The sequence below is a fragment of the Schistocerca cancellata genome, chromosome 3 (genome assembly GCF_023864275.1).
Source record: "Schistocerca cancellata isolate TAMUIC-IGC-003103 chromosome 3, iqSchCanc2.1, whole genome shotgun sequence".
In the NCBI taxonomy this organism is placed as follows: Eukaryota; Metazoa; Arthropoda; class Insecta; order Orthoptera; family Acrididae; genus Schistocerca; species Schistocerca cancellata.
Window position 1 is genome coordinate 947,876,590 of NC_064628.1, and position 72,089 is coordinate 947,948,678.

Sequence of the window (72,089 nt, forward strand, 5' to 3'; positions counted from 1 at the left end):
GCTACAGCATAGTTTGGTAATTTGCCGATAGTCAGCGCTAGTTGCAAACATGGGGGTCGTGCTACAGAAGGGGACATTAGTTTCATGAAATGGCCTCCTTGATCACCAGATCTCACTCCGTGTGACTTTTTTTCTGTGGGGACACATTAAAGATCTGGTGTATGTACCGCCTCTACCACGTGATGTAGCAGAGCTCTGCGAGATAACACGGGAAGCAACTGCCACAGTCGACGATGCCACGCTGGGACGGGTATGGCAAGGATTCGATTACCGTCTTGACGCCTGCCGGATGACTCATGGTTCGCATATCGAATGTTTGTTAAAAAAAAAAAAAAGCTTTCAGAGTTTCTCCTCAAAATGCAACATGTATGATGATACCTGTACAATGTTAAGTCCTTGTGCAATAAATAATTGAAAGTGTTCCCGGACTTTATGTACACCGTGTATTTACGAAATACGACGCAGAATTCTAAAACTACTTTGACTACAAGTTAACCAGCTTATGTTTGTCACAGAAAATAGATTTCAAGTAAATCAGTTTTTGTTTAAGCTCATTGTCCGCGGTAGTAGTGCAGTACGTTCTGAACCATTGTAGTTACTACTACTTTTGAACACAACAGTTACTTAATTAACATCATCATCATCATCATCATCATCATTTAAGACTGATTATGCCTTTCAGCGTTCAGTCTGGAGCATAGCCCCCCTTATAAAATGCCTCCATGATCCCCTATTCAGTTCTAACATTGGTGCCTCTTCTGATGTTAAACCTATTACTTCAAAATCATTCTTAACCGAATCCAGGTACCTTCTCCTTGGTCTGCCCCGACTCCTCCTACCCTCTACTGCTGAACCCATGAGTCTCTTGGGTAACCTTGCTTCTCCCATACGTATCAGCTGTAAATGTTGTTCGCAGCTTTTGATTATTTCTTTCACTTGCGACTCTCTCGGAATTCATGGTGAATGGACAGGACCCTAGCGATGATTAACGACTCGGATTGTTCTTTGACAAAACACACTTATCTTCCAAAAAGTTACTGAGACGGTGGCTTGCCTATTACACAGCTACAGAATACTGCTCATAACGCATATCTGATTGAATACTGGTTCTATTTTCGTTTCAGCTTAATCTGTAAGGTTTGCACATTCTGTGAATGTCTACTGCGAACTTTCGTGACATGAGTCCATTATTTATTGTTTTATCGTTACGTAGCTTACGTCTCCCATTCCTGTTGCAATTTTGTTTGACAGTTTCACAGTGGCTGAAAGTTAACTTCGCGTTATGTCCTGGTGATGCGAAGTTGTGCTTATTGTCAGATCCCTTACTGGTAACCGGTTCTTCTTCGTTAGCGAGCAGCTCGGTAAATTTGGGCCACACAGTATTCTTGCAGTGATATACCGTGCCCACATACTTGCACGCCCACTTATAATTTTCCTGGCCATATATTTCAACAATATTTCAGGCGCGAAACACTCTGGAATTTGCGCGCCGACACACATGTCTGTTCTACACCACAGATGCTTTTCAACTGCTTCTGAGCACCACGATTGCGCGCACTTGCGTCAACTGTTACACTAAAGATACTCTCTGTGCTTTACACAATAAAACCCTTGACATGGCCAGGGTGTTTACTGCAACAGTTTAACATAAATAATTCTTACTTGCCGCGCGGTCTAGGGTGTCTTGTCACGGTCCGGGTGGCTCTTCCCGTCGGAGTTTCAAGTCCTCCCTCGGGCATGTGTGTGTGTGTGTGTGTGTGTGTGTGTGTCGAACTTAGAGTGAGTCAATTGAAGTTAGATCAAATAGTATGTAGGCTTCGGGACCGATGACATCTGCAGTTTGGTCCCATAAGACCTTACCACAAATTTAAATTTCAATTTTTACTGATCCAGTCAACATACATTAGGTTTTCATGAACACTAATTAGTGCCGAAATTCGTTAATATATATTTACAAAAAGAATGGCTGTAAACTGGAGATTACCAAGGAGGTGGCGCAGTGGTTAACTCACTGGACTCGCTTTCGGGAGGAGGACGGTTCGAACTCGCGTCCGGCCTTCCTGATTTAGGTTTTCCACGATGCCTCTAAATAGCTGCAGACAAATGCCGGGATGTTTCCTTTGAAAGAGCACGGCCGAATTCCTTCCCCATCCTTGACAGAATCCGAGTTCGTGCTCCACCTCAAAAGAAGTCGATGTCGTCGGGACGTTAAATCTCATCTTCCTTCTTCCCCTCCGTAAACTCGAGAAATCAAGTAGCTGAAATATACGTGAGGTCCTGCGTTTTAAAGTTACAGACTTACTCCTAAAAATGACTTGGCGGGAAGAAAACTGCTTAACTGAGGAAGCGGGAGTGCCGGGGCCCATCTGAGGTTCTCCCTTCTATTCCAGTCTCGTATTGTTCGTGGAGAGAAGGATTATCGGTATGCTTCTGTGTGGGCTCTAATCTCTCTGATCTTGTCCTCATGGTCTCTTCGCGAGATATACGTAGGAGGGAGCAATACACTGCTTGACTCTTCGGTGAAGGTATGTTCTCGAAACTTTAACAAAAGCCCGTACCGAGCTACTGAGCGTCTCTCCTGCAGAGTCTTCCACTGGAGTTTATCTGTCATCTCCGTTAACGTTTTCGCGATTACTAAATGATCCTGTAACGAAGCGCGCTGCTCTCCGTTGGATCTTCTCTATCTCTTCTATCAACCCTTATCTGGTACGGATCCCACACTGCTGAGCAGTATTCAAGCAGTGGGCGGACAAGCGTACAGTAACCTACTTCCTTTGTTTTCGGATTGCATTTCCTTACGATTCTTCCAATGAATCTCAGTCTGGCATCTGCTTTACCGACGATCAACTTTATATGACCATTCCATTTTAAATCACTCCTCAGATAATTTATGGAATTAACTGCTTGCAGCTGATGACCTGCTATTTTGTAGCTAAATGATAAGGGATCTATCTTTCTATGTATTCGCAGCACATTACACTTGTCTACATTGAGATTCAATTGCCATTCCCTGCACCATGCGTCAATTCGCTGCAAATCCTCCCGCATTTCAGTACAATTTTCCATTGTTACAACCTCTCGATACACCACAGCATCATCTGCAAAAAGCCTCAGTGAACTTCCGATGTCATTCACAAGGTCATTTATGTATATTGTGAATAGCAACGGTCCTATGACACTCCCCTGCGGAACATCTGAAATCACTCTTACTTCGGAAGACTTCTCTCCATTGAGAATGACATGCTGCGTTCTGTTATCTAGAAACTCTTCAGTCTAACCACACAATTGGTCTGATAGTCCATATGCTGTTACTTTGTTCATTAAACGACTGTGGGGAACTGTATCGAACGCCTTGCGCAAGTCAAGAATCTACCTGTGAACCCGTGTCTATGGCCCCCTGAGTCTCGTGGAAGAATAGCGCGAGCTGGGTTTCACACGACCGTCTTTTTCGAAACTCATGCTGATTCCTGCAGAGTAGATTTCTAGTCTCCAGAAAAGCCATTATACTCTAACATAATACGTGTTCCAAAATTCTACAACCTATCGACGTTAGAGATATAGGTCTATAGTTCTGTACATCTGTTCGACGTCCCTTCTTGAAAACGGGGATGACCTGTGCCCTTTTCCAATCCTTTGGAACGCTACGCCTTTCTAGAGACCTACGGTACACCGCTGCAAGAAGGGGGGCAAGTTCCTTCGCGTACTCTGTGTAAAATCGAACTGGTATCCCATCAGGTCCAGCGGCCTTTCCTCTTTTGAGCGATTTTAATTGTTTCTCTATCCCTCTGTCGTCTATTTCGATACCTACCATTTTGTCATCTGTGCGACAATCTAGAGAAGGAACTACAGTGCAGTCTTCCTCTGTGAAACAGCTTTGCAAAAAGACATTTAGTATTTCGGCCTTCATTCTGTTATCCTCTGTTCATGTCGGGAACAAGCCGAGATGGTGTCTGTTTACGACCATGTAGGTGGAAACGGTCGAGAGGCAGCACGGCTATACCAAAACAAGTGCCGTCACAGACACCAACCACATCACGCAACATTTCAAGCCTGTTCTGGGTTTTTATGTGATCATGGGTTCCCTCAGACAGGCGAACGTGCGTACACCAGATCTCAAAGACCGGGTTCTGCGTCTCGACCGTTTCCACCGCTTTGTCTGTTTTACTAGAGTTCACCCTGTATAAGAAGCGGTGGACAATGCGCTCCGTTCGACCGTATCACCGCTGAGCTGGCGGGACGCACAGTACAGTAGAGTGCGGCCTGGGCAGCAGTGGGGGAGTGGCCCGGCCGATATAACCTGTTGCCGGCTGTCCCCGTGTTTCAATTAGCCCGCCTAATTGCAGCGCACGCGCGCGCCCGGCCTGAGACCAGCTCCGTGACCGCGGTGGGCATTAGGCGGTGCGTGAGCCGCAGAGGGCACGGCCGGCCCTCTTTATCGGGCCCTTAATGGCCGGCCTGGGCGCCGGGAATCTCCTCTCCCCCTCCCCCCCCCCCCTACACCTGAAGTGACGTTTTATTGCCGGAGGACTAATGCGGCGGCCACAGTGCGCTCATTTGCGGCCGGCCGTCTGGAGCTACTCCGGCACTGCAGCACTGTAAACGACTCCTCCTCGTATGAACAAAAATTTAATTTCCAATATTTAATGAAACTGTTGGCAGAATTTAAAAATTTAAAATGCTCTCATAGTCTTCCCATTAAAATATCCTTACATTAATATAGTCTTACTTTCAATGTTTAACATAGTAAGACATATAAGTAAGAAATTGTACTGTAATTCAAGAGACACGATTCATCAGGAATATATTCACCTACCATTTGTAAATGAGAAACTTCCTGGCAGATTAAAACTGTGTGCCGGGCCGAGACTCGAATTCGGGACCTCTGCCTTTCGCCGGCAAGTGCTCTGCCATCTGAGCTACCCAAGCACGACTCACGCCCCGTCTTCACAGCTTTACTTCTGCCAGTACCTCGTCTCCTACCTTCCAAACTTTACAGAAGCTCTCCTGCAAACCTTGCAGAACTAGCACTCCCGGCACACAGTTGTAATCTGCCAGGAAGTTTCATATCAGCGCACACTCCGTTGCAGAGTGAGAATCTCATTCTGGAAACATCCCCCAGGCTGTGGCTATGCCATGTCTCCGCAATATCGTTTCTTTCAGGAGTGCTAGTTCTGCAAGGTTCGCAGGAGAGCTTCTGTAAAGTTTGGAAGGTAGGAGACGAGATACTGGCAGAACTAAAGCTGTGAGGACGGGGCGGGAGTCGTGCTTGGGTAGCTCAGATTGTAGAGCACTTGCCCGCGAAAGGCAAAGATCCCGAGTTCGAGTCTCGGTCGGGCACACAGTTTTAATCTGCCAGGAAGTTTCAACATTATACATAATTCCAAATCCTTTTCGAAATATTTTCTCGCTTTCACCCCCCCCCCCTCACCCCCCCACCCACCACTAACAAAATAATGAAACAAAAAGTTTTTCGCTTGGTACTTTTCAACTGTTCCTAAAGTAAAACTTCAGCATTAAGTAAGACATTTTAATTTACTACTTCTTTACTACTAACTCTATTCGCAACACATTTTGCAGATAGTATCCACATATACTGCTGAATGTACTTGCAAAATTACGACACGGAGTCCACGACATATGACGTCATACATATTTATATGCGCGAAAAATTAGCCTCTCATAAAATAGGGCACAAATTACCCCGACTACAAGCAGGGCTCTGGCTCTCGAACCGCAAGGTTTTAGATGCTTGATGTCAAATATTTACGCATTAACGCATTTGTAAAGTGATCAGACGTTTGAAGATGTTGTGCACTCGCGAGTTCAATTCTTGAAAGTATCGGGATAATGTTGATTATTGTATTCTTAACTAGTTACATCAAATTACACGTAATCGCAACAAAGACCGGCCTACTAGAGTTACGAACCGGTCTGTTTAGCGCCGTTTGTTTTTTATTCATCGCGTCAGAAGAAAACGAGATTCATCACACCAATGTGCGATTTAAATAACAAATATAAGCATTAAAAGTATTAACTAGACATGAGAACTTGGCAGTGTCAGGCGCAGGGCTGGTTGAATTGGACAAGTCATTCATCGTGCACGAAGCTGGATATAGGCGCGACTGCACGGAGCACGCTAATGTCAACGCAGCGCTGTGTGCCCATAAGGGAGTAGTTTTTCACGTACCGTCCGTGCGTCCAGGAGATGGATTATAGGGCAGTCAATTTGATGCCTCTCCTGTTGTCTCGAGGAAACTCCTTCTAGACTTCAATCGTGGACGAGCCTGCTGGCAACTTGAAAGAGGATGAGATTCTACCGTTGCTGTGGTCTTCTCTTTTCTGGCCACTACTTCTCGTCAAATGTTGCGAGGTGCGATTTCAACGAGGCAACACAGGTTCCCCTGAACAGAGCCCCCTAGACAGCCTGTAATGATATGACACGTCTCGATGGTAACCATATCCGCTGCTCTGGTGTGACGGGACCTATACCAAACAGGGTAAGCGCCGTTTATCTCTACTGTAGCTCAACACTGGTACAAAAGTCCTCAGAGTTTCTGGCTCTTCTTGCCAGGTTGTGGCTTTCAATTTGCATACAACTTTGTGCCTGGAAGACGCTTTCGGTTTCTTGTTTTCACAGTCGTGCTTAAAAAACAAGATGCGATCCAGCAAAGCCCCTATGCATTTTGGAGTTCCTGTGCAAAGCTTAAATTCCTTTTTTCGCCTCTCATTTCCTCTCATGAAAAACACGTCTTTATGTTTTTAATGGGTTCGACTGGGGATGTTTTCTTTCCTAGTAGGCCTATTTCGCACTGCGTCAAAGATGCAATATTGTAACTGCCGAACCTTGTTGTTATGTAAGCTTTTATGCTATAATTTGAATGTCATACACTTTTCTCCAGAAATTAATTAACCAATTAAGTAGCAGACTTGTAATTTCTATCCACTTGGAATACAATGCAGCGTATTAATAACCTCGCTGTTGATCGCCTTAAATCCAGCACACAGACGCTGATGACGACTGCTTCTGTGACATTCGCCTTTCATATCACATTAGGAAGTGATCGATTTTTTTAGCGAAACTCTTATTGTTCCGGTCCACAACATAGTTGCTTTTCTAGAATCTTCATCTGATTCGGGAATTCGAGTCTGCATCGATATGTATCAAAATCGCTGAGAAATTACACACGAAGTCAGAGTGTTAATGGTCTACCTCGCATCACAATAAAAAAAAACCTTTGCAAATGCTTCATTGCAGCTTAGTCTGTTTCCATTACCTTCAGTCCCTTTCTGTCTATCAGCTCAGATGCTTTTATAGAATTTCCTTTCATTTTCCTAAACAATCACCATCGTTGCCATGTCAGACTAATCAGTGTCGTGGTTCGCTTTGTTTGGTAGCGTTAATACTGGTTCCAAAATAATATAGTTAATAACTGTTCATAATTTTCGGCTACCATGAATTACCTACTATTTGATTAGCATTATTAATTTCCATATAGTAATGACAACTGCCGTCGTAACTGGTACTCTGTTGTACACGCACATCTGACATACAAAGTGAAATGAGGCAGTCGAAAAACTAAATCCTGTAAACGTTCGATAGGCGTATCTGCTGCTCCAGTGTAAGTAATTGCACGTGTGAAATCTCTCGTCAGCTAGCTGAAACAAAGCAATAACTGTGACAACATCGCTGCTGATCGTGAGGAAAACTGAGCCTTCTCATTGTCTTCGACTGATACAGGGAGCTGAAGCACATGTGTGTGGTCGTGTCCGCGTGACAGGAACAGAGGGAGGGAGGGAGGGAGGGAGGGAGGGAGGGAAGGAAGGGAGAGGCAGACACAAATGAGGTTCAGCTTCACTTGAGAAGCATACCCGGGTACAAACGCACCATCTTCAAAACATAAATTCACGCCAATTTGTCGACTGACTAGCGCCGGAGAAATACGAGTATACGTTATGTAATGTACAAGAACACCACTTTCATCAACAACCAAGCGCCCTTAATAGATGAACGTGATTTTGTTTTTACTGCTGGGCGTGAATAACGTTTCGTTCTTTTAATTATTTTTGCTTCATTTATTCAAACGAAGCAGAAAAAGCGACAAATAATGAGAAAACACCGTCTGCTGAGTTGTTTCTTTTTTTTCTGCTCGTCGCAGAAGGAGCCGTGCGGTTTTGCGGGTGACAGCTGTCACGTCCTTTAAGGAAAATTGAATTTAAATCGAGCGCCGCAGAAACACGGCCAGGTTTAATGAGTTGCGAAGGCGGATTTTCACTCTCTCTCAGGCTACGTTTTAATTTGCGAAAGAAAGAGTTCGTCGTTGTCCAAGACAAGCTTTGCAGTCCAAATACGTTGCAGATTTTGTTTGACTTTTAGAAGGTTTGGCGAAGGACGGAACAATTAATGGCAACAAATAATTTTAATACGTTCGCGCATTTTACATCTGTATCTGTCACAAAAGTTAAACAGAAAGCGGGAACGGCCAAGTGTAATAAGTAAAGTAGAGAGGACTGGGCGCTGTTTAAAGGAGAAATTCCTGTTTCAGATAGAATAAGGACTGTGCAGAGCACTCGAGCGCAAATTTTCCGATATTCAGTGGCTGCATCACGATTCCTCACTTCAGAATATTCTTTTAACCTTGTCTTGACGTTGGACAGTCTAGAAATAGCTTTTCTGAGTAATTTATTCTCTGTTGGAATAAGTCACTAATATGAAGTCGGCCGTATACCTATGTGATTACTGCAGGGACAGTTTCTGTACATGCGCTATTGCCTTTATTCGTCATACTTACAGCACGGATGGTCTGAAAATGGACATAGATGTCCGAAATTTCGGAAACTAGTGCCAATCAATAAATAAAAAATAGATACTTCTCAATGCAACTTATGACGAAGCTACAACCATTTATTTCTATTACAAGTACCGTACCTATTTTCCACCTACAGCGTGCTGCAAGTTTGTAAATGTGAAGTGTATTGGTGGTAAAGAGGCTGTTTGAGGTTTATCTGGTTAATTAAGGGCTCCGGAAAGGCTCAGAATCATGAAAAGTTCAATTTTTACTTCTTTGCGTTTTCTGAATCTGCAGGCTATTACCTTTTAACAGATATATAATTTATTCAATTCCGAAGACTACAACTATTTTTAAATTTTTTTTGAAATGTGTTCTACACGGGCGTGACCCACTGTGGCGCTGTTAAACTGCTGTCAAATGGTGTTATTATTAACGTCCGTGTTCATCAGGTACATTTTAGTGATGTGAGATAAAGTATGTGTTGTGGCTAACCTGTTATGGTTCAATATATATCGCTGGTGTGATTGTCGATTGTTTCATGTTTATTTACTCTGTCGTTATCTCGAAAATATTCGTAATTAATTCTGATTCTTGAGTCTCTGTTTTGTTGAAGTATAATAATGAGTAAAAGTAAAGTTATTAGAAATACACGAAGTGTCGACGAAATGAAGAAGGTTGTTTGGGCTCTTTTCTTTCATACTTCTTCAACCGATGAAAATCCTCAACATAGCTTGTGTCCCAAAGAAGAAGACAGTTGGTGTAAATATAACAAAGGATTGCTAACTGGTGAAGTGTACACTCATAAGCATAGTCTGCCTCATGCAATAATGGAGGTGATAAAACCTATTTTCAGAGACTTAGCAGCACCTGAACTGTTGAGAAAGTGTATTCACTGAAAAACTCAAAACGCCAATGAAAGTGTAAATAGTGTTATATGGTCGAGAATCCCCAAGACTGTATTTGTTGGAATAGAAACACTTCACTTTGGTGTGTATGATGCTGTTGCGACTTTCAATGATGGCAACATTGTAAGGTGCAAGGTATTTAGAAATATGGAAATGAAGATAGGTTCTAACTTGGTACGAGCGATGCTTGCTTTAGACAAGGAACGCCTTCGGGCTGCAGACAGGGCTGTGAAGAGTCTAGAAATACAAGCAAGAGTAAACAGGAGGAGGAACAAGAGGAAGCTGGAGGAGGAGTTTGCAGAGGATGAAGATAATCCATCCTATGGACCTGGAATGCACTAAAAAGTTAATCCAATCTTTGTCGCTCGATTCCCAAAACTTTTATTTTCTCATACTAATTACATGTTTTCTAAGGATCTTCCAAACATATTTGTTTCAAACTTTCAGTAAATGTTACACAGTACCTTCTGCATAATTTAGCACAGCCTTTTTCGAAAAAACTGTATATTTTTGAATATATAAATAAAAAATTGCAAAAAAAATGTTGTGAATTTTCATTACAATTGAAAAAAATCATCTTTAATAACTGAACTAAAATTTTGTAAAATTCCTGTGTTAAGTTGTAGCCCATATTCCAATAAATAATCTGTAAAAAGTTCAACTTCCTACCTCAAATACTTTGTGAGGAAAGATGTAATTTATAAGCGTTATTTTAACATTGCAAGTATAGGGCGTTCCGGAGCCCCTTAAAGCAGTCGCAAAGCAGAAGGCATAATTCTGAGCGTCACACGGCTTCAGTTGTCAGTCACCAGACTACTGACTCCGCACTTCGTATCGTTACGCTTGTGTGTTTCCATTACCTCACGCAAAACTCTCCATTATCTGTTTCGGCGTACTGTTGTCTAGATTTACCCCACAGATTTTTTCTCATTGCTGTTTCCTTCAGCTGAAGGTTGGACGAACGAAACTTGTTGGAAGATTAAACTGTATGTCGGCCTGGGAATGGAAAGCGAAACGTTGCCCTTCGGGGACAACGCTCTTACGGACTGAGATATCCAAGTAGCCACACCATATACGGAAGAACAACTGTGAAGTTTAAGAAAGAGCTAAGAGGCACCGCCAGGAGCGACGGTAGGTAGTGGGTCGTGCGTGGGCCAAATACTCCGCTCAATGCGAAACACTGTAGCGTCCTCCAGCTGACCGCAGGTGGCCTTGCTAACGGTGAACACTCAGGTGTTCCCAACACCACCACACATAGATTCACTCTACAGCACAAAATAAAACCAGAATTTGTGAAAAGAAATACAATTTAAACAAAAGGAACATTTTGTAATAGGGACACAAATCCATCGAAAAACAGATAAACATGCTCGTAAAAGGTGTTTCTAGGCCTGTTTCTTGTAATGTTGTCACACTGTCACCCCGCTGCAATACTTCATCTCATAATACTTCACTGTTCCCTAAATTGTTAGGTTCTTCGACAGTTGCGTCATTTAAATCATGTAACTTTCTCTTCGCCATTTATAAAAAAAAAAAAAATCGACATTTGAGTACATTACGGTCCTAAGCTACAGTTTCTTCCTCACTACTATGTCAATATTTAATACTGTTAGAGCCAATTCTTGGACAAATTCTTTTCACTCATCACAGTTTCTTTACGGTTAGTTAATTTTTTTCATCGGTCTTGTACTGTTTTGCTGCCCAGATATTTCTGGTCGCAGGTTCGAATCCTGCCTCGGGCATGGATGTGTGTGATGTCCTTAGGTTGGTTAGGTTTAAGTAGTTGTAAGTTCTAGGTGACTGATGACCTCGGAAGTTAAGTCGCATAGTGCTGAGAGCCATTTCAACCATTTTTTTGTCGAGGTTCCTGGGCGCGCGGGCAGCATCGCGGCTGCTTCCTACTCAGTCTGTGCGGATGGGAAGAGCAGAATCCGATTTTCGAACACGCCACAACGCAGTCATCTTGTAGCCGAATGAGCACTGCGTAACAGTGGCGATTACATTCAGACCCTCTGTACACCCCTTCCTTAAATACACGCATACGAGTAGTATTCCTTCGACAGGTTTGTTGCTACCTTCCTTCGTTTTCCTCCTTGTATTTTCATTTTCATCTCTACGTAACTATTACACCCTAAATTCTCAATAACCCGTTTTTTTGTATTATAGCCTTTGTCTACCTCTGCTATTTCTTTCCTCTATTCCTCCTTCCAAGGTAAACTGCTTCTGCATGGCGTCTTGATAACTTGTCTTTTCACAGCAATATCAGAAAATTGAGTCCGCCTTGATGCAAAACAGCCACAAGGTGTTTTGCATCGAGGCGGACTCAATTTTCTGATATTACTGTTTTTCTATGCAAACACGTACCATATGGAACAGTTCCAAGATAAAATCATTGTCGTCTTTTCACCTTGTAACGTATTACTATCTTTACGACGTTTTTCATCGAGCCATATCGTTATCTCACATTTCTAGCTGCTTCTCTCACACAACTAATGTTAAAAATTCAGAAATTCAGGGTCGCCACCAGCCCAAGCCGTTCCTAACCATTTAGAAAAAAAAACGGAGCTGTAAAATTATTAGTTTAATTACTTTAATAATTTAATTACAAGTACGCAAATTTCTTTAAGCAGCCAGATAAATAGCACTCCATGTCGTGCATGAAGCAACTTGAATAATTCAGGATTGGAAATCGGAGTTAGGCGGTAAGATCGACACCAAAGAATTTATCTTTCACGTAAATTATTTATTGTAACTAAATATTTGGTTGTACATCCTAACTACACATAACTGGTGCCTGACTCGAAATATTTAAGTAAGAATTACGTGAGAATGAAACAGAGCACAATTTAATTACAGCAAGAAGGAACACAGAAGACGGATGTGGGAGACAATTATACTATCATCTCCTTCGCATTAATACCGTAAAAATATCTCAGTGAGATTTGCATTACGATTCTACGCATGCACTATTCTGGACAGAGGTTTAACCAATACGCAAGGCTGTGCGATAATTGTTTAACATACTGCGTCTGCTGCTTGCAAACGGCCCAACTAGAGCACGTGATGCATTCTGACTCAAACTGTTGTGCTGCTTTATAGAAAGTGCACGAAATAACAGATATTCTTGCAGAAATTGTGGCTCATTAAACAAGCAAACTGTTGAAATAAAACCTATTGCGGTGCCGTGGTGGACCAGAAGGGTCACTGATTACCAAACACGTGGCACAAAATCGACACACAAAGACAAAAGCAATTTTCAGAAAATATAAGATTAAAAATCATTTAAAAAAATAACTCGCTTCACACGCTTCAGTTAAGCTAAATTTCTTAAGTATTTCAACACTTGAACATAACGAAGTCCTAACTCAACCTGCTTCCTATCACCTGAAACCCCCTTTAAGAGCTACGATTCGTACCCACCAAGCGTTCATCGCAGAGTGCCCCTTTCTCTTTCCAGCTTACCTAGCTCCCCGTGCAGCGGAAGCTACCAGAGGGGCAGCCCTCCAACATCACACACACAAACAGCCCTCGACTAAGATGAGTAAACCTCTCCGTTCAGGTACTGGAAACCTAAGTTGGTCATCCTGGACTCTCCTTCCAACGAGAAGCAACATCATCTGCTCCCAGCAGACGATGACCAGTTCAGCGATTCCCACAAAACAAAACCGAAAGCCCACATTAAAACAAACATATAATAATCAATAGGCCTTATTTCAGTGCTCAGTCTTTCTGGAAGAGTTCATGAATTGAGCTAAAATCAGGTAGTAAAGTGAGTAAGTTGTACCGAATTCCACAAGCGTCTTATGAGAAGACTTCACAGAGACGTTTCAACCTAATAAGGAACTTCGATACAGTTCTTTCCTCGCCTGATCCCTACAATAATTCTTTATTTCGCGCTTTACCTGTCCACATAATTTGTGTCGTTCTTCAGTTGCACCTCAAATGCTCCCAGTTCCTTTTCCTCTAGATTTCTGATGATTTACGCTTCACAGCCACACTACGCTCTACTCGAAACGTACTCTTTCAAGTACTTCTTCCTCATTCTAGCATTGGTACATATGTTAACAGTAGAGCTGTTTTACTGAAAGCAGCTGCCTTCGCCTATGCTAGTCCAAATGTCTAACCCTGCTCCGCATGTAGGACAGTTCATTCACGCCTTAAACCACTTTCTCGTTCGCAGTAATGATATCTTGAAAGTCGTCGTCGCCTTTCTACTTCAATTAATCACTTTCGACTTTCATCCTTCAGTCATAATGACTGTCGCATATGCTGTTCATTCATTTCAACGACGCTTCTAAGTGTCTCTCATATCCGTGCATAAAGACTATGTCGTCTGGAAACCTTAGCTTTGGTATATGTCTCCTCTCCTCCACAAATTTCAGATTCAATCCTCTCCATACCAGCATTAAAACTTTGTCAGACAGTTTTCCTTAGTCAGTTGACCAAGAATGTGTAGAAACCATTGGTCGCTATGCATAATGTGTGTAAAATGTGTGCCCGCATCTCGTGGTCGTGCGGTAGCGTTCTCGCTTCCCACGCCCGGGTTCCCGGGTTCGATTCCCGGCGGGGTCAGGGATTTTCTCTGCCTCGTGATGGCTGGGTGTTGTGTGCTGTCCTTAGGTTAGTTAGGTTTAAGTAGTTCTAAGTTCTAGGGGACTGATGACCATAGATGTTAAGTCCCATAGTGCTCAGAGCCATTTTTTGTAAAATGTGTGGGTCAAATGGCTCTGAGCACTATGCGACTTAACTTCTGAGGTCATCAGTCGCCTAGAACTTAGAACTACTTAAACCTAACTAACCTATGGATATCACACACATCCATGTCCGAGGCAGGATTCGAACCTGCGACCGTAGCGGTCACGCGGTTCCAGACTGAAGCGCCTAGAACCGCACGGCAACACCGGCCGGCTATCAGTGTGAAACAGAAATGTGAGAATTAGTTTTTCATTTTCCAGGATACTACAAAAACGTATGAACACGAGTAAAAGTGAGCAGGGAAAATTTATTATCTCGTCGGGCATTAGTGATGGAGAACTATCCAATTGCACAAAGACAAGGAAACAATTCTTTGCTGGGCTTGTAACGCGAGCAGTCCTTTAACGTTCGCAAATATACGGGACATGATGCACCAAGCGTTAGTTGCCACATGGACAGCTTCTTTATTCAGTTTTCTTCAGATTGTAACAGTTTTTTGGCTATTGAACTTAGTTTTTGTTACCTTACTGAATCAGATTCAATAACATAACAAATGCGTGGTCAAACTCATAAGTTATTGAGGACAGAAATGCAAATTCCTGCGTAGACAGCTGGAACGTCCTGTCCCCCCAACGCCATGGGTCGTCGACACCGATCTACAGAAGCCTCTTCGCCCCTGGCAACAGGCCATACTGCTACCATTACTACTTTCACTCCGCACGGCCAGCCTGCTCTTCCTCACTTTTGGCCGTAGCGGATGAGAGAGATGCGGCGCAAAGCAAGGTCTGTTACATTTGAACCTGAACCGTGGTTTATTTTCAAAGAATATTCTAAAGAATTTATTTTATTTACTAGCGATTCATCAAGAACATTAACACATTTAATCACAATATGTAACCATGGAAGTAGTTGCCAGGGAGTAACTGATGAAATCATAACCAAATTCCTTTTAAAAAATGGGAATTTTACTTATTTTAATTGTGCCTAAAAGCCTTTTTTTATAGAAACAGATTTAAAATTATGATCAGAAAGCACCCTCTAAATATCAAAGTTACAATTTATTCAGAGGCAGAAAGAAACAAGTTTTGACTTTATAAGCTTTTGGGCAGAGAACCTTGCCGCTCCCTTTTGACACGGCCGTAGTTACGACCGCTCACAACAGCCTCTGAAAGACTACACTGGTGCAAATTTGCAACACACCAGATAAATTTAAACTAAGAGTTTCAACAATTTACACAAGCACACAAACTATGCAACCCCTGTAGGACGGATGAATATTGTACAAAACACTAACAATTAAAATAATAACCTTGCCACCGAAGGTGCAACTTGATTTTAACTTCTAAGAAAAGCCTTACGGTGAAAGGGTGGCAACTTTATATACTAAAATGATCATTTAATTAAAAGCCCATGAAATGCAATCTTACATAAAATTCTACAAGGTTGGCCAAACAATAGTTAAGATGCTTTACAGTACACAGATACAGCGTTTCAAGATCATAGGCAATAATATCTAAGTTTCCAAAGATCAAAACATGTTTCAGATATTAGGCCGTTACAGTCTACCAACGTACGGTAGATTGATAGGGAGATTACCAAACAACCTGAACCACAGGTTGCTCTAACCCGCCCCTACTCCACAAGGGAAAAACGGACCACCCAATTCATAAACAACCACCTTCCCGCGGGTGGGCAAACGGAGATGAATGGTGGGACGACCCCAAAGCAAAACGGCTGGTGACCTCACCAAGAAAACAAGTAGAATTTAACAAGAGTAAATCAAACAACATATCACCGATCACTTAACTTTTAATAAACTGCGATTTCTCGAGAAGACCTGCCGCAGCACCCCCAAAATCGCTCTCCCGAACCGTCAGCTGCCAGCCGCTTCAGCGGACGCAGGAAGGCGCGCCGATCTCCCGTCTCACGGCGTCGCAGCTCGCACCGGCCAGACCGATGTGGTGGGTTGACTCCTGTTGCTCTCGTGTTTACTGCGAAGTCTTGACCCCTCGCTATATGCCGCGGCCCACTGGACTCACGTGGCGACCTCACATGCGCCGACGCTCAAGGCGGACAAGTCACCTTGTGTCTCAGTGCGCGACCGACCAACCGATCGATCCAACCACCAATGACCATTTCCTTAGCAAACTCGAGCAGACTGGCGGCCTAACGCGCAGAGTCGGATGCAGGAACTAAGCCCCGACCGGGCGACCACTCGCTGAGTTCTCTTACTGGCGGAGTGGAAAGACTCTCGTTTTGCCGGCGTTAAAGGTTGACGCGAACGACAGACATACTAGCACACCGAACGACAGACAGACAGACACTAACTGCCTAACAAATGCGGACGAGAGACAGACTAGCAAGCTGGGGACGGGAGTCTGACCCATACTGCCCCACTAGCGAGCTCATAGCGCCCCTTAAATGCACGTGAACAGGCAACGTACCCCCTTTCCCACCAGAGTGAGACACCAAAGCTGCGATTGCCACAGCGGCGCCACCGCCAGAAATGGAGAGAGACTGCTTCACACTACGCGCTGCGGCGCGCTCTTCAAACCAGTAATTTTTACCACGGCTCAGAACCACTGCTCGAAATTATTTAACAACGTTTTGGTCAACATTGCTGGGTGGCAACTCTCATCTTCATGGATGATTAATTCATACTGATTTGTTATTGAGACGGATAAGTTGCAACTGTCTCTGCTATTCCATGTTCATACGCGTATCGAGTGTTATTGAGCAGTTGTTAGAGTAAGCTGCCTGCCACACTCGCAAACTCAACATTCTAAAGATCAAACAACTAATTGTGTGCTCAGATCGAATCCAACACAGTCTCACAACTATTAGGTTGATAATTATTCACACACATGTGCTGATGGAGCTGGAATTTCACTATAACCGAAATGAAAAATTTAAATAAATTCATATAATTAAAAATGATTCGACTAACTTTCAAGATTAATAGAAAACTATACGTTTCTCGTTCTGGCACCCGTATAATACTCGAAACACTGTCACAGTGAGATTGAAATACAGTGAGCAAGAACCCACTGACAATTTTTTATAAGGGTCGCTTCAAAAGAATGTTGTGGAAGGAAATGACGGAGTGAGAAAAATTATTGGCAATTATACTGGTTTATTTGTTCTCAATCACTATGTTTAAACTGAAGTTGTATTGGTTCACAATTATTTTCATCAAAAACGTCGATATGCTAACAGTTTGCAGGTTTCTCTGGATCATCTGCGTGACGGTATTCAAATTAATGACGACTGTATCTGTGTATAAGGCACCTGGAAACTCTCTGGAAGATGCAGCCTGATATGCAAATCACTTCTTAAAGTCTAGGCAATTCGCAATACGCGCGTATACTGGGCTGTGTAAACTCTAGATCCCAGTATGATAAAGAAATAACAATAAAACGCAGTCGAAGGTTGCAAACCAGGCTCGCAAGTCGTAAATATGCAGTGCAGAGACAAAAGAAAATTCCACGCGTGACACTTACTCGGAAACTGCTGAAGGTGCGCCGAGCTGCAGCCGCGCACTCAGTAGCAGCTCCCCAGAGAACGAGAGACCAGCAGTCGCGGTGTAATGGCCCGTAAATCGACACCTCCACACTCCAATGGACTCCGATTACACTGCCCCCTAGCACTTTTCAAATATACTTTACAAGCAGAGGAAATTGTAAAGTTTGACACAGTGACAATTGAAAATCTCCGGTTCAGTAGTAGTTTATTCGGTGATGAAGAGGGGGGGGGGGGTTGTTTGGGGAATGAGACCAGACAGCGAGGTTATCGGTCTCACCGGATTAGGGAAGGACGGGGAAGGCAGTCTGCCGTGTCAAGGAACCATCCCGGCATTTACCTGCAGCGATTTAGGGAAATCACGAAAAACCTAAATCAGGATGGCCGGACGCGGAATGAACCGTCGTCCTCCCGAATGCGAGTCCAGTTTGCTGGCCATTGCGCCACCTAGCTCGGTTTGAAAATCTCCCACTCCCTTCCTGCACAAAAGGAAAGTCTGACGAATTTCCTCATCCAGCATTTGTTGCAGTTTCTATTAACAAATTGAAGTTGACAGAATACAGGCCCTCGCCTTACGATTGGCGGAAAGATATCTGGGCGCATAAATCCAGTCCGCCTCCCACGCAGAGTACGCGCTTTCCCTCTTCCGTCTACCAGACTACTTGTGGGCTTTGTTCAGATCTCTCAGGACCTCTCGTGGCTAGCACGGCTGTGGGGAGCGGTTTTGTAGCTGTCCGGTTTAAGACACATTCAGAGCAGCTTAGTCGCCTGATCGCTGCCCGTGAAATCTTCTGTTGAGAAATCTCTCAGAATTCCGCTGTTGTCAACCCACAGCCGTAGACTTGCAGGTGCCACACCTCACCACATTTCACGAAGTGAGTGAAAGACGAACTAATATGCCAGAATCCAGTGGCCCAACTGTTCCATTCACAAGGTTTACGGGAATACAACATAAAATGATTTTATATGAGTATATTGATGTTTAGAAACATGCGACAAACGAGCATCATCACATCATGTTAATGAAAAAGCCCCGCCAGACATCAGAAGGACTGCCGCAGAAATCGAGAAACATAAACAGGAGACAGATCCCAGGCATCCAATGTTCGGATACAATCTTCAACCTCGCCGACTTAAATCAAGGAAGAGTTTCCTACGAACAACTGAAGCAACTCTTTTATCGCCTAGAGCACGACGAGAAGAGCTGTGGTACAATGTGGACCCAGGAAGACCAGGGAATAGCCCCAGGGAAGAACCCACAGCTGGCTCTGAACTCCCATATACGACCTGGAAAGCCCTGAATAGACTACGAACAGGCGTATCAAGATGCAGAGAAAACTTGGAAAAATGGGGCTACATCAGTGCAGACGAGCCCTGCGAGTGTGGAGAACAGCAAGACCCACAAAACCTACTGGTCTGCAGGAAACTAAACAACCCGTGTTCGACTCAAGACCTATTTGAATTTGAAGCAAATGACAAGGCTATTCAAGATGCAATGTATTGGGCTTCACGTGGGATATGAAAATCGGTGTTTCGCATCCTTAGCGCTTATCATTATATGTTACATACTTTCCTATATTGTATTATAACTGCTTCTCTTGCATTGTATTTTTTTTTTTTTTTTTGTAAAATGGTGATGTCTTGGATACGATAAATAAAATAAATGAAAAGGAATAGTAATTAAGTATCTGCATTATAGTAACAAGTTACATCAGTGGCAGAGCTAATTAAGCAAATGGTAATTACTGCAGTCGTATCTGTTGATTGAAATTATTCTGTTCACAGTTGTATTTAGCCGCAAATTTTTCTCAGTTGGATTGTCTTCATACCACTGATTTCGACAACATAATGCGAGTCAGCTTCCTACAGGCACTCATAGCGCTCCCTGCTAAATTTGACAATGAGTAACGGAGATGATAAATCACTGACCCAAATATACTCTGAGGAGCATTAGTAGGGCGTGCGATCACCACAGCTGTAACACTCCCACACTGGCCACAAGGTTAATGAGCAGTTGTTGTGGAAAAGCGTCGCATTACCCTACCTGCACGATTGACACTGATAGCATTTTACTCGGGAAAACTGGCAGGCCAGTCCAAATTCAGATGGTTCAAATGGCTCTGAGCACTATGGGACTTAACATCTGAGGTCATCAGTCCCCTAGACTTAGAACTACTTAAACCTAAATAACCCAAGGATATCACACACATTCATGCCCGAGGCAGGATTCGAACCTGCTACCGTAGCAGCAGTGCGGTTCCGGACTGAAGCGCCTAAAACCGATCGGCCAGTCCATTCGCCAAATATCCTCTCGTTCGTATGTACCTACCTGTCCACTTGATCATCGAGGGGCGCTTTCGCACGTATTCATCCATAAAAATGAAGTCGGGGTCAAATGCAACATTGAAATCGCTCACATGGGGAAGCAGTACAGTGTCAGAATAACACTGACCAACGAGAGTATCGTGTACAAAGAGTTATAGGTCAGTTCTCCCACGCCACATTATGGAGCCTCATGTCGTAACACTTGGATCATCAAATTGATCACGCAGGACGGTCTTCCTCGATGCATTACGTATCCTTATATGGTGAAAAGTTGTAACACGTAAAGCACACGGGAACATTGTCCAGCACGATTGCTTTGAAGGGACAAGAGTTATCGTGTGGGAAGGAACAGTGTTGCGTGGGTATACTGACCTCTAAGTCTTTGAATACGGCACTCTGACCAATGAATGCTATTGTGACTCTGTACTCTCTCGCCGCGTGCGTCTCTTCGAGGGACTAGGATTTTATGAGTGACTATGCACGACAGCAACCGCAGGTGGAGGTGGTCTAGGAACGAGAGGATAGTCGGCATTGCACTGGCCTGCCAGTTATTCCGATTGAAATCCCTTCAGTTGCCGATCGCGCTGGTGGGGGGGTGCAGCGCTCTCCCAAACAACTCGCCACTAAGCTCGTGCCGAGCGTGTGAGCTCGTACCAGAGCATGCATTGCCGTTCGTGGTAATCGCATGTCCTTTTAAGGACAATAATGTTCGGCGTTTTGTCATTTCCAGGGGACGATCATAGATCGCGGTGACTTCAGAATACTAACTGCCTCCAAACAGAAGAGTGACCTCTATTCGTTCATTCCGTATTTCTCTCTGTTACCTTATGTACTGTTCTGTAGCAGTCCGTACTAGTCCATCTTATTCCGTGCTGAAATTATAAACGCAAAAGTAACTCTGTTACGCTTGAAACGCCCCCTTAGAAAAATTAATCAATTACTGTGTTACATTATTTGACTGTCAAACAGCTGAGCAAAACTGAACGTGCACACACATTTCTCTCTTTACTCATTCAGATCATCAATAAACTGACACACAATATTTTTAGCACAACGCAATCTGACTTTCAATAAAAATGGCTCTGAGGACTATGCGACTTAACATCTATGGTCATCAGTCCCATAGAACTTAGAAGTACTTAAACATAGCTAACCTAAGGACGTCACACAACACCCAGTCATCACGAGGCAGAGAAAATCACTGACCCCGCCGGGAATCGAACCCGGGAACCCGGGCGTTGGAAGCGAGAACGCTACTGCACGACCGTGATGACTTTCAATAATCCGTACAAAAGAATGGCCCTGACTAACAATAACCTATACCTATCATGAATCACTTACCTCACAAAAATATTAGTTACTCTAACTACTGCAATACAGCGAGCGCCAATACCGCCAGGTAAATAAAGGATTCTAACTACTGAAGTCACTAACTACTGATAGGCATAGTTAACAAATGAAAGATTTTGATAGAGAACAAACAATTTATTTACCTTAATAGTGTTCAAAAGTCATTATATATATAATCAGTTCATGACATCCAGTCTTACAAATTTGCTGTCTCTGATGGACACACGTACAGATCATCCGCTCTCAAAACTCCGCCATTTCTCTCCCCACATCCACCACTGGTGGCGACTCATTTCCAACTGCGCAACGCTACGCGCTGTTCACATCCAGCTGCCTAACACTACAATAGCGAATATTACAACAATGCCTGCCAGCCACAGACTGCACACAGCACACCCAGTGATTTTCATACAGAGCGCTACGTGGCGTTACCAATATAAAGACCTAAACAGCCTACTTACACGCTTTCACGACTAAACCGCAGAACCGATTTTGATAAAATTTGGTATGGAGGAAACTTGAAAGCACAGCAAGGACAGAGGCTACTTTAGAAAATGTGTAGTACAACGTATTTACTAATTTGAAAAAGATAACGCGAAATATGGAATTGTAATTACTATCTGAAAAAGCTATTTATGATTTTACTAGTGAACTTTATTATCTTTCTGAAAATGCTTAAATTATTTGAAATGTTTTATATGATACTATTCAACGTAATGACTAAAGAGTTAATACAATCGTCTACGTGTTTAATCCGTACTTCCGTATTAACATCAATCACAAACCAGTCACTTGTCGCTTATAACTTCTTTGTTGCGTTCAAATTAAAGCGAAAAGCTCGTGGTCATGCGGTTAGAGTTGCTGTTTCACGATCATGCGTTCCCAGGTTCAGTTCTTTTCTGCTCGCATCTAGACGTGTGCGCTGTCCTCATAATGTTTTCATCAACTTTTCATCATCATCGACATGCAAGTCGACAATGTGGCATCAAGTATAAAGACTTGACCCAAGCTCTCGCACTTCCCTGCCACGATTCATTATATATCTTCATAGCGGAACTGCATACATTTTTATACATAGTCTCTACATCACTATCTACAAAGATATATCGTTAAGTTCCTAGCTTACTCACCATGACTCACCATAACTAATCTATTGACATGTGAACGAAACAGGGGGTAGGAGCTAGTTCTTTATACACTGAAGAGCTAAGGAAACTAGTACATCTGCCTAATATCGTGTACGGCCCCAGCCAGCACGCAGAAGTGTCATTCTGTAGCAATTCTGCAAGTGTTAAGTGTCGCATTGCCCTGCTGGAATTTCCCATGTCCTTTGGAATGCACAATGGACATGAATGGATGCAGGTGATCAGACAGGATGCTTACATACAGAGTTGTAGCTAGACGTATCACGGGGTCCGTAACACCGTACAGAGCCTCCACCAGCTTGAACAGTCGCCTGCTTACATGCAGAGTCCATGGTCTCATGAGGTTGTCTCCATAGCCGGACACGTCCATCCGCTCGACGCAATTTGAAACGAGACTCGTCCGACCAGGCAACATGTTTCCGGACATCAACAGTCCAATATCTGTGTTGATGGGTCCAGGCGAGGCGTAAAGCTTTGTGTCGTGCAGTCATCAAGGTACGCGAGTGGGCCTTCGGCTCCGAAATCTCGTATCGATGATGTTTCGTTGAATGGTTCGCACGCCGACACATGTTATTGGCATTACATTGAAATCGGGAACAATTTGCGGAAGGGTTGCAGTTCTGTCATGTGGAACCATTCTCTTCAATTGTTGTTGGTCCCGTTCTTGCAGGATCTTTTTCCGGCCGCAGCGATGTCGGAGATTTGTTGTTGTACCAGATTCCGGTTATTCACGGTATACTAGTGAAATGGTCGTACGGGGAAAATCCCCTCGGAGATGCTGTGTCCCATGGCATGTGCGCCGACTGTAACACCACGTTCAGACTCGCTTAAATCTTGCCAACCTGCCATTAGAGCAGCAGTAACCGATCTAAATACTGAACCAGAGACTTGTCGTCTTAAATAGGCGTTGCCGACCTCAGCGCAGTGGTCTGCCTTTTCACTTACCTCTGGCCGGCCGCTGTGGCCGAGCGGTTCCAGGCGCTTCAGTCTGGAACCGCACGACCGCCACGGTCGCAGGTTCGAATCCTGCCTCGGGCATGGATGTGTGTCATGTCCCTAGGTTAGTTAGGTTTAATTAGTTCTGAGTTCTAGGGGACTGATGGCCTCAGATGTTAAGTCCCATGGTGCTCAGAGCCATTTCGACCATTTGAACTTATCTCAATATTTGAATACCGTTTATTTGGTGCTTCAGTGTGTGTGTGGTTTAACATTCATAGAGCTATTTGACTTGGCAAGGACACATCATGTGAAAGTTACAGCCATTCCTAAGTTTTGCATGGTATTGTAGTTCATGAAGCATTGTCAGCAAACATGGAGTACCTGTATATCTTCAACATCAGTTAATCAGAATACGACGGCGGTCGTTTCCCTTATGAGGTGCAGAAACGACAGCTCTCTTTACCTGAGAGACTAGAACCGATCCGCTACTTGCAGCCTATGAGCTAGGAGAATTAGCCTGTCTCGAAAACTGCAGTGAATGAAGCGCCTGTCACGGCAGCACAAAGCTGAATCGGACGCCGCCGTTGCCTCGACCGAACTCCCCCGACGAGCTCCTGCTGGCTTTGTGCGACGAGCACACGCACACGCAAACACGCACTCGCAGTGGCGATCCACCGCCTGTGGCAGCCTTCTGACTGCTTCTGGCACAAACGACTCACTGTCGCGTCTCTTCCACCTAACTGCGCCCCCCAAATCCTCCGGCCCCGTCTCTTAAGAAACATTCCCACACGTCGTCCTTCACCTTCCTTAACATTTTAAATCATCGCGTGGTCCATAATAGTATGAAAATCTACAACATTACAATCTTATTTAGTAAGAAGTACAATTACGTATTACGTAATGTAGGAAAGCTTTGTTTTTGAATTTGCCTCTCAGGTTTTAATTTTCGAAAAAGAAAATCGGGTCAGAAATCAAATGGAAATGATCGTACGGCATTGTTGGCCGGAAGACCCCATGCGGGGGCGTTCGGCCGCCGAAATTGGAAGTCCTTTTTAGCTGACGCCACTTCCACTTGCGAGTCAATGATGATGAAATGATGATGAAAGAGACACAACACCCAGTCATCTCGAGGCAGAGAAAATCTGACCCCGCCGGGAATCGAACCCGGGACCCTGTGGGCGGAAGCGAGAACGCTACCGCAAGATCACGGGCTGCGGACATCAGGTCAGAATATATGTCTTTATACCATTGTACACAAACACATCTCGCAAACTTACTAGCTTGCTTACTCAATATGACTCATCATAACAGATACCTAATCCTTTCCTGGAACTAGCTAAAAAAAAGCAATGTAAAGCTAATTTACGTTGACTGGACGACAGTTTCATTCGTCTTCCTCGCTTCTTGTGTCAGCTGCCATGACTTCTGCCTTACTTCATGCAGTTCGTATCGTCAGGGCTCGTCTCCGCTAGGAGCGCCGATGCACCACCCCCTTTATGTTTTTCCGTGGTCTCCTTAAATAAATCGAGGCAGTAATCGGGATCTCCTATCCCAGAACGAGCTTGTGCTTGTTCGCTGCTTACCTAGTCGTCGACGGGAAGCTACACCCTAGTCTTAGTCTTAGTCTAGGTGGTTCAACTACTTGGATATTTCCATAGATTCAGAGGTTAAAGCACTGTGGCTGAAGCAAAATTTCAGCTCTCTCTGGCTTTCTCTCCATCATACTACCTGCTGTCGCTGTTAAGGAATTCAGCTGGAGACCGCCCAGAAAGCGCGGGAGCAGACGCTTCAGAGGCGGACGCAGCGGCCACGAAGCCCGGCCTACCGCAGGCGGTCAGCAGGCGCTGCCCGCCCACTCAACTGGATGGCCGCGGCTGCCGAACGCCGCGCAACGGCACCACTCTAGCGTGGTGCGTCCCGTAGCGCCGCGATCTTTAAGAGGGATACGCTGCTGCCTACTCGTAAGCTCTCACTGTCAAATTCATGAGGATCTATCAATAATAAACTTCTGGTAGAGAATCGAGGCGGTAAATTGTTTTTTAGACGATGAAAGCATCTGAAATTTGTAGACTTTCACGGCCGTAAAAATCTTGTCCATTATAATTATCCGGGCTGTTACGCTGTGGCCGGTTGCTGAATTCTGTGTCAATCCCCAAAGTTTCGTCTCCGACTGCGGGAGACATCTTCAATGGGGTCCGTAGCTCGATGGAAGGTCCAACACACCCACTGGCTCGCTACCGACTGCCGCTAAATTCCGTGTCCGCGCGCTCCCGCACCGAGGCGCGACGTCACGTGTTTTGGAAACGTCAGTGCAATTGGCCGCTGTCCGTCGCCGTCGCCTTACCCAGTAGTGGACGAGTGGTACACATGTTCTTTAACGGTATATGGATGCCGGTGTTAAAGAAGATGTGTACCACCCGTCCACTACTGGGTTATTGCAACGGCGATCGACAGCGGCCAATTGCACTGACGTTATCAAAACACGTGACGTCACGCCGCGGCGCGGGAGCGCTTGGGCACGGAATTTACCGGCAGTAGTGAGCCAGTGGGTGTGTTGGACCTTCCATCGAGCTACGGCCCCTTTGAAGATGTCTCCCGCAGTCGGAGACCAAACGTTGGGATTTGACACAGAAATCATCAACCGACCACGGCGTAACAGCCCGGATACTTATAATGGACACGCTTAAGCAATGTCTTTCATAGGCCCAGAAGGAACACATACGAAGAAGACACACACTGCCCGACAACAATAGTGAAGCACCCAAAACGTGTGGCCTGGCACGCCGTCTTTGTAATAACTCACACGTACACACCATCGGCGGGTACGTAAAGGATTACACTTGCAATTCTCTCTCACAGGTGGTTCAAATGATTCAAATGGCTCTGAGCACTATGCGACTTAACATCTATGGTCTTCAGTCCCCTAGAACTACTTAAATCTAACTAACCTAAGGACATCACACAACACCCAGTCATCACGAGGCAGAGAAAATCCCTGACCCCGCCGGGAATCGAACGCGGGAACCCGGGCGCGGGAAGCGAGAACGCTACCGCACGACCACGAGCTGCGGGCCTCACAGTTGGAAAGGGCGCTCCACAGAGCACAGCGTCAACAGCGTCAGATGTGGAGTGATTATCGTGAAGACCACGCAGAGAATGGGTCCGCGTGTGGGATACCTGGTCTCATTTTTTGTTTCCATTTGTGCGGCTGGCGTAATCGTACAGTGCCCAGATTTGTGGGGGATCCGTGTGTGACAGTGTCCCGGTGGTGGACTGCATGGCGACATCAGAGGACACGTACTAGTGATCGACGTTCCACTCTACCCCGTCTGACCACCGAGCTCATCGGAATCCCTTCGTGTCTCCGGCTGCCATCCGAGAACAGCAGCATTCTGTATAATTTCGCACAATTGGTCGGAGACCAGCCGCAGGATGTACAGACTGCTGTCAGTACCACAGCATAAACGGCTGTGACCGAGAAGCATGGCCTACTGATGAATGACATCGCCTTGGGTTCACCGATGAACAGTATTTCTGTACTACACTACCTCGGACGACCACCGTTGGCGAGTATGGCGGCGGTCTGGTGAGATGTCACGTTATCCCAGTACTACGCAGGGGCACAGCGGTGCCCTTCCTGGCGCCGTAGCGTGCGGAACCATCGGGTGGGACTCCAGATCACTGCAGGCAGCCGCTGTAGGAGCTCCGACGTCACAAGTGTATGTCGCACACATCCTGCATCCTCGTGTGTTACTTTTCGTACTACATCTACATCTACATTTGTACTCCGCAAGCCACCCAACGGTGTGTGGCGGAGAGCACTTTACGTGCCACCGTCATTACCTCCCTTTCCTGTTCCAGTCGCGTATGGTTCGCGGGAAGAACGACTGTCTGAAAGCCTCCGTGCGCGCTCGAATCTCTCTAATTTTATATTCGTGATCTCCTCGGGAGGTATAAGTAGGGAGAAGCAATATATTCGATACCTCATCCAGAAACGCACCCTCTCGAAACCTGGCCATCAAGCTACACCGCGATGCAGAACACCTCTCTTGCAGAGTCTGCCACTTGAGTTAGCTAAACATCTCAGTAACGCAATCACACTTACCAAATAACCCTGTGACGAAACGCACCGCTCTTCTTTGGATCTTCTCTATCACCTCCGTCAACTCGATCTGGTACGGGTCCAACATTGATCAGCAATACTCAAGTATAGGTCGAACGAGTGTTTTGTAAGCCACCTCCTTTGTTGATGGACTACATTTTCTAGGGAATCTCCCAATGAATCTCAACCTGGTACCCGCCTTACCAACAATTAATTTTATATGATCATTCCACTTCAAATCGTTCCGTACGCATACTCCCAGATATTTTGCAGAAGTAACTGCTACCAGTGTACTACAGCATCATCCGCGAAAAGCCGCACGGAACTTCCGACACTATCTACTAGGTCATTTATATATATTGTGAAAAGCAGTGGTCCCATAGCACTCCCCTGTGACACGCCAGAGGTTACTTTAACGTCTGTAGACGTCTCTCCATTGATAACAACATGCTGTGTCTGTTTGCTATAAACTCTTCAATCCAGCCACACAGCTGGTCTGATATTCCGTAGGCTCTTACTTTATCAGGCGACAGTGCGGAACTGTATCGAACGCCTTCCGGAAGTCAAGGAAAATAGCATCTACCTGGGAGCCTGTATCTAATATTTTCTGGGTCTCATGAACAAATAAAGCGAGTTGGGTCTCACACGATCGCTGTTTCCGGAATCCATGTTGATTCCTACAGAGTAGATTCTGGGTTTCCAAAAACGACATGATACGCGAGCAAAAAACATGTTCTAAAATTCTACAACAGATCGACGTCAGAGATATAGGTCTATAGTTTTGCGCATCTGCCCGACGACCCTTCTTGAAGACTGGGACTACCTGTGCTCTTTTACAATCATTTGGAACCTTCCGTTCCTCTAGAGACTTGCGGTACACGGCTGTTAGAAGGGGGGCAAGTTCTTTCGCGTACTCTGTGTAGAATGGAATTGGTATCCCGTCAGGTCCAGTGGATTTTCCTCTGTTGAGTGATTCCAGTTGCTTTTCTATTCCTTGGACACTTATTTCGATGTCAGCCATTTTTTTCGTTTGTGCGAGGATTTATAGAAGGAACTGCAGTGCGGTCCTCCTCTGTGAAACAGCTTTGGAAAAAGGTGTTTAGTATTTCATCTTTACGCGTGTCATCGTCTGTTTCAATGCCATCATCATCCCGGAGTGTCTGGATATGCTGTTTCGAGTCACTTACTGATTTAACGTAAGACCAGAGCTTCGTAGGATTTTCTGTCAAGTCGGTACATAGAATTTTACTTTCGAATTCACTGAACGCTTCACGCATAGCCCTCCTTACGCTAACTTTGACATCGTTTAGCTTCTGTTTGTCTGAGAGGTTTTGGCTGCGTTTAAACTTTGAGTGAAGCTCTCTTTGCTTTCGCAGTAGTTTCCTAACTTTGTTGTTGAACCACGGTGGGTTTTTCCCGTCCCTCACAGTTTTACTCGGTACGTACCTGTCTAAAACGCATTTTACGATTGCCTTGAACTTTTTCCATAAACACTCAACATTGTCAGCGTCGGAACAGAAATTTTCGTTTTGATCTGTTAGGTAGTCTGAAATCTGCCTTCTATTTATCTTGCTAAACAGATAAACCTTCCTCCCTTTTTTTTATATTCCTATTAACTTCCATATTCAGGGGTGCTGTAACGGCCTTATGATCACTGATTCCCTGTTCTGCACTTACAGAGAATCAGTACTACTGTATCGTGGCGCCATTTTTCTGAAGGACAACTCTCGTCCAACATGGCACGTGTCTCTATGAACTGTCCACGTGGTGTTGAGGTAATCCTGTGACCAGCAAGATCCCCAGATCTCTTCCCGACATAACGTTTGTAGAACCAGTTCGAAAGCCGACCTCATCCCGGTGACAGTAGCCAGGATACAAAGCGCGAGTTACAACAGCTGTCAGCCAGCTTACCTTAGGAGAGGACATAACGACTTTACAACGCCCTTTCCAACCGAATCAGTCCATTCATCCGGGCCAGACAGGGAGGGCAAGGAGGGCGTGCAAAGTCTTTTTTATAAGTGCACCCATACTACCAATTTCAATTTAAATGTAACTCGATTTTATGATCACTCAAATAACACTACGTACCCTCTCTGCCGTGGCCGTGCGGTTCTAGGCGCTACAGTCTGGAGCCGAGCGAACGCTACGGCCGCAGGTTCGAATCCTGTTTCGGGCATGGATGTGTGTGATGTCCTTAGGTTAGTTTGGTTTACTTAGTTCTAAGTTCTAGGCGACTGATGACCACAGAAGTTAAGTCGCATAGTGCTCAGAGCCGTTTGAACCCCCTCAGCCCGTGAACTTTCATTTCGTTCCTCCGTCCATTTTTTACCCTCATTCTATATTAATTGAAGCCAAAGAGAGACGCATTACTGTTAATAATATAATTGAACTACAAAGTTCCAATTAAGAGAACGGAAAGACAATATGAAAGCTGCCAACTTTTTACATTACAGGGCGCTACACCTTTCAGGTGTCAGCCATCGTATTACAAAACCTGCTCAGTTTCTATGCGTACGTTTGATTCAGGGAAATTGTTGTGAGAAAAATTATTATTACCAACACAAATAGTAGCCGTGAATAATAATAATGACAATTATAATAATAACTGGAGTTAATTATAGTAGTAATAATAATAACAATAATAATAATAATGAAGAGCATTAAAAGGACAAGTAATAGTCATTAGTTGAGCACATTTGAAGCCATGTTTAGTATCACCAGAAACGGAAGCAGTTCTAGAGGAGAAGATTGAAATTATCGTGACCGTAGCTGCTAAGAAAATAAATTTTCAGTAGTGGGCTGTGTAGGCAAGGGAAAAGAAAAATAATGGTTCAAATGGCTCTGAGCACTATGGGACTTAACATCTATGGTCATAAGTCCCCTAGAACTTAGAACTACTTAAACCTAACTAACCTAAGGACATCACACACATCCATGCCCGAGGCAGGATTCGAACCTGCGACCGTAGCGGTCGTGCGGTTCCAGACTGTAGCGCCTTTAACCGCTCGACCACTCCGGCCGGCGGAAAAGAAAAAGGTAAGATTTGTGGTGGGGAGGGGAGGGAAGGGAGGAAGCTGACAAAAGTGAGCCGTAACAACAGCATGGGAGAAATAGCCACTGTTGTAGAATATGGACCAACAGCTGTCTTTTGATGTTTGAAACGAGTCTAACGTCTCTTGTATTTGAAAGCACATAGTTAGAAAGTTATATTCCTGATCAGAACATGATTTTGAGAAGCTGGATATGCTACATAGTTCTTTAGAGACTATTCCATTTTCTGAGAAGCACTGTTTCTGCTGAGCTGTTCAGATAGTAGCGTAGTACTTAAAGAAAGATAACAGCAAGTGCCATGATTAAGAAGACGACAGAGTAACACAGATGTGATAGTCTCTATTCTTATCGACCCGTAACCATGCTAATTGTTCTTAAGAAAGTGTGATACGGTCAAAGTAGCGAACTTCACGTAAGCATTCATCGCCGGTTGTAACCGACGTGAGCTCCCATACGAAATACCTAGAAAAATAGGGTGGCCATAATAATGTGTGCAGAGTTTTGTTGATTCTAGGAGTCGCTTTTTAAGCTCGAAATGAAACAGTTTTTCACTTTTTAGTTGTGAATGAAGTGACGCTGACACTATCTTGAAGGCTGCAGTTGTGTGTTTAGTCCGAACTAAGTTCTGAACCAGAATAATGCCCCAGGCCTTCACAAACGACGATAAAGTTATTGCTCAGAAGTTTTGGCCTAATGCTGGAAGAGGCGTAAACATTTTGTGAGCGATTAAGATGATTTGCGTTTTACATGGTTTAAGTTTCAAATGTACATTGTGCACTCACTCCCACAGTGTAAGGAAGTCAGCATTTACATGCCGGATGGCTGTGCACAGGTTTATTAGATTTAACTGATGGTCGTAAGCGTCTAAGTGGTATCTGCAATATGCGAGAACGATACACACATCATTAACATTTACATCATGAAATGCTCTTACTTTTCAATGCAGTTCTTCCTTCAGGTCACCTTTAGAAGTGGCGCTCTAGAACATCTAGGGCCGTCACAGCCTCTCCATCGGACGGAGAAGTTGTTCCACACGTGGCGGTCAGCTTGTGTTGGTCAGAGGCTGCTCAACCTAACCTCGTGACCTGGTCGGGTCTTCCAACATTCTCCTACGAATGCCTCCGTTTTTCCATTTTGGTTAAATCCATGTAGTGATGGAAGATTATATTTCTTCTGATTTTCAGGTATTTGCCATGTAGTTTTTCCAGAAGACTTCTGTAAATATAGCCAATATATACATTTTTATTTTATTATTTTCAAGTACACGCTTGCGTTTTGTGACATTTAGTTAGGTAAAAACTTAAACTCATTATTTCATGGGTACTGACTATGTCAGTTTTTTCTATCTCGTATAGTTTTGTCGTAATGGGATTTCGTTATAGAATTAGAACTTAGGAATCGGTGGCATTTGTGAAGGTGCTTGAAACATTTTCCGCCCCTGTCCACAGTGTAGCTTTACCGTGAATGTGAGCATTCAGAAAGTCAATCTTGACGCTCCTGAAACAGTCTGAGTTATTTCACGTCTCCAGCACTTTCGCCCCGACATAAATATAATGTGGGCCGTTCTGTTGCCTGGCAATGTGATAAGTCCTGTCACACATATTTTTTCTTTCAGCGTTGTAACCGGGCACTGTTTCTCGAGTGTCAGCCCAACAAGCACGACCTCTTTCAGTTTCGCGTATAAGACGTGAGGGAACATCTTGCACAGATAGATGAAATACAGTCGCTGACAGGAAACTGAAGCAGCCAGAAGAAATGGTCGGATATCAGTGTAACCAATTAAATGATCAGAGTTGAAATTCTGTATGACAGATTGGCCTGCCAGCAGAGTGCATTACTGCTTCCAGAATGACATTTTCACTCTGCAGCGGAGTGTGCGCTGATATGAAACTTCCTGGCAGATTAAAACTGTGTGCCCGACCGAGACTCGAACGCGGGACCTTTGCCTAGGCAAAGGTCCCGAGTCTCGATCGGGCACACAGTTTTAATCTGCCAGGAAGTTTGCATTACTGCTGTTCGTATTTCGTGTTGTTATCAGGCTCAATAGGGAATATAAGTTGCATCAACAGTGTCAGATGCTGAGTTATCACATTGAAGAACACGTACTCGTGTGAGAGAGTTATCGGCGCCTGACAGAGTTTGAAAGTTGCCCCACTGCGGGGCTCCATTTGGCCGGTTGTTCGAATGGTGCAGTATCGATATGAGTGGGACCCTCGAAAGTGACAGTGTCCTGATTTTGGTATGCATGGGAAAGCGCGTATTCCATACGTCCATCCGGCTCAGGAATTTGAGAGCTCTTGCAAAAGTATTACTCGATATCACTCAAAAGTGTGTCATCGACGTATCTTTCTATTAGCGTCTGATAGCTTCGTTCCTTTATTCGTCTTCGAAAGGCCTGCAGAGGAGATGCACAGCACTTGTATATAAAGTAGACGCTGATGGCCCTTAAACACTGGAATGTCCGTCCTGCGTCTCCCTCATTATTATTCTCAGATCGTTCTTGAAGATGCCGCAGTTACGTTTTTCGTATGTTAAGTATTTCAACGATTTCGTTCCCGCTGTTGGAAAGCGTATGAAATTCAAGAGTTTCCTCTGAAGAGTACGTCTTGTGTGTGTGTGCGCGCGGCTTCTCGGGGGCCAGTAAACTGGACGCTCCGAAGACGGGCCGTTGTGTGTTTTTTTTCTCTTCGTCCCACGCGCCGCTATAATTGTGGGACCCTCCCCTCCATAAATCTCACTGCGAATATGTGGCGTCGGCAGTCAGCGTTAAAAATAGCAAATAACTTTTACGGCCGGCCGGCGTTATTTGCTTGTTTTGGACGGAGCCGCTCTGGTCAGTTTACGAAAAAGAGAGCACCATTGTGTTCAAGATGCAGAACGAGGAAAAACTCTAAAAGTTCCACATTTTCTCGTTGAACGGAAGAGTATATCTTACAACAGTCAAAGTGTACGACTCACTTAAACGATAATTTTCTGCACATCATTGACCACGCCAACATGTGAGCTCTTTCTTAATGCTCAATGCAGGTGAGACGCCTGTTAGACGAAAAACATTAAAACTGCCGTTTAGCTCCAAATAAATACGTTATTTTTGTGGTTGACCCCCGACCCTCCCCCCGCAAACCTCGTGCCCGTCTCGTTGCACGCCGAACACACGTTTCGATCCTCCAACGAGTTGACGAATTGACGAGGCAGCCAGGCTCAGTGGCTTTCAAGTACCTCAGGTAAACTAATTGCTAAGTTTTTGAACGTTATTTCTATAAATCGGTACTCGGGAAGTCCAGTTTATTACTCAAATAAGACATGAGAGATTCTTCCGTGTCGTTCTCCACATGGCCTTGTGGTTTGTTTCAAATACCCTTGATGTCGAACAGGTGTAAAGTTCAAGAGTTTAAGGAACAGAGACATTCTAATACATCATGAGTGATTCTAAATACCGAAACAAGGCATTGGACTTCGAATACCATACACAGGTACGTTTTTCTGCTCGGTCAATACTCTTCCTTTTTACCTAATGTGGCGTCTATGCTATTGGAGGTACTGGAATATACACTGATGAACCAAACCTTTATGACCACCCGTTTAATCGGTTGTTCGTCCATCTCTGGACAGAATACATCACCGGTTCTGCGTGTCAGGGTTCCGTCAGGTTGTTGGTAGGTTTGTGGAGGTATGTGGCATTTGATGACTACGCACAGTTCGTGTAATTCGCGTAAATAAAGGGCCGCTGATTTGCGTTCTCGGTGATTGCGCCCGATATCGGCACATTTGGGGTCCATTGTATTACAAGAGGCGAATTTGGTTGCCGAAACATGAACGTGAGTTCACTATCAATCTCGTCAAACTGTAACACGGTTCTGGCTCCAAGACACGGACATCTGTACGACATCGCCGTCAGGGAAGACATCAAGCACGGAGGGATGCAGGTGGTTTGCTGCTGCCAGCGTGTCTTCGATTACTACCACAGGTCCCATTGTAAGTAGGATGTTTAGGTTCTTATATTGGTAACGCCACCGCCACGTAGCGCTCTGTGTGAAAATCACTGGCTGTGCTGTGTGCAGTGTGTGGCTGGTTTGCATTGTTGTTTGCTATTTTAGTGTTGGGCAGCTGGGTGTGAACAGCGCATAGCGTTGCGCAGCTGGAGGTGACCCGCCAGCAGTGGTGGATGTGGGGAGAGAAATGGCGGAGTTTTTAGAGCGGATGACCTGGACGTGTGTCCATCAGAGACAGTAAATTTGTAAGACTGGATGCCATGAACTGATATATATATATATATATATATATATATATATATATATATATATATATATTATGACTTTTGAACACTATTAAGGTAAATACATTGTTTGTTCTGTATCAAAATCTTTCATTTGCTAACTAGGCCTATCAGTAGTTAGTGACTTCAGTAGCTACAATCTTTTATTTAGCTGGCAGTATTGGCGCTCGCTGTATTGCAGTAGTTCGAGTAACGAAGATTTTTGTGAGGTAAGTGATTCATGAAAGGTATAGGTTATTGTTAGTCAGGGCCATTCTTTTGTAGGGATTATTGAAAGTCAGATTGCGTTGCGCTAAAAATATTGTGTGTCAGTTTAAGCACAGTCATTTATAATTTTTCAAAGGGGACGTTTCACCGAGTAAGCGATGTCGTCGGGTTAGCATATCTGGTGCGGGGCTCCATGTTCAACGATATACGACGTACGGCGTGTTCCGAAACACTTGCGGCTGCACCAGCATTGTGCTTTTTCGGCAGAGATGTCACGGATCAATAACTATCTTACGTTACAGAGCAGACAAGCTCCGGAATCCCACTATCTGTGAATAGCCAGGGACGTCCAAGGACGTCCAACCATTTAGCGGCAAGTGTTACTGTCACTGTCCTTCCACCTCTTTCCGTAGCTGCTCACGACTGTAGCACGGGAACATTCGATCAGCTTCGCCGTTTTCGAGATATTCGTTCAGTCTCAGCGTAATAATGACGTGCCCTTTGTCAAAATCGCTTACCTCAGTAGATTTTCCTATTCCGCGTCCGTGTCTGCTCCACTTACATACCTTTGTTACCTCTTCACGTACCCGCAGCACCCCCAGGGAGCGTTCAACTTCGCGGCGTGCAGTCGTCATAACGTTTTGACTGAACAGTTTTAAGTGTCTGCTATTACCTGTTACCACATTCCCAATTCCGAGCGCTCAGCAAGAAACTCAGCTCCTACTCAGGTGGAACTACACACAATAGGGCCATTCTAATCAAAGCCCCAAATAAACGCAACGGATATTTAACTGGAATTGTCAATATTTTGGCCCTGGGTCTGCGTCTGACTGAGATGTCTTTCTCCGCCCGAAATCTAACGTTAAAGTTCTCACAGTATTAATAAATTCCAAGGAGAGACCATGATTTTCAGTTGTCGTAAATATTTTTCTAATTGATTAAATGTTGCACTGAATATTTACTACCAATCTGTCATCAGGCGATAATGTCACTCACTTGCCTTCCAGCCACAAATAAAAGTACTAAATACTGCACAACGCACATCGAATATACATTTCGATAGTATTATATGCAGTGCACCACATTTGCCGCTAGCTAACTTTAAATTTTCAGTTATGAACAGTTTTCTTCAGAAGAGTCTCGCTTCGCGCAGCATTTTATTTTTCGGACAGCAGCGATGGCCAGTGCGTTGCCGCCCTGTCGTCATGGCCACGCACTTCTTTCCCACGCGACTGTTGCGTGGCGTCGTAGCAATTCTTTCTCGATTATTTTTAGAACAAATGCAAGAACGTACTTCGGTGTTGGTCTTACAAGTTCCCGGGCGAGTTGCTTTTACGATATATTCAGTGTAGTGTTTCAACATTCTGGAAGTCCGCTTACTTTAAAAAAAGGCGTCCACGAAACACGATTTACTTTTTCTTCGCTAACTTTTTCCCTGCAAAAACTGGAGAGCCGCACAAGCTGTGTTCTAGGCACAACGCACTTCCTGTGGCCCACGTAAACGTACCTAAAATCTTTATAGGAGTTTTGAAAACGTTTAGGGAAGGAAAATACTCCAGTGAAGAGAGGTGTCTAATGGATGCATTATTCCAGGCACGAGGGTGGATGCAGCGGCCGGGGAGCCCGAGAGGTTCTAGGCGCTACAGGCTGGAACTGCGCGACCGCTACGGTCGCAGGTCGTAATCCTGCCTCGGGCACGGCTGTGTGTGATGTCCTTACGTTAGTTAGGTTTAAAGTAGTTCTAAGTTCTAGGGGAGTGATGACCTCAGAAGTTAAGTCCCATAGTGCTCAGAGCCATTTTTGAGGGTGGATGCAAAACAATTTCCAAACACGTAGTTCTGGATGCCGAAGGGGAGTTCTTTCGTTGTTTCCAGATGTTGGACAGTAAACGGTTCTGATCCAATTAGCACAAATTTCAGTATCCTTCCCGACGTCATCGCGTATGCATACATTGACATGTGGTGCCAGTTGGAATACATGATTCGTGATTGAAATCAGTTGTGAAGAAGTGTATTCTTGAGACGGGTTTCTACAGGCAGCAGTGGACCTATGAGAATGGGGAGCTGGTTCATGCACGCCGGCTTTCGCTCTTACGTGTGCAAACACGGCAACACCACGCCGTAAAGTGGTGTGCGACGCGTTCTCCAGCGTTAACCGCCAGACACCCACGAAATGATAGGCTGCAGAGGCTGGTGGTAACGACGGCGCGGTAATTTTCACGCAGTTTGTGGGTACGGATAGGGACAGCTTTCCTCACTGCAGTAGGTTGTACCAGCGTGATCACAGGCTCTCCGCGGCTGTGGTGCGGTTTCTGGAGGATGAGTACACGGTTATAACGCAACAGGATGAAGTTGGTCGCTATCCACTCGGTAGGCCTGGGGGCAGTGTGCTATCCAGCTTCATCGCCCACAACGTGCAAGTAGCCGTTCAGCAGTTAGGTACAGATTCACAAAGCATGCAGAATTTGTCGTCCTCTTGTGTAAACAGTGCGGTGTCCGCCATCGAGCGTAACTCATGTACCAAAGAAGTCTGTTGTCACTTTTACAGGGCGATTCATGTCAAGATCGACCGACTTCGAGCGGCGATAGATCACAAAGAAAGGATCATTTTTATTCAGGAACGTTTCAATATTATCCTTTAGTTCATGAGTTAGGCGTCTGAGGAACTAACGACTTTGCGGAACGCTGGATAAGCTGACGAGAACTTTTTTGTAGTTAGCACTCTCTCCTTACTAAATAACGTTTGCTCTATTTCCTTTGTGTTCATGTCAAAAGTGTTCCCCACATTTCTGAGTCTCGTCGACTGAATAAGTGATGCGCTCCATGTCATTGTAACGTTACTGGAACTATTCTATCCATGTTTATTCGATGTAATTTCCTAGTGAGATTACAGGTGCCTTCTACCATTTTCTAATTCACCGTCCACGAATTATACTGATTTACTTATTCTCCACCGACCAACGTATGGAACTCTGCGACATTCCTTTTTGTGGAGTCCTTCCTACTCGTGTCGTGTAGGGTTCCTAAAGGATGCTGCGTTCTCGGAATCCTATGCAACAATTCAAGCAATTCACATTGATAATTTCTGTTACAATAAAGAAGACTTCGTACTACAAGAACGTGTCCCAGCCGATGGTCGACAGGCAGTCAGTCTGTGTCTTTCTCTATATACTATGTCCATGCAAGCAATGGACGTTGTTGTTGTAGTGGTCTTCACTGCTGAGGCTGGTTTGATGCAGCTCTCCATGCTACTCTATCCTGTGCAAGCTTCTTCATCTTCCAGTAATTACTGCAACCTACATCCTTCTGAATCTGCTTAGTGTATTCAACTCTTGATCTCCCTCTACGACTTTTACCCTCCACGCTGCCCTCCAATGCTAAATTTGTGATCCCTTGATGCCTCAGAACATCCCTTCTTCTTGTCATGTTGTGCCACAAATACCTCTTCTCCCCAATTCTATTCAATACCTCCTCATTAGTTATGTGATCTACCCATCTAATCTTCAGCATTCTTCTGTAGCACCTCATTTCGAAAGCTTCTATTCTCTTCTTGTCCAAACTATTTATCGTCCATGTTTCACTTCCATACATGGCTACACTCCATACAAATACTTTCAGAAATGACTTCCTGACACTTAAATCTATACTCGATGTTAACAAATTTCTCTTCTTCAGAAACGCTTTCCTTGCCATTGCCAGTCTACATTTTATATCCTCTCTACTTCGACCATCATGAGTTATTTTGCTACCCAAATAGCAAATTTCCTTTACTACTTTAAGTGTCTCATTTCCTAATATAATTCCCTCAGCATCACCCGACTTAATTCGACTACATTCCATTATCCTCGTTTTGCTTTTGTTGGTCTTCATCTTATATCCTCCTTTCAAGACACTGTCCATTCCGTTCAACTGCTCTTCCAAGTCCTTTGCTGTCTCTGACAGAATTACAATGTCATCGGCGAACCTCAAAGTTTTTATTTCTTCTCCATGGATTTTAATACCTACTCCGAATTTTTCTTTTGTTTCCTTTACTGCTTGCTCAATATACAGATTGAGTAACATCGGGGAGAGGCTACAACCCTGTCTCAGTCCCTTCCCAACCACTGCTTCCCTTTCATGCCCCTCGACTCTTATAACTGCCATCTGGTTTCTGTACAAATTGTAAATAGCGTTTCGCTCCCTGTATTTTACCCCTGCCACCTTTAGAATTTGAAAGAGAGTATTCCAGTCAACATTGTCAAAAGCTTTCTCTAAGTCTACAAATGCTAGAAACGTAGGTTCGCCTTTCCTTAATCTTTTTTTCTAAGATAAGTCGTAAGGTCAGTATTGCCTCACGTGTTCCAACATTTCTACGGAATCCAAACTGATCTTCCCCGAGGTCGGTTTCTACTAGTTTTTCCATTCGTCTGTAAAGAATTCGTGTTATTATTTTGCAGCTGTGGCTTATTAAACTGAATGTTCGGTAATTTTCACATCTGTCAACACCTGCTATCTTTGGGATTGGAGTTACTATATTCTTCTTGAAGTCTGAGGGTATTTCGCCTGTTTCACACATCTTGCTCACCAGTTTTGTCAGGACTGGCTCTCCCAAGGCTGTCAGTAGTTCTAACGGAATGTTGTCTACTCCCGGGGCCTCGTTTCGACTTAGGTCTTTCAGTGCTCTGTCAAACTCTTCACGCGCGCATGTCGATACGAAGGAACACTTTTTATTTGACGTACTTGTCGGCACTTTCCGCTGCGGTTGAAGCACCGTGCTGTTTCCCGCCACCTGCTCTGCGGCATCTCTCGCGTCGCTCCGTGACCTGTTGCGACTTTCAAACTACGTACGAAAATGACTTTGGTCGAATAATCTGCCAGTCTACCAAACTTAGTACTAGACGCTTTCTGCGTACAACGCTTTTCTTTAGCTCTACGTCAAGTGCTGAACGCAGACCAATGGCCGGCCGGAGTGGCCGAGCGGTTCTAGGCGCTACAGTCCAGAACCGCGCGACCGCTACGGTCGCAGGTTCGAAGCCTGCCTCGGGCATGGATGTGTGTGATGTCCTTAGGTTAGTTAGGTTTAAGTAGTTCTAAGTTCTAGGGGACTCATGACCTCAGATGTTAAGTCCCACAGTGCTCAGAGCCATTTGAACCATTTGAACCAGACCAATGTAGACGAACAATTACAAGATATTAACGTCACTGCAGTTACTAATAAGAATGTTATTCAAGTCGACGACCTATTTCGACCTTGGATCAGGAACTGTCATTTTGAATGCACAATATGATCGATTTATGAATACTTTACATACAAGGAGATAAAATATAAATATTAGAAATGTACAGTGGGATACCGGAAGAATAGACAGAGTAAAAGCCAGATATGTTTAAAGAGATACATGTCCAGTGACATAATGATAATAGTGAGTGTATCATGATAATAAAAATCGAACAGTTCGCTACATTGAAAGCACAGACACGATTTAGCTTCAAAAAAGTTTTACCGAAACGAGTTTACAAGTATCTAGCTATCGCTAAGAACTTGCGTATTGTCATCTAAATAAATTGTTTCAATAATGCGCTGCAGAAGCCCAAGAATCTAGTGTTTATTGGTGTGCATTGTTCGTTGAGCGCTTTCATTTCTTCATATACGTCAATAAAGTATCCCTTCTTCAACGTATTCCCTTCTGTAAACAGTGCACAAGGAGTCCAAGCTTCGCTAAAGCGCCCTACAATTCCCCGTGGTTTAATTTTTGCTACCTCGGGATTTACAAATTAATTTACGATGTTAATGTAAAATGACTCGTCCCACATAATTATGATTTTTCGGGAAGATGATCAGTGGAACATGAAACCAGCTAAGTAAGGTAACATTACACTCGACTTCGGCACTCTGACCTGTGTAACTATTCTGCCCTTCTGTTAAATCTAAAATATTACATTTGCCCCTTTACTGGTAAAACATGCAACGTGAAATATTTAACGTGTCATAGTACAGTATAATTCTTCTAAAAGCCAAAGCATGAAAATATATTTAATGTATAGAACTGTACAATTTTTATAATCATAACACTCTCATTTGTATCACTATGTCATTGGGCACACAACTTTTTATGTCCCTCTGACTTTTACTTTCTTTATCATTTAACATCGCTTCTGTACAGCGTATTGTAAGCTATATATTTTTTTGATATTTTTTTCCGGTACACATCTAAGCAACCTGTCTTATTTCCTTTTGTGTAAAATATTTATATATCCATTATATTAGGCATTAATAACGGCAGTTTTAGATCCACTAATTAGAAAGTTAGGCGGCTTTAACTGAACTTATAGTTACGGAATCACCCTCTCCCACCGCGGAGAAACTAATATTCAGAAGATGCACGGGACAGGCATTGCCTCACCACAAAAACATACAAATTTCTTCACATGACTTTTTGCGTTCCTGTAACTGAACAATTTAGTTATTGCTATTACTACTTACGGAAACTCCAGTTCGACTACGCTGCACCCTGCGAGTGTATTTCTAGAGACCACCGATCGACTGCGAGAAGACTGGTATCGGAACTTCGAGCTGAACCCCTTGTTTTGGGATGTCAGTTGTGGTACTAGCATACAGCTAGGATGCAAAAAAAAAAAAAAAAAAAACACATTCTGGGGCCGAAAAGGATGAGGATCCACCTCAAATAATCATGTAAATTAAGTGAAAACGCCGGCCGGTGTAGCCAAGCGGTTCTAGGCGCTTCAGTTTGGAACCGCGCGACCGCTACGGTCACAGGTTCGAATCCTGCTTCGGGCGTGGATGTGTGTTATGTCCTTAGGGTAGTTAGGTTTAAGTAGTTCTAAGTTCTAGGGGACTTACGACCTGAGATGTTGAGTCCCATATTGCTCAGAGCCATTTGAACCATTATTAAGTGAAAACATGGATCCTGCCACACAGCGAAAATGTATTATTTTATGAATATCAATAGATGTCCCAATTAATTATGAAACAAATGGTACCACACAACTTATACATATATGTTAACGGAAGAAGGGTCTTTCAACTATAAATGAAAACAAATGGACACCATAGCAAATAGACTCATTGACTTTGGACTTGAAAGTTACCCACTGACATCTGAAAAAGAACTATTAATAATTTGACAAGAGAATACAACTCGAAGTATAGCTTTGGAGGAGGTAGGAGGGGAGGATAAGAGACAGATACGTTTATAATTCGCGACACGGTCAGTAACTGCAAATGTTGCTGGTTACAAGTAGTAACTATATAGAAAGAGAGGAGCGAACACTAGATTTCCAAAAACGCGCATTGAGAGGAACAAGATGGAGGAGTGACTTTAAGATCGCGCACTCGTCTCCTGAATGAAGAATATCAACTTTACGTCTCAATGACGACTTCGTGACCGACGGTAGCCCATTCCAGCAAACCAGGCGGAGCTCTGGCAGCGACGGCTGGAGGCTGTGGTTTCTGCCCTCTTCAAGGTCCTAGTGCCCGAGTGCAGGCATCCCGTCTGCCCTCGCCTGAAGTCCGTACGAAAAACTAAATCGAAGTGTTTACTCTTCAACAGCCCGAAGAGGAGAGTCTGTTCTTCAAACCCTGACACGAAGTCGTACAAGACCCTAACACGAAGATGTTTTACCAGAGTCGTCGTGAACTCGGCTGTCTCGCTGCCACAACTGGAAATCGCTTCCCAGCGAGAGCAGAGATTCAGGGTTGCGACGAATAACACGTGCGTAATAGCGTTAAACGGGAATCTGAAATATGTTACTGGACATTTTCAACGAAAAATGGCCACATTACATTCTCCCTTCGTGAACTTTGGTGGGTGATCGGGTTACTTACGAGTACTAAATCGTATTTATTTCGTATTTTTTCTGGACCTATGATTACTAAATCGTATTTATTTCGTTTTTCTATATGAGTGTCGTTGCACTTTTCAAGATTACTGTGTCTTTCCTTGACTTCCGGGTTTCTGAAAGGTGAGCGGTTTTTAAATACAACAAATGTTCAAATGTGTGTGAATTCCTAATGGACCAAATTGCTGAGGTCATCGTTCCTTAGACTTAAACACTAATTAAACTAAAACTAACCTATGCTAAGAACGACACACACACCCATGCCCGAAGGAGGACTCGAAACTACGGCGGGAGTGGCCGCGCAGTCCGTGACATGGCGCCTCAAATCGTGCGACTTTAAATACTGGGTGACAGTTACTGTACTATTCGGAAAAAATGTAAATTAATTACAAACTACGGCGTGTACACACTTTATTCAACATGTAAAATTCACTACAGAGATTCGGATTTTGGTTATGACTTGTTTGATATGCCTGCCATCATTAGCGATGCTGTGACGCAGACGAATAGCGAAATTCTGCGTTTCCCGCTGAAGTGTCGGAACATCGATGCTGTTGATAATCTCCTGAATGGCTGTTTTCAGCTCAGCGATAGTTTTGGGGTTATTGCTGTACACCTTGTCTTTAAGAAAAAATGGTTCAAATGGCTCTGAGCACTATGGGACTTAACTTCTGAGGTCATCATGCGAGGTGCTGGGGCTAGCAGTGTATTTAACACTCAATTCTTCTAGAATCTATATATGTACATGATGCTCTAAGCCCCCCCTGTACTAACTCCAACTTTTGCTGTTGCACAAGGATAAAAAAAATACGCGAACTGACTCTAATCAACCCTGCCAGTGGAGTTGAAGAGAGTTTGGCACCTGCAATAATTTAATTTGATAAATAAGTTAAATAAACGAAGGTTTCATTAACATAGTGAGGAATGATGGGGTTGCTCTACCGATTAACAGAATGAAAGTTCTGTCCAAAATAACAATATGATTTATTAAGACTAAACACAAAATAATAAACAAAAACACATGAAACAATACATCAAATTGGCTCAAATTGGATACTCATACAAACGCTGTGAATGTGAAGTTGTCCCTAAACTAGATTGTGAGGATTATGAAGGAAGTGGTATCTGCAGCCAATTCCTTGCAACTCAAATCTTAGAGAAAACACATAGCCAACCCAACATTAATTGCTGCCACCCAAGACAGAACAAAGTTAGAAAAAAGACGAACAGGCGCGCTCTGCTGAGCTCTGATTATCACCTAGGAAAATCCCTATCTGCCGGTGCTGCGGACCTACATTACCAGACTGTCTTGTTGACTGCCAGGACACGATCTGGCGTACTGGAGCCGTTGGCTGGTTGCTTCGACGTCCTCGACAGAAAGGCGAGAGCCGACTGCCTAGAGCACCCGTACAGGCCGAACACACAACATTCCCGCCCCCACGACAGTGGCCGTGGTTAAACGTTCCAATCAGCAACTCGAAAACCGGCGGAAAATTCCCCTCTATTGACGGAGCACTACCATTCCACCAATGGAGATTCTTGGCGCCAATTTCTGCGCTGATTTTGCTACGTCACGGAGCTATGCCCTGAGCAAGCCAATCACAGTTACTATTTTGCAGAAAGCGCTGGAATTTTCCCGCCACCGCTGCCTGGGTACACAAGTCATTCCCACGCCTCGCTGGTAGCCCGCCAGAAAGTGTTTTCGCTAAGTTTCTGCGATGTAACGGAACCTCTAGCCCAGCCGATACTTCAGACCCCTACGGGCGTGTCTTTTGACAATGTCGGCGTCTGCAAAGCATTCACTCGACTTCCTCACACCCGTCGGCTTAACGCTTTCCAGATGCAGCAGAGCCCGACTGTCACCGGACCACCCGGGTGACGAGAGACGCTGCGTGGGAAGTCCGCGTGTGAAGGAATAGCGACTTTTCACTGCATGCAATTAGAGAGGAAAATCGTAAGATAGAAATATGAGAGGGGGCTCATGCCACCTCTCAATCAGTCCCCTATAACTTAGAACTACTTAAACCGAACTAACCTAAGGACATCACACACATCCATGCCCGAGGCAGGATTCGAACCTGCGACCATAGCGGTCGCTCGGCTCCAGACTGTAGCGCCTAGAACCGCACGGCCACTCAGACCGGCACCTTGTCTTCAATACAACCCTAGGGAAAGGAGTCAGATGGTTTCAGATCTGGAGCATATGGCGACCAATCGAGGCCCATGCGAGTGGCATCTGGGTACCCCAGAGCCAGAATGCGGTCCCCAGAGTGCTCCTCCAGCACATCAAACACTCTCCTGCTTCGATGGAGTCGAGCTCCGTCTTGTGTGAACCACGTCTTGTCGAAATCAGGGTCACTTTGGATAACAGCGACGAAATCATCTTCGGAAATGTTGACTTACCGCTCGATAGTAACCGTGCCATCAAGGAATATCCCACCGATTATTCCGTGAGTGGACATTGCACAGCCGGTCGGAGTGGCCGTGCGGTTCTAGGTGCTACAGTCTGGAGCCGAGCGACCGCTTTGGTCGCAGGTTCGATTCCTGCCTCGGGCATGGATGTGTGTGATGTCCTTATGTTAGTTAGGTTTAATTAGTTCTAAATTCTTGGCGACTGGTGACCTCAGAAGTTAAGTCGCATAGTGCTCAGAGCCATTTTTTTGACATTGCACACCACACAGTCAGCCGTTGAGGGCGAAGAGACTTCTCAATCGCGAAATGCGAGTTGTTAATCCCGCAGATGCACCAATTTTCCTTAGTGACGAGCCCACCCAAATGAAGGCCTGTTTCGTTGCTAAACCAAACCACACATGCGCATACCAATTCCAGTCATGACCAGTGGCCAACCATGCCGATTGAACGTGAAACGTCCCCTTAGAACAATTGTACAAGACCTTGCTTAACCTGGCACACAATAATTTTTAGCGCAACTCAATCTGACTTTCAATAACCCCTACAAAACAATGGCCCTGACTAACTTTAACCTATACCTTTTACAAATCACTTACCTCACAAAAATCTTCGCTGCTCGAACTACTGCAATACAGCGAGTGCCACTACTGCCAGCTAAATAAAAGATTCAAACTACTGGAGGCACTAACTACTGATAGGGATAGTTAGCAAATGAAAGATATTATTAGAGAACAAACAATGTATTTACCTTAATATTCATAATTGACATCCAGTCTTACAGATTATCAAAACTCGGCCATCTCTCTCCCCACGTCCACCACTGCTGGCGGCTCACCTCCAACTGCCCAGCGCTACGCGCTGTTCGCATCCAGCTATAGCAGTTCATGACAACAATGGCAGACAACAATTCAAACTTTTCATATAGAGAGTGCTACGTAACGTTGCCAATAAAAAAACATAAACAGCAAACTTACATAGCCCCCATGCTCCCCACAAAAAATTTTTACAAATGGTGTTATATGTTACGTCGTGTTCCTGGAGTAAGATGTCCCTAATGTCTTCCATTTTTACGTAATTACTAGCTACGGCAGCTGCGTCATCAGTTTCATAAGTACGTCTTGTGGCTGCCAGTGGTGTGAGTCATCGCCTATTGTCTCTTTGTTGGCGCGCGTCGTTATTGGGATTTGGAGACCTAACTTCCACAAATTCATCGTGACGAGAGTGCTCTGCTCTGTTTAAATCTCGCCAGTTCTGATGCAATTCAGGTCTGTCGTTACGATCATATCGTCTGTCGTCATGTCGGTAGTTTCCATAGTTTCTTTCTTGTCGGTCACATGGTGGAGAATTTCTCCTTGAATCGTAACTACGCGCTGGACCGTTGCGTCTAAAGTTATTCTGTCTCCCTTGATAATAGTTATTTTGGTTCCCATATTGTCTGTTTCTCTGATTGTCTCTGTGATAGTCATTACCGCGGAAAGGTGATCTTTCCCTGTAACTATTACTCTGCCAGTGGTTATCATATGGGTGGTGTCTGTTTTGGTCACGATTTACGTTGTAAGAATAGGTTTGTCGTGGCCATTTATTGTTTCTGTCGTCACGGAATTGAGACGGATGTGACCTGTAGTGATTGTTTTCCTGTTTTCGCATTCCGCGACTGTCTGTGTCAATTTCCAGTTCTTGTAACAGTCCCTGAAAAGCTTCAATGTCATCTTTGCAACGTCCTGCTAAAATAATATGTCTCAAATGTTCAGGCAGTTTGATTAAGCAAATGCGGATGAGTTCTGAGGGGCTGTATGGGTTTGACAGGTATTGATTCTTGTGCAACATGTCTTCAAAATATTTGACAAGACTGGAAAATTCAGATTGTTCAAAGTGTTTCATCATCATGATGCTATGTTTTACGCGGTCTTGTGTGGCTTGAGACCAATATTTGGTAACCGTGATAGCGTTACGCAGATGTTTAACAAACTCAAGTGGCGGACTCTGCAAGAGAGGCGCTCTGCTTCGCGGTGTAGCTTGCTCGCCAGGTTTCGAGAGGGTGCGTTTCTGGATGAGGTATCGAATATATTGCTTCCCCCTACTTATACCTCCCGAGGAGATCACGAATGTAAAATTAGAGAGATTAGAGCGCGCACAGAGGCTTTCAGACAGTCGTTCTTCCCGCGAACCATACGCGACTGGAACAGGAAAGGGAGGTAATGACAGTGGCACGTAAAGTGCCCTCCGCCACACACCGTTGGGTGGCTTGCGGAGTATAAATGTAGATGTAGATATGCTGAGAGGAAGGCATGATAAAAATCTCCTTCACTGTGACAATCGTGAATGACCGATCGCATTCTTACAGCTGGTTCATTCTCCAAATAGCCACACATAAATTCTAATCTGTGTTCTAATGACCAGTTGGGAGGAAAACAATGAGAGAATTGATGGAGCCATGCTTGTGGATGAATGTCGTTGCCAGAATTCTTAAATGTTTTGAATTTACGTGTAGTAATGAACAGCTTATAATCAAAATCATCGTGTCGGCGAGTAGCATATCGGTCATTGTTACGTCGTGTCGGCGGTTCCATCTCAAAATTCGGTGCACCTTGCCAGTTCCTTTCATAATTACCGAAATGCTCTGTGTTATTATTTTGTGGCTTTTCCGTATTTATATGTCCCTCTTCCCTTATTGGGGCGCGAGTGTCCTCTGAAATACGTAATTCTTGTATTACCTGTGTCAGCTGATCTTGTACTTCCCGCATTTCTCTTTTGTATTGCGTATTAATTTGATTCTGATTTTGTTTGAATTTTCTTATTTGTTCATACTCTTCTGTGTCCGTGAAGGCTACGGGTCTTGTGTCATTCAGATCATCATCTACCTTTGTAGATAAGTTAGTGACCTGATCCGAAAGTTCAGCTACTTTCTCCGATAGTGAACACATTTCCTCAGTGTGTTTTTCTGAACCAAGTTTCAGAGTGTCCATTTGTGTTGCAATCGAATCTACTGTGTTCTTTAAGTTGTCCTGAGTTTTTGCCAGTTGCGTAACCGAATCGGTAGATGCAACTGAGTCAATTTTAGCCCACAAGGTCTCATGATTTTCATGAACAATGGTTTGCAGCTCTTTTATGGCTGCTTCGTGATTCTGTAATGCATTTTCATGCCGCGAAAAAATAGGCTGAAAATGCTCACAAATTTGTGTTTTTACGTCATTACAGACTTTTTGACATTTCGATTCAATGTTATGTAATTCAGTAGTTAAATCTTCACGTGTTTGTTCAAGTGTGGTGTCTAACTTCCGAAGATTTTGTTCCATTGTGTCTAACTTTTGCTGTGTTTGTCTCTGGTGTTGTTCCATTGTGTCTAACTTTTGAAGATTTTGTTCCACTGTGTCTAATTTTTTAAGATTTTGTTCCATTGTGTCTAACTTTTGAAGATTTTGTTCCACTGTGTCTAATTTTTTAAGATTTTGTTCCATTGTGTCTAACTTTTGAAGATTTTGTCCCATCTGTCTCTGATTTTGTTCCATTTGTTGCATTAATTGCAATAATAATGTATTAGTGTCTGGAATCTGTTTCTCTATGCTTTTTAGCAGTGCATTTTGACCGGCAACATTCACATTTTGACAAGCAGAAAATGTGTCTTGACTCATTTGAGAAAAAGGTGAGGACCCAAAACCTGAATCTACAGTATTTGCAAAATTGTGTCCTATCATTTCGGATTCCTGAGGCGAGCTGTTGCCGACCGATCGATCGATAATGCTTCCCTGTTCACTACCTGTTTGACTGTCTACGCCATTGTTTGACGCCCGCTCCATTTCCCTATGCACAGTTACCAAATTACTACTTTGAACATTAGTTAACTCATTACACAGTGGCGCTAACACATTGCTTTCGTCTTCACTGTCGTTTCTTAGTTTACTTTGGAGCCGAGTGTTACGTTTTTCACACGCCATTATTGAGACAATATTTCACACGATAACACACGAAAACACAATTTGAAGAGCAAAAATAAGAGAACACATTAACATAGCACTGAAAATAATATGTAGTTAATTACAAGCGCAGCTGCGAAATACTTGTTGCAAATCTACATGCATGCCACAACTGTTTTACATTACAACAATGAAAGACTGCAACTACAAAGGAGATTCTCTCTACAATTACGCGCTAGCAATAAACAAAAGCTACACTAAATACACAAACTACAAGAAAAAATCAGAAGATTCCAGTGAGGTATCCTAGGCTAAGGGTCGACATATGAAACGTCCCCTTAGAACAATTGTACATGTGAAACGTCCACTTAGAACAATTATACAAGACTGTGCTTAACCTGGCACACAATAATTTTTAGCGCAACGCAATCTGACTTTCAATAACCCCTACAAAACAATGGCCCTGACTAACTTTAACCTATACCTTTTACAAATCACTTACCTCACAAAAATCTTCGCTGCTCGAACTACTGCAATACAGCGAGTGCCACTACTGCCAGCTAAATAAAAGATTCAAACTACTGGAGGCACTAACTACTGATAGGGATAGTTAGCAAATGAAAGATATTATTAGAGAACAAACAATGTATTTACCTTAATATTCATAATTGACATCCAGTCTTACAGATTATCAAAACTCGGCCATCTCTCTCCCCACGTCCACCACTGCTGGCGGCTCACCTCCAACTGCCCAGCGCTACGCGCTGTTCGCATCCAGCTATAGCAGTTCATGACAACAATGGCAGACAACAATTCAAACTTTTCATATAGAGAGTGCTACGTAACGTTGCCAATAAAAAAACATAAACAGCAAACTTACATAAAGAAAACATAAACAGCCTACTTACATAAAAACATAAACAGCAAACTTACAAACGTCCTAACGCAAACTGTTCAGAAGTTACGACAATTTTTTAAAACCTAGATCAATTACTGTCACCCTGTATGATGAAACGCAAGGTTAGCTGCTGCTGAGAGTGCTGCATATTTAACGGTCAGCTTCTCTTAGCACGATGAACATTCCCACGCCGGCCACCTCTTACGCCAGCCACTTTCAATTTTAATGGCTCGTTCGTACCTGGATCGAGACAATACAATGAATTATAGTAATGAATCTAAAATATCATAAAAACTCTCGGCGTTTGAGCATGGCTTTTTTTGTAAAACGTCCGTTCATTTACTTTTAACGGTGTTTCTTCTCTCTGTGTTTTACTTCAATCGGACTTCGTAATAAGACAGCACGCGAAGACGACGGTGGATCGAGCTGAACGACTTTTTGCTGAGAAGTACGGCGCCTTTTGCTGTGCCAAGTCATCCAAAAATATTCAATGACTAAAGATACAAAATAAAACATACATAGGTTGGTAATAACAGTATATTCTGAAATAAAACACAAATTACGACACTTACACTGAATCTTGCATCATGAGATTACGAGTGCCGATTGGTTGCAACTCGTGAGTGTATTAATAAAGCCGGCCGGAGTGGCCGTGCGGTTCGAATCCTGCCTCGGGCATGGATGTGTGTGATGTCCTTAGGTTAGTTAGGTTTCAGCAGTTCTCAGTTCTAGGGGACTGATGACCTCAGAAGTTAAGTCCCATAGTGCTCAGAGCCATTTGAAACCAAAACGAAAGGTACTTCTTATTCCGCCAATAATCTGACGATCAAAAATCTTCAAATGCTTCCAGCGGCTGCATGCAATGTTTATACAGCCGTGGGCTATATCTATGGCTCAAATTATTTCTTTACTTCATTACTTATAATTACGTTTTCTGCTAATAAAAGTTCAGCATGCGAAGGTGCCTTTAAACACTGTTTCCTAGCGTCATACTGTCTCGTGGCAGCGGTAGCTCGTCCCGTGCACGACGTTTATGATCCGTGAGAATCAAGTTGTCTCGGCGCGGATAACAAATAGCCAACTTGCTTGCGCTGAGGTCCGCTTAATTCGTGGCCGGAACTTTTTGTAAAATTCATCGGATGACAACGCGTCATTTCTAATGGAAACGTCACAGCACGAAACAAAATCGTCTCGAGCTCGACACAGTTGGACGACGACTACCGCAAATGTATTAAGTGTGTAAGTAGTGTGCAACAACTTTTCAGTTTATCAAGTGGACTACCCCGGTACAGAATTAAATTTTTTTTCTTTGCAGTAAACAACCTCGAGCTTGGAACTGGACAGGCATTTACGCTGTCGTTTCCCTCAGAGGCCGTGCTCTCACAGCACAGTGGGAGAGAAACGACGCCGTGTCGTGTAGCTCGCCGCGGGCCCCGAGACGTACTGCCGTCGACACGGGCTGCTGTGGGTGCCCGTTATTACCACGTGTAGGGAGAGGGCCAACACACACCCTGCATCGTTACTCTGCCGCCTAATTCGGTGGGGACGGCTCGCCGCTTAAATCGTTGGCCCGTTCGGCCTCAGCCGGCTATCCCAAATGAAACCTGCCACCACACTAAAAGCTCTTTGTCCCGCGGCCAGGATGACACGGCTCTCGGCTGTAAACAGTGGTAAGTTAGATTTATTTCACGCTCCATTACTGAAGAACGGCGTCTACTCCTTTCTCACTCGAATACTTGGATGCCTCAACAACAACCATTAGCATTTTAACACTCGACTTCCATCAACAATTTTCTTCGAGTAACATTGGAAGTCCAGGATATGTGAAAATTAAAGAATGTTGCGGTAGGTAATGAAGTAGTTGTGAACATAATTATGTGGTCACACCTGTAAAATCTCCTGCTGTCGTCGTGGAAACATTCCACGTAGGAAAAATATATCTAAAAACAAAGAAGCTGTAACTCACCAAACGAAAGCTTTGGTATGTTGATAGATACAATATAAACAATAAAAAACATACAAACACACACACAAATTTCAAGTTTTCACAACCCAAGGTTGCTTCATCAGGAAAGGGGGAAGGAGAGGAAAAGACGAAAGGATGTGGGTTTGAAGGGAGAGGGTAAGGAGTCATTCCAATCCTGGGAGTGGAAAGACTTACCTTACTTCCGCCTCGACTGACATCTCTGCCCAACCTCTTTGCATTTACATATGTCTGCCTGTGTGTGTATATGTGCGGATGGATATGAGTGTGTGTGTGTGTGTGTGTGTGTGTGTGTGTGTGTGTGTGTGTGTGTGACCGCGCGCGAGAGAGTATACCTGTCCTTTTTTCCCCCTAAGGTAAGTCTTTCCGCTCCCGGGATTGGAATGACTCCTTACCCTCTCCCTTAAAACCCACATCCTTTAGTCTTTCCCTCTCCTTCCCCCTTTCCTGATGAAGCAACCTTGGGTTGCGAAAGCTTGAAATTTGTGTGTGTGTTGGTGTGTTTTTTATTGTTTATATTGTCTCTATCAACATACCTTCCAGACGCGTGCTCTATCAGGGAGGATAATTACACATTCTTCTGGCAGGGGAAGTCTCAAGACGAGCCAAGACTTCATGGCGTAGGATTTGCTGTTAAAAACGCCCTCCTGGACTGTACTGTGCCACCATCCAGTGGAACAGAGCAAATTATTGATTTGGAAATATGCTCCTCAAGTGGCACTGTCAACATCCTAAATGTGTACGCTCCTACCTTATCATCCAGCATGGAAGAGTACGATCTGTTTGATGACTTACTCAGTGACAGAATAGCCAAGGTACCTAGCACCGAGACACTGTATATTCTAGGGGACTTTAATACTAGAGTTGGATCAGATAACGACATATGGCCGAATTGCCTGGGACATCATGGGGTGGGAAAAATGAATGAAAATGGCCAGAGACTGCTTAAAGTTGGCTGCTTTTATAGACTCTGTATCACAAACACATATTTCCAGCTTAAGGATTAGCACAAGACACCCGTGCTTTCATCACTGGCATCAACTTGACTTAGTCATAGCTAGGTGTACTGGCCTCAAAAATGTGCTACTGACACGAAGTTATCATAGTGCTGATTGCAACACAGACCACGCCCTACTGGCGTGCACATTGAGGCCCACTCCTAAGAAATGTCACCACGCTAAACCGAGAGGTCATCCCCGTATCAACACAGATCATGTTCATGACACACAAAGAAAGCAGGATTTTGCCAGTAATTTTGCAAGTGCTTTCCCAGGAAACGTGCAAGCAGAAAGGAATGTTGATAAGAAATGGGCAAAACTGTCGGGTGCAATCTACAACTCAGCAGTATTGGCCTATGGAATAAAAGGAAAAAGAAATAAGGACTGGTACGAGCAAAATTTGGAAGAAATGGAACCAGTCACTGAGGCTAAACGGAAAGCCCTGCTTGCTTACAAAAGAAACCCAAATGAAAGAACTCGAGATGACCTGCGAAAAGCAAAGAACAGGGCACAGCAAACATCCAGGAGATGCGCAAATGACTACTGGCTGAATTTATGTGCAGGTATACAGAAAGCGGCCGACTCTGGGAATGCTAAGGCAATGTACGATGGTATTAAGAAAGCTATTGGACCAACTGTCAGAAAAACAGCTCCTCTGAAGTCCAAGACGGGTGAAGTCATTACTGATGAAGGCAAGCATATGGAACGCTGGGTTGAACACTACCTCGAGTTGTATGCAGCAGAGAATGAAGTTAGCAAGGATGCATGTGACGCCATCAAACAAATGCCAGTTATGGAACAGCTAGGTGCAATGCCTACTATGGAAGAACTTGGTAGATAAATAGGTTCTCTTGCTAACGAAAAGGCCCCAGGTGAAGATGGGATTCCTGCAGAGGTTATTAAGTATAACAAGTCTGTTCTTCTCAAACATTTTGAAACGTCCCCTTAGAAAAATTGTACAATACTGGGCTTAAACTGACACACAATATTTTTTAGCGCAACGCAATCTGACTTTCAAAAATCCCTACAAAAGAATGACCCTGACTAACATTAACCTATACCTTTCACAAATCACTTACCTCACAAACATCTTCGTTACTCGAATTACCGCAATACAGCGAGCGCCACTACTGCCAGCTAAATAAAAGACTCAAACTACTGAAGGCACTAACTACTGATAGGCATAGTTAGCAAATGAAAGATTTTAATAGAGAAAAACAATGTATTTACCTTAATAGTCATCAAAAGTCATAATATATACAGCAGCTCATGACATCCATTTTTACAAATTTCAAAACTCCGCCATCTCTCTCCCCACATCCACCACTGCTGGCGGCTCACCTCCAACTGCGCAACGCTACGCGCTGTTCACATCCAGCTGCCGCTGCCCAACACTACAATGGCAGACAACAATTCAAACTAGCCACAGACTGCACACAGCACAGCCAGTGATTTTCATACAGAGCGCTACGTAACGTTGCCAATAAGAAAATATAAACAGCCTACTTACAATTTATATTCACTTATCACAACCAGCTGGGAAGAAGGTTATGTCCCGATGAGTATACGGAATTCGAGGATAGTTACTCTATATAAACAGAAAGGGAACAGAAGTGACTGTAACAATTACCGAGGCATTTCATTACTAAGTGTAGCCGGGAAAGCTTATGCAAGAGTCATCCTAATGCAATTACAGATCTTAGCTTCCAGAATCTACCCAGAATCTCAGTGTGGCTTCAGGCCCGGCCGATCAACCGTAGATATGATCTTCTCCTTAAGACAGCTACAAGAGAAATGTCGTGAGCAGCAGAGGCCACTTTATATTGCTTTCATTGACCTTGTTAAAGCGTTTGATTTAGTGAGCAGAAATGGGCTTTTCAAACTGTTGCAGAAGATTAGATGCCCACCTAAACTACTACAGATAATTGTCTCTTTCCACGAGAAAACACAAGGAACAATTTGCTTCAACGGTAAAACATCAGAAGCATTCCCTGTTAATAGCGGTGTGAAACAGGGGTGTGTGTTAGCTCCTACATTATTTGGGATTTTCTTTTCCCTTCTGCTCAGATTTGCCTTTGAAGACTGTGAGGAGGGAGTTTATCTACATACGAGGTCTGACGGAAATCTTTTCAGCATTGCTCGCCTCAAGGCCAAGATCAAAGTAAATACAATTGTTATCCGTGAGTTGTTATATGCGGACGATGCAGCTCTAGTAGCGAACACAGAAGATGAGCTGCACTCAAATTATCACATGCCTGTGAAAAGTTTGGTCTACTCATCAGCCTTCAAAAGACTAAGATCAAGGCGCAGAGCACTACCAACCTTCCATCCATTAGCATTGATGGCAATCCTCTCCAGATAGTTGATGTCTTTACCTACTTGGGATGTACAATATGTAGCAACTTGTGCATGGACACTGAAATTACTAACAGAATCGCAAAGGCATCATCTGTCATGGCTAGATTGAAAAACAGAGTATGGAACAACGGACTGCTTACCACAAAAACTAAATTAAAAGTCTACAACGCTTGTGTTATAAGCAGCCTTCTCTATAGCTGTGAGACATGGACAACTCTTTCTAGGCATGAATCTCGACTCAACAGCTTCCATCTCCGCTGTCTCCGGAAGATCCTTCAGATCTCTTGGAGAGATCGAGTACCCAACACCGAAGTCTTTCATCGTGCAAGCACAACCAGCATCTTTGCACTCCTGAGTCATCGTCGTCTAAGATGGTTGGGACATGTCAGGCGCATGGATCCTGAACGGATACCGAAACAGCTGCTGTACGGCGAACTTCAGGAAGGTGTGAGGCCAGTGGGACGACCGCATCTTCGTTTCAAGGATGTCTGCAAGAGAGACCTGACCAACACCAGACTCAATCCAAGTCGCTGGGAAAGCATTGCAGATGACCGTGTCAAGTGGCGAGTAACTGTGCGCAACGGCGTCAAGCTCCCAGAGGACGAACGCACAGGAACAAATCAGGAAGAGGACAAAGCGAAGAGACAGAGCGGCTTCTGTTCCAAGTCCCTGAAATTTCCCATGTCCAAACTGCACTAGGGACTGCCACTCTCGAGTGGGACTTTTTAGCCACAGCAGGCGCTGCAGACTCTGAACCGAGCATGCTACACCGTCATCCCTCAAGCTGCTCGCCTGCGATACTGTCGACCACAACTGCCTAACGCACAGTCCGCCAGCCGCTGCGGCGCTCTCCGTGTGAGAGCGCACACGTTTACAGAACGCGCACGCTGCCATTCATGAAAGGGCACGGCTTGCTGTCGGCGGCGACGTGCCACGTATTTTGAGCTACATCCAAGCATCTGTACCCCTGTGAACAGCCGCAGTAATTACGAAATAATTTATTATGCCTCATTCGCTTCTTACTAATACAGTGAAACCTCTATGTAACGTTTTTCAAGGGACCACAAATTCTGAACACTGTGTAGAGGAAATCACTGTAAAGTGGAATGCTTCCAAATAATAATTATAGGGCATTATTGAAGATCGGGACACCACTAATCGGCTTTGACAAATGGTGCCATAGATGACATGACATGAGATTTTCACAACACTGTAATATGATATTCATTGCAAATGATCAATTGTATCAAATGATTAGTTTTTGTAATTAATACACGGGGCCCAGTAGGTGGATGGGTGAAAGTAAATGGATCAGTTTGTACTGTAAGAAGATATAACAGATTCTTAAGGTATGACATCATTGTCCAAAGCTGACAGGTGGTTTCCCGTTCTTCAGTTGACCCAATTATAAAATATGCGCTAAATTTTCTTTATTATACACTGAACACATTACATAAAAACACAGTAAATGGTAGAGATTAAAAAAGAATTAGTTACAAAAAGATTTCTTTAATAATTAAATTATGAAACGGAACTTTAATTTGCACAGCACTCTAGGAACCTGAAATCTGAAAATCACATACCTATGATTTTTAAAAATATTCAAGCAAGCATGTTTGTTTCCTATTTCTCTTAGACTCTATGGCAATCATTTCTTGCTCCAAATGAGCAAGTTGAACTACTGTTCTGTCTTCCAGTATATGGGCCATCATACATTTCCTGAATGTTTCAAAGACTTCAGCTGCCTTATTATAAGAGGGCACAGGGTCATCTTCCTTGTCACCGTCACTTCCACTATAACTCTTCAAGCATCTCTCTGCAGTCAGCTCCTCAATACTTTGTACTCCTGTGGTTGCCACGTTCTCATCCACAGCCACAAAGTCCTCAAAAGTGACAGAAACACTGCCTAGTAACTCCTGAAACTCTTGCAAGTCACTTGCAACATCTTCCGCAGAAACTGCCATCTCATTATAACAGAATCCCTCTTTTGTGAAACAATTTTTAATAGTTTCAACACTGACTTCCCTCCGCGAGTACATAATTAAATTCATTGCCTGTAAAGTATTCAGCTTCAGTTTACTTTCACATTTCTCAGAAAGGATACGTCTGGTGGATGTGCCGCACATCTATCCACAAGCAGCAGCACTTTTTTTGCAGCACTCCCAGTTTTGGCGTCAAATTCTCTGAGAAAACGTAAAAATATATCACTGGTCATCCATGCCTCGACATTGTTTGTATATTTGCACGGAAAGTTGGAATTGTTTTTGAAGCACCTCGGATTTTTTGGCTTCCCGATAACCAAAGGCTTCAGTTTTTCACTGCCATCGGCGTTTGTACACAACAAAACGGTAAGATGTTCCTTGCTCTTCTTACCGCCATGGCAATTTTCCCCACGAAACGTAGTTAACTAGCACGTAGTGTTTCGGCAGAATGTTGCCATCATCAGGTGCATTTCAGTAGAGTACTGTCATCTGAAGGGCGATTAAGTTCATTTGGTGTGTGTGCCTGTGAGGTTATGCATCGAAACATAATCCTGTGCAGAAATATACATACATTTTAGTGTGTACGTTATGCGATTTGAGTGTTTAGATCATTTCATTAGTGCCTTTACTTTCAGTTTTATTGGAAATTTTGTTGTCTGACACACGGAGAACCGTGAGAAACACATCAGAGCTCAATACCTTCACATACGGATATTTACGTCATTCCAAGGAGTCTTAACTGGTAAGATGAACTAGTTTCAGTTGCAAAGATAGTAACATACAGTAAAGACTGTACCTTTTTTTCTCTAGGTTCATTCATGTTACCGCCAATGTCAGATGATATTATTACTTCAGAACGACAATTTTGTATTGGTAAAAACAATATTTTTAATAAATTAAGCATTCACGATTGGAGAATTCTTAGAAGAAATTAATACTGTTACTTTCTAGAAGTGTCATTTAGTAACACGTACTGTACCACGAATGAAAATTTCTAATTCTCATATAACACGATTTGGTGCCACATGTCGTTACCAAGTAACCATATTACCTAATACGTGCAATGACATAAACGTATCTACATAGAAAAATGTTTCATCTTCACTGTATATTACTATATTAGCAATTGAAACTAATTTACCTTAGTCATTAATACTCTTTGGAATGGTGTACATTTGTGTATGTCGAAGTGATAATCTGTGATGTGGTTATCACTGCGCTGTATGTTCCAGGCAACAAATTTCCAAGAAAAATGTAAGTAAATGCAATAGTGAAATGATTTGAAAGTCAAATCACGTAATGTACACACTAAAATATATTTATCTGCCATGCAGGATTTTATGTCTATACGTAACCTTACTGGCACGTACAGCTAATAAAACTTATCACACTTAAGTTTGATGTAATGCCCATGGAACTGGAACGCAACTGATGATGGCAGCATGTGGCCGAGACGCATAGCGTTAAATAAATATTACTAAAAAGTGACTCAAGGAGCAGAAGTTATTCCATAGACTCATAACACAGTCGCCCTGCTCAAAACATTCCATGCAACATGGATAACTTGAAGTTTAACCCCGGTATTATTCAGCGTCGCAGGCAACGAAAGCTGTTTGTGAGGAGAGCCAACCCAGGCCTGGCCAGGACAATGCTGGCGGAAGACGACACTGCCACTTCGTTCCTGTCCGGCACACACTTCTAATTGCCAGAAGTATTCTACGTGTTCTGTTTGTAATCTACTGTAGACCGCATGAAAATGTTGTAGCGAACTGTGATCAGACAAAGCAGACCGCTATTGGAATGACAAAAAAAAAAAAAAAAAAAAAAAAAAAAAAAAAAAAAAAAAAAAAAAAAAATCTGTCGCTCTTCGAGTGAAGAAGATGGGGTGGGAAAAGGCTAGTAAATAGTGTAACGTACCGGAAACAACACTTATTAGGTCGTCTAACGTTAAGTGCGGAAGTTCGGAAGAATCACCAGAAAGAACCTGAAGCAGGCCTGCTGTTTCGGTCACACATGTAAAATAAGAGCGGGCTGCTGTTTCCGTAATGGCTACTATGGTATCGGTTTCGGTTGAAGGTTTGTGTAAGTGTCATATACATAGACCATAAGAATGTAGAAATGCTAACAATCTGAACACGGTTGTGTAACGACCGGTGTGCATTTCCGTTTGTTCACTGTCAACTTCAGCAAGAGGACGCGTTACGTTACTCCGTGTACCTGCACTGTCAATGTAAGTTTGTTTTAAGTTTTTATAACGTCTTGTTTACGTGATACAATGTGGACTTTTTAGAACATGTCTTGAGGAGGAGAAGAGAAATGCCGAATAATGCATTGTAGGGCGCTGTTAGATAAAGACGGACTGCTGTTAATATCTTCGTAGAAAACAAATATACCAGAAACGTAATCGTGCTAGTTTTTGCACTCCTGGTAGCTAAACAAAATTTGCTCGATACTTTTTTTTTTGCCTCCGAAGGAAATTACAATTGGAATGCTCGTGATAAATGGAACATCATGTATAAGCCCTCGAGGATGGGCCGGCCGCTGTGGCCGAGCGGTTCTAGGCGCTTCAGTCTGGAACCGTGCTGCTGCTACGGTCGCAGGTTCGAACCCTGTCTCGGGAATGGATGTGTGTGATGTCCTTAGGTTAGTTAGGTTTAAGTAGTTCTATGTTCCAGGGGACTGATGACCTCAAATTAGCCATTTGAACCCTCGAGGATGGCAGTGTGTTGGCGAAACGTGCGATGCTAGTTTACTTGGTGTGGTGAGACTCGAACGAAGCAGAGTGTACCTCACTGTAAGGATATAGTGATTGCTCTGGAAGAGCTCAAAGCGTTGCTCTTTTGATGCGGAGAAACGAAGTTGCGGGTGACTGCGTGGTTGCTGTAGTTGATGACAGGAGGTGTGACAGGAGCCGGTCGATGTGAAATGTTTCGGGGTTTGACGGCGGCGGGCGGGAGGGACCACACACGCGGCGGCGGCTGCCCGCAGGGTTACTTTTATAACTGGCTGTTGATTTAAGTCCCTGGGCGAGGGCCACATGTGCGGGAGCGCCTATAAACTGCTCGTATATAAACCTCAGCGTACTGCACGGTGCAGCCATCACGTAACTCTTGTACGGAACGAGGCTGCCCCACCTGCGCGAGAATTTCCCTCAGGCTAAATATTGGAGTGGTGGTGAGTTGGCTGTACCTCTCATACAGTTATAAACAGTAAATCACACTTTCAACTACATCGTACAAGTATGTAGAAGCGGTTCGGACAGAAACTATTACCGGTGTCTTCGTAGTGTTAACCACGACATAAAGCCAAATTAGTTGAGACAATATGAAAATTAATGTAATTTAATATTCACCTGTCCCTGCTAGAATCGTCAACATCCGTAAACGTATTGTGGACCAGTCTCCTAGTGACAGATTTCCCTCTCCGACGAAATTTACTATCACAACTACTCCCGATTCGCAAAGTATGTGCGAAACAATACAAGTCAAGGATAACGGGCTGCGTTAAGGCGTGCCTCAAGATGAGACGTAGGCCCGCGAGGTGACGCAGGGGAGCTCACGCCAAATTGCTCACGGCAGCGTGAGTCACAGCGGCAATCTTCACAAGTTGGATCGCAGTTTCAATACGCAGTTTGCTGAGGAACTTCGGCTCTGGCACAGATGGCGACTACTTCTGCTATGTTAATAGATATAAGTTCAGAATCGGATTCCGTTACAATGTATTAAATCGCTTTGATGAAACTGGCTACAGGTTCTCACGCCGAAGTAGGCACGAGGAGGACCATATGGCGTGAGTCAGAAGGGGCAGAGTAGCTGGTGAGAAACGCCCTTGCTGTCGCCAGGGCTACTGTACATATAGTCAGAAGTGGGCAAATTTTATTGTCATCAATTACGAGAAACCGTATTTTCACATACAGACATTAGCGGAAACAGAATCCTATTAGCATCAGGACTATCCAACAACAAATCAATTTAACCAGTGCTCATAGAACTCTGTGATATACATATCAAAACTGTACTCGGACGACAGTTTCGATTCTGTATTGATATCAGAGACGTGGTTATATCCATCTATACCGTTTTCACTGGTAGATATGGAGGGCTACACGCTAGTAAGGAATGATATTGTAAGGAACCTAGGCATCTTTTGTGATAAACATTTAACCAGGACAGCGCACATCACGAAAATTTGCTACAGAGTTTTAACAATGTCAATGTAGAATGTTAACAACGAATTACAATGCTACTTACCATTTCGTATGTCCGTTTCCTTGGCCACTTCCTCCCACTCCTCAGCTTTCAGCTTCGTTTTCAAGTAATCTTCATGGCTTGTATCAAACAGAACTTTGCGAACACGTACGGCTTCAATTAGCTTTTCCTCCATTTCGAACTACCAACAGCCAGAACCACGGTGAGCCTCGCAGTAAACTGCGTACAGGAGACTGCGGTCCGCAGGGTCACCTCAAAGCGCAGGACCCTCGTCACGTCACGCTGCGCTCTAACGAGCGCAGGACCACTCAGTTGTGTGGTTCGCAAAAACTCACCGTAAGTCACCCTGCGTCAACTCACGGACCTGCGTCGCATCTTGCGGCCAGGCTAAAAGTGTTGTATTACGCTGTTTCCGGAAACACGTAATTACGAGTAAAACGGAGTAATTATGAAACATTTAAAAACTCGGTATAGGCAAATGGTTAAAGACAACACAAGAAATGATAGAGTACTTAAAAGGCAAACACTGGATGTTTTTATGGAACGCCTTGTCGGCAAGTTGATTTACAAGTCCGCCGACACGGGCGCCACCGACCTCAGTGACGCTGCACGCGATTATCCCTTCTGAGGCTACACGAAGCACAGCGTTAGGCTGCACCTCTACCAAGGAACCTCGACGACGTGCCACTGCGCGCCCACCACCTGTTCTTGCCGACACTTCTGGTACGCTCGGTCAGGCGTCGGCAGAATCGGACCGCTGATTACGTATGTCGCGCTCAGGGTCGGCTCGTTCTTAAGGGCAAGAGGGGCCCCGCCCCACAAGAAATTTTGTGATATAAATTACTCCGTGTCCTTTTTCAGTATTACGTCAAACAGTTAGAGTATAACGTGTCCTGCTGTAGTAAGAGTGACACAGACGAGAGGTAATGATCAGGCCCAGTTTCCACAACTCCGCTGCAGGGACACCACTTTGCTCTTGTGCTGTCGGTAGTCGGGTCATTTGGCCAGCGCGGGCGTCAGGTGGCCCGTACTCCCTCCACACTGCGGTCACAGTGACGTCACTTTCTCACCTGCCCCCCTCCCCACCGTGTCCAACCAGGTGGCTAGAGCCCGTAGCCGGAGCCGTACCGAGGTGATCTGCACCCCTGTTGGCAGAACTGCCAAAGCTGCACCCCGGAAAAACTTTCTGCAATTTTCTCTGCTCAGCTTCAAGAAATGTTGTAATTTGCAAGATAATTTTAGTAAAAATCAGGCATTACTGAAAAATCGTGTTTAAATGAGACGAAAAATATTGCACACAACATATTAGAATGTATCATTGTAGTAAATAAATTAAAATTTTTACAAAAGAGCATCGAAATATGGGACTAGCCACTCAACACTTGCAGAACACCTTCATCGAGAAAATTACCACCCGACCTCAATGCAAAAGGACATGAAAGTAATCGCATTCAGCAACAACAAATACCGCTTACACCCACAGGAAAACTTCCAAATTAAAAAAGCTATAATGGAGAAGAAACACAATAATAGATGACCAGACAAACATCAGCAACGAGACGCTATTTAAACTAATACAACATAGAGCTGAAAAAGACAAATATCACTAGATAATATCACAAGCTAGGCAATATCCCTACCATAGATCATCCACCGTTGGACAATAATAAAACATGCAGTGTGTTCGATAGAATATCGGCTACGCTACTGATTGTGTTCGAATCATCGAGATTACATATCATTCTGGCGATGTCACTGTTATTCTGTATAGATCTTACTTGTGCTAGCCTGTAGCATAGCCGTGTCGCAATTTCTCTGCAAACGCATATTTTATCGTTAGCTAGTCCCACGCGGTCAGTGTACTGGATACGGCCCGTGGCATGCCAGGAAATGAACCATCTCCCCGCCTGTGTCGACATGTTTCGGTTGTAATCTTCCGCGTACGCCAGGACAGAAAGAGTCACACACAGTACCCACGACATGTTAGCTCCCTTCACACACACACACACACACACACACACACACACACACACACTCTCTCTCTCTCTCTCTCTCTCTCTCTCTCTCCCTTCCTAGCCGGAAAATGTAGTTACGAACAGATCGATAGCAGACGCCACGACCGCTATCAAAACAAACTAAACACGAACGCATCCCAAAATAACAAAACAAGACACGCAAAGTGACGAGAGGACAGTGCACGGAAGTGTTTATGTGTTACGTGCAGTGAAGGTGCGGTGTGCAAATGCAAATAATCACAAAGACAAAGAAGGGCAGAATGAACAACAAAAAGCCGTGATAACGAAAATAATAAAAACTGTTTATTACAGTTGCTAAGGACGGCAATTAACGTATACAACGTGTTTATAAAAGAACTGAAAGTACAAAGAAAAATCTGTCTTACTTTTTGTGGCAGCTGCTGTACGTTGATTTTATCATGATGTATAATAAAGAACAGATTTTATTTGCTCTTATTAAATAGGTAACAGTGTATGAATCATAAACAGGGAAGAAAGGGTAAAGGGCTATAATATGTGTTGTGAACGCATTCCTTTGCTTGAATTGTGTTCTTATTACAAATTTACTGTCCACTTTCTAACTTTGAGCGCAGCATATTCGTTGACAATGTCATTGGAGTCAAATTTATCAAATGGGTCATATTGCGCCGCCCGAAGTGGCCGAGCGGATCTAGGCGCTACAGTCTGGAACCGCGCGACCGCTACGGTCGCAGGTTCGAATCCTGCCTCGGTCATGGTTATGTGTGATGTCCTTAGGTTAGTTAAATGGCTCTGATCACTATGAACATTTATGGTCATCAGTCCCCTAGAACTTAGAACTACTTAAACCTAACTAACCTAAGGACAGCACACAACACCCAATCATCACGAGGCGGAGAAAATCCCTGACCCCGCCGGGAATCGAACCCGGGAACCCGGGCGTGGGAAGCGAGAACGCTACCGCACGACCCTTAGGTTAGTTAGGTTTCAGTAGTTCTAAGTTCTAGGGGACTGATGACCTCAGAAGTTAGGTCTCATAGTGCTCAGAGCCATTTGAACCATTATTTTCCGCGTTAGGATTCAAAGATAAGGTTCAGGTTCGAATCCAAGTGCGCCACGCATTGCAATGCATCTAGCCGTACCCTGGCGGCCAGGCTAGACAAACATTTTTCGCACATGGTACGGTTATCTCCTAGGAAATTCTACCAAGTAAAAATGTAGTATCATTCAGTCAGACTTTCACAAAACATCAGCCTCGAGGAAGGTACGCTGCTGGCTTGTGGCCATGCAGTTCCCTCCTTCATAGGTCTGCAAACGGAAGAGGGAGCAGCTGATCTCGCACTCTGCGTACCCCACTATGTCACAGGATGCCACTTCAGGGGGCTCCACAAAGTTAGACCGCCCCTTCTCTGTGCAACGTACGAATCGCTGACACGCAGTGCACATATATTCCTTGGAGTGTTAATTTCCAACAAAGTGGGATACACATACGAGCTACTAATAATACTAACGCGAGAAAGGCATATGGACAGATCTACGTACATCTCCGCACACTGTTAGAGGGCAAATGGGTCGTTAGTCCCCCTGTACGGCAGTCGTAGTGTTCTTCCAGGATAGGCAACATCCCCCACCACGAGCGTTGCTCGCTTTTCATTGTGCATAGAGAGACCATCTCCGCGGCATTTGCTTTCCAGCACTCTATTGTGAGTACGCCAAATAACTTCACTGCGCACGTGTTTATTTAGTGGAGTTACATTCAATTTATTAAACGAGTACTTATTTGCAGCTGTTAAGTGTTGAGTAAAATAAGTTCCTATAAACTAAGGTTGAAAATGTATAATTTGTAAATGTCATGTTGTCAGTTGACTTTGCAGTGTTGGAGGGCATGGGATTGGGCTGGTAAATGTAGCCCCAGCTGCTGTCGATCATTGACAGCATATTGTGAAGCCATGTACTTGCGTTGTAGTCCCTTGCTGGAGAATTTGCGACTGACCAGGAAAATAGTGCACTTTCCTCACGGTTACTTGCATTACTAGTAGACTACAATATCTCTTCCATTCAGGAGTTGCTGGCACTAACAAAGTGGGCTGCAATGAATGGTGCCACTTACCACACATCCACAATATATCTTGGAAGGTGGGTGTGAATACGTCTTATCGAATGTGGCTTATCGTGCTTAAGTCTAGAACAGTAATTTCGTATAATGTATTGCTTGAGTTATGTTCGAATATCTGAAGTTCCATAACACCTAAGAAACTACATCTCTTGCTGAGAGAAACGATTTAAGCCTCACGGCCTCATCAAATGTCCATCACTGAAAAGGATTCCACGCAGTGGTGGTCGACATAATGAAACCGACATTGTCGAATACTTTATGACAGCATGTTAGACTTGCGAGACAGACTTCAGAAATGGTTCAAATGGCTCTGAGCACTATGGGACTCAACTGCTATGGCCATAAGTCCCCTAGAACTTAGAACTACTTAAACCTAACTAACCTAAGGACAGCACACAAAACCCAGCCATCACGAGGCAGAGAAAATCCCTGACCCCGCCGGGAATCGAACCCAGGAACCCGGGCGTGGGAAGCGAGAACGCTACCGCACGACCACGAGATGCGGGCAGACAGACTTCAGTGTGGTAGACAGTTGACATCTCCAGTTGTTCAAGATTCTTACATATATATCTCACTTAAGGACTACAAATAAGCATTGATTTAATGAACTGAAAATAATTCCACTAAGTAAACACGAGCTCGGTGAAATTATGCTGTCCACTCACATAAGAGAACCGGACAGTAAATGCTTGGGAAGTATAGTCTGTCTGCAAATTGAAAGATGAGAAGCTCTCGTGTTGATGGAAGTTGCCCGTTCCAGAAGATTGCTGCAGCTGGTGTACCAGGTGTCTAAGTTTATCATCTATCCGTGTAGGAAAGGGTGCAGAGATGTTTGTAGATTCCGTCTATATGCACTTCTTGCCTTAGTATTATTAGCATCTCTCATATCTGTATTCCACGTAGTGTTACTGCACTTTGTCGAAAATAAATACGAGGCGCATTCAAGTTCTAAGGCCTCCGATTCTTTTTCTAATTCACTACTCACCCGAAATCGATGAAACTGGCGTTACTTCTCGACGTAATCGCCCTGCAGACGTACACATTTTTCACAACGCTGACGCCATGATTCCATGGCAGCGGCGAAGGCTTCTTTAGGAGTCTGTTTCGACCACTGGAAAATCGCTGAGGCAATAGCAGCACGGCTGGTGAATGTGCGGCCACGGAGAGTGTCTTTCATCGTTGGAAAAAGCCAAAAGTCACTAGGAGCCAGGTCAGGTGAGTAGGGAGCATGAGGAATCACTTCAAAGTTGTTATCACGAAGAAACTGTTACGTAACGTTAGCTCGATGTGTGGGTGCGTTGTCTTGGTGAAACAGCACACGCGCAGCCCTTCCCGGACGTTTTTGTTGCAGTGCAGGAGGGAATTGGTTTTTCAAAACATTTTCGTAGGATGCACCTGTTACCGTAGTGCCCTTTGGAACGCAATGGGTAGGGATTACGCCCTCGCTGTCCCAGAACATGGACACCATCATTTTTTCAGCACTGGCGGTTACCCGAAATTTTTTTGGTGGCGGTGAATCTGTGTGCTTCCATTGAGCTGACTGGCGCTTTGTTTCTGGATTGAAAAATGGCATCCACGTCTCATCCATTGTCACAACCGACGAAAAGAAAGTCCCATTCATGCTGTCGTTGGGCGTCAACATTGCTCGGCAACATGCCACACGGGCAGCCGTGTGGTCGTCCGTCAGCATTCGTGGCACCCACATGGATGACACTTTTCGCATTTTCAGGTCATCATGCAGGATTTTGTGCACAGAACCCACAGAAATGCCAACTCTGGTGGCAATCTGTTCAACAGTCATTCGGCGATCCCCCAAAACAATTCTCTCCACTTTCTCGATCATGTCGTCAGACCGGCTTGTGCAAGCCCGAGGTTGTTTCGGTTTGTTGTCACACGATGTTCTGCCTTCATTAAACTGTCGCACCCACGAACGCACTTTCGACACATCCATAACTCCATCACCACATGTCTCCTTCAACTGTCGATGAATTTCAATTGGTTTCACACCACGCAAATTCAGAAAACGAATGATTGCACACTGTTCAAGTAAGGAAAACGTCGCCATTTTAAGTATTTAAAACAGTTCTCATTCTCGCCGCTGGCGGTAAAATTCCATCTGCCGTACGGTGCTGCCATCTCTGGGACGTATTGACGATGAACGCGACCTCATTTTAAAACAATGCGCATGTTTCTATATCTTTCCAGTCCGGAGAAAAAAAATCGGAGGCCTTAGAACTTGAATGTACCTCGTAATAGCAAGCATGTCTGGGTACTGCATGGCTAGCGATTCATAAGGCGTGGTGTGAAGTGTCTTTATAACTTTGTGAAACACGCTGTAGTGGCATCTTGAGAGGTAGTGGTGTAGAGAGAGTGTGGGATTAGCTGCTCCCTCTTCCTTCTGCAGACCAATGAAGGAGGGATGTGCATGAACACAATCCGGCGACCTGTCTTCCCTCCCGTTTCTACTCTCCCCATCCACCATGTTACACCCCCATGACACAATTTATCTCTTAACTCGGCTCTACTGCTGTTAGACGTATGCTCACCTTTAAAATTTGTTCTTAACCCACTTCAGTTAAACATTAATTTTACACTATTAAAACACTATTTTCAACAACATGCTATTTCTTCCACCTCCTGTAACGCGGAAACTATTAGTCCCAGAGAAAGAAATTAATAGTACCTTTTTTGTAGGAAGTTTACTTAAGTTCCTTTCTTTAAGGGCCAGTATTTTGGTTAGAAGCCATGGTTTCCGAGTTATTCAACCTATAAAGCATCTCTCACGTCCGTCCCAACGCTCACACCCTACGGGTCAGAAAACTTATTATGCTCTTCATGAAACCCACACCACTGTACAATAAAATTGCGACTACGCTTGTTTTCCGCAACTGGACGTTTTTCGGCCTTCGTTGACTGCATTATAGATGCCGCTACTTGAGATGAGAGGCCATTGTTATTGTTAAAACAATCGTAGCTCTGAAAATGGTTGAGTAGATTGTTTACAGAGAGCGTTTAATGTGTCAGTGTTCTCAGAAAATGGACGTTACCGTCACATTCAGGTATAGGAATCAAGCGATACTGAAATATAGTTATTTCACAAGATAGTTTAAAAGGGGGATATTATCGTTACAATTTTCAGAAAGACAAAAGTGAACCCACATTAAAAGTTATTGCATTTGATAATGTACACGTCGGCTTTACTTATATGATCATTAATTCAAACCACATACATGGACAGACACAAATGATTTACGACTTACGGAACACAATATTCTGTAAAGGAAGCGAACAAATTTCCCATACGTACACAGGAGAGAAACAGTTAATGAGGTAATTATCTGTCGTTTCCACGGGGAAACGACTAATTATGTGTCACATGGAACAGGGAAACATGCAGAGGATAACTGAAGTTACCACATTTGGTTCAAATGGCTCTGAGCACTACGGGACTTAACATCGAAGGTCATCAGTCCCCTAGACGTAGAACTACTTAAAAATAAGTAACCTAAGGACATCACACACATCCATGCCCGAGGCAGGATTCGAACCTGCGACCGTAACAGCAGCGCCGTTCCTAAGTGAAGCAGCTACAACCGCTCGTCCACAGCGGCCGGCAGTTACCACATTTATAAGATCGCTGATGACCTTCACTCGCCTCATGTGGTAGCCCTTAGTTAGCCCCTCTTGGTACACACGACACGCTATAATCACCCAACGTCACTTGGCCAGGTACACAGACAAAAATATCGACCTCATACAGTTAACTAAGCTGGCGATATATCGGAAAAATAGTAACACTTTTGAAACGTATTGAGCAAGGAGGAAATAGTGTGGAAAGCTACTCTATAAACACCAGACACTCGAAAGGTTTTCTAGTACCGCCTTTCTAAGCCGACACAGAAAATACAGATCAAATTTCATAATTTAAAGTTTCCAGACATTTTATACAATATGAAAATATTTCTTAGACGTATTTAACAGTGACAAAACACTGTGTCAATGTGTTTATCAAGGAAAACCACTCCCATGTGGTGAAATTGAGAAAGAATGTGCTGATTAAATCGGATAAACTGGAGTCGAAATATATCGGAAAGAATATTAAAACACTTTTAAACGTATGTAGCAAAGAAAAGACGCTATGAAAAGCTACAAGACATCCGCTGTATGCCTTGCGCCATGTGTTACAGTCGGCAAAGGGTCACTGGTTAAATCGGGTGAATCAAACACGCGATACGTGGGATCGAATAATGAAACACTTCTTCAAGTGCAGGGAAGAATCGGGAACGTCTAATGATGTGCCCGGTTTGACTAGCCTCGAATGACCAGTGCCTAGTGACACAGCAGTCCCCTCCCTCCCCCCCTCCATCCCGCCAGCAGCTGCTCCGATATCGTCCGCTGCAAGAAGCCATTGCCGTAGTGTGTCCGCCCCCGCCCGATTTCCCGCCTAAGGCAAGCGAGTTTTGCAGCCCCTCGCCTAGAACTCCGTGACTCCTCGACCTCACTCGTCAGCGACATCAAGGTCAAAGACATTCTTTACGAATTAGCGGGATTATGAGATAGATGGATAATTGAGTGCATGAAGTATTGTTACGACAAATGGAACAGAAACGCAGGGTTATTACAAATGATTGAAGCGATTTCACAGCTCTACAATAACTTTATTATTTGAGATATTTTCACAATGCTTTGCACACACATACAAAAACTGAAAACGTTTTTTTAGGCATTCACAAATGTTCGATATGTGCCCCTTTAGTGATTCGGCAGACATCAAGCCGATAATCAAGTTCCTCCCACACTCGGCGCAGCATGTCCCCATCAATGAGTTCGAAAGCATCGTTGATGCGAGCTCGCAGTTCTGGCACGTTTCTTGGTAGAGGAGGTTTAAACACTGAATCTTTCACATAACCCCACAGAAAGAAATCGCATGCGGTTAAGTCGGGAGAGCGTGGAGGCCATGACATGAATTGCTGATCATGATCTCCACCACGACCGATCCATCGGTTTTCCAATCTCCTGTTTAAGAAATGCCGAACATCATGAAGGAAGTGCGGTGGAGCACCATCCTGTTGAACGATGAAGTCGGCGCTGTCGGTCTCCAGTTCTGACATGAGCCAATTTTCCGCGGGCTACACGTGAAACTTGCCCGCACGCGTTCAACCGTTTCTTCGCTCACTGCAGGCCGACCCGTTGATTTCCCCTTACAGAGGCATCCAGAAGCTTTGAACTGCGCATACCATTGCCGAATGGAGTTATCAGTTGGTGGATCTTTGTTGAACTTCGTCCTGAAGTGTCGTTGCACTGTTATGACTGACTGATGTGAGTGCATTTCAAGCACGACATACGCTTTCTCGGCTCCTGTCGCCATTTTGTCTCACTGCGCTCTCGAGCGCTCTGACGGCAGAAACCTGAAGTGCGGCTTCAGCCGAACAAAACTTTATGAGTTTTTCTACGTATCTGTAGTGTGTCGTGACCATATGTCAATGAATGGAGCTACAGTGAATTTATGACATCGCTTCAATCATTTGTAATAGCCCTGTATGTGCAAATGTTGCTCATTTCTGCACTTACAACTCGTATTTGCTCTTTAAAAGCTTCAAATGTTGTTTGTTGGTGAGAAGGTCGTGTGATGCATCACGTAGGATGCACTTGTCGGAACGCGACGTCGGCACGAGGGCCGCCTTGTCGAGACTGCGGCGTATCTCCGTGGTACTGCGGCACACGTCGGCCGACGTGCCACGACTGTCCTGCGGATACGGAATGGAGTGGTTCAGGAGGGCCACACTGACTGACGTGGAGGCTGGCAACGGGCCCACGCCACTAGCGTCCCAGAAGACAAACGTTTTGTTCGGTCGGCAGTGCGGGAGAGTCGAGCGCCTGAGTCACGAAATGGGCTGGTTGACAGTGTTCGCATCCAGACGCACATTTCGCCTGGAGCTCCACGTACTGTCGGTACTAATGGGACCATTGTTGTGGTTTCCCACGACGTAAAAGCAAAGAGCGACGCGGCGGCAGAGGTGCATTCTGAGTAGAGATGGGCAAAACTGTTCTTTTCAGAGATCGGATCAGAACTGTTCACTCCCT